Source organism: Arachis hypogaea, chromosome 1 (assembly GCF_003086295.3).
Source record: "Arachis hypogaea cultivar Tifrunner chromosome 1, arahy.Tifrunner.gnm2.J5K5, whole genome shotgun sequence".
Classification (NCBI taxonomy): domain Eukaryota; kingdom Viridiplantae; phylum Streptophyta; class Magnoliopsida; order Fabales; family Fabaceae; genus Arachis; species Arachis hypogaea.
The window spans coordinates 8,858,222-8,930,310 of record NC_092036.1 but is presented as its reverse complement, the minus strand read 5'-3'; the positions used below and the strand labels follow the sequence as shown (position 1 = coordinate 8,930,310).

General features: G+C 29.8%; 3 protein-coding genes and 3 long non-coding RNA genes across 7 annotated transcripts; 4 read left to right on the top strand and 2 right to left on the bottom strand.

The window, feature by feature from the left end:
* The first annotated feature begins 9,057 nt into the window (after positions 1 to 9,057).
* On the top strand, positions 9,058 to 10,178 carry LOC112794889 (uncharacterized). The gene is made up of 3 exons (XR_003198896.3): positions 9,058 to 9,493; positions 9,730 to 9,823; positions 10,045 to 10,178. It is a non-coding gene; the product is annotated as an uncharacterized lncRNA (long non-coding RNA).
* A 2,453-nt stretch (positions 10,179 to 12,631) lies between these two features.
* On the top strand, positions 12,632 to 14,351 carry LOC112794896 (uncharacterized). The gene is made up of 4 exons (XR_003198898.3): positions 12,632 to 12,971; positions 13,100 to 13,216; positions 13,971 to 14,028; positions 14,267 to 14,351. It is a non-coding gene; the product is annotated as an uncharacterized lncRNA (long non-coding RNA).
* Positions 14,352 to 38,649: 24,298 nt separating this feature from the next.
* Positions 38,650 to 45,513, top strand: LOC112794856 (cysteine-rich receptor-like protein kinase 3). Its single transcript, XM_025836832.3, has 8 exons — positions 38,650 to 39,167; positions 41,708 to 42,114; positions 43,027 to 43,152; positions 43,390 to 43,517; positions 44,152 to 44,365; positions 44,488 to 44,719; positions 44,871 to 45,027; positions 45,124 to 45,513. Exons 1-8 carry the CDS (start codon positions 38,767 to 38,769, stop codon positions 45,472 to 45,474), a joined length of 2,016 nt encoding a protein of 671 aa, XP_025692617.1. The 5' UTR covers positions 38,650 to 38,766; the 3' UTR covers positions 45,475 to 45,513.
* A 4,504-nt stretch (positions 45,514 to 50,017) lies between these two features.
* Positions 50,018 to 60,749, top strand: LOC112794879 (cysteine-rich receptor-like protein kinase 2). The gene is made up of 8 exons (XM_072236783.1): positions 50,018 to 50,586; positions 51,237 to 51,637; positions 52,373 to 52,495; positions 52,607 to 52,734; positions 56,565 to 56,778; positions 58,763 to 58,994; positions 59,649 to 59,801; positions 59,949 to 60,749. Exons 1-8 carry the CDS (start codon positions 50,171 to 50,173, stop codon positions 60,271 to 60,273), a joined length of 1,992 nt encoding a protein of 663 aa, XP_072092884.1. The 5' UTR covers positions 50,018 to 50,170; the 3' UTR covers positions 60,274 to 60,749.
* LOC112794883 (uncharacterized) lies at positions 50,081 to 55,885 on the bottom strand. The gene is made up of 4 exons (XR_003198895.3): positions 55,707 to 55,885; positions 55,555 to 55,609; positions 55,331 to 55,467; positions 50,081 to 50,420 (listed from the first exon to the last, which is right to left on the bottom strand). It is a non-coding gene; the product is annotated as an uncharacterized lncRNA (long non-coding RNA).
* Positions 60,750 to 61,059: 310 nt separating the features above from the next.
* Positions 61,060 to 67,264, bottom strand: LOC112794865 (cysteine-rich receptor-like protein kinase 2). 2 transcript variants are annotated; one of them, XM_025836841.2, is made up of 8 exons: positions 66,768 to 67,264; positions 64,457 to 64,863; positions 63,721 to 63,855; positions 63,424 to 63,551; positions 63,107 to 63,320; positions 62,363 to 62,594; positions 62,001 to 62,151; positions 61,060 to 61,509 (listed from the first exon to the last, which is right to left on the bottom strand). In XM_025836841.2, the coding sequence occupies exons 1-8, from the start codon at positions 67,157 to 67,159 to the stop codon at positions 61,177 to 61,179; spliced, it is 1,992 nt and encodes a 663-aa protein (XP_025692626.1). In that variant the 5' UTR covers positions 67,160 to 67,264; the 3' UTR covers positions 61,060 to 61,176. The 2 variants fall into 2 exon arrangements, with proteins under 2 accessions (XP_025692626.1, XP_025692631.1); XM_025836846.2 differs by having other exon boundaries at positions 63,721 to 63,852.
* Between the last annotated feature and the right edge of the window lie 4,825 nt (positions 67,265 to 72,089).

The window sequence follows — 72,089 nt, the reverse complement described above, 5'->3', positions numbered from 1 at the left end:
TTTTTCATTCAATATTAATCGGCATTTTAAAAATGATTTTTTTTAATTTAAATCTTAAATTATAAACTATTAATTCTACGCCTTAAATTATAAATACTAAATTCTAAAATTAATTAGTATTGACTAACTAAAATTTAGTTACATACTTATTTTTTCATAAAAAATAGAACAATTTACCAAAATAAATAATTTGGATTCCAATTTTATCAGAATATACATTTTACAAAACGGATACTAAAATACATTTTTTTCATAAACTATATAAACGAGACAGGGACCCACAATTTACAAATGAATATAAACTGCTACATGGGTTTCGCAGATTACGTTCGAAGTCAAACTGCATATAATTCGCAATAAGGGTGTAGCGGTTTGTGTGTAAATTACAAACGTGCATAAACCGCCACCCTTTTCGCATTTATATCTCTCCATCTTCTTGCTTTGCATCACCATGTTCCTGATATTAGTCCCACTCAATTTACATAATTTATAAAAAAAATATATTTTGATATTCGTTTTGCAAAATATATATTTTAGTAAAATTGGAAGTCAAAATATTTATTTTAGTAAATTATCCTAAAAAATATAAAAATTGTTTTAAATATATTTGAAATACCGATATTTCAGTAATCTTAACCATAGATTTTAATTAATGTATATTATATATATATATTTTTATAATTGAGATCCATAGTTAAAATTGTTAGATTATCAATGTACGTAATACACTTAAAATTCTTCTAAAAGAATATACCTTTGTCTAAGAAGGGTGTGATATCAATGATTTGGTTATCAGCAAAGAAAGGTTTGTGAGAGTATCTCATAAAACAGCCAGCATCATATTCCCTACCATCTGTGTAGGGAAGACAACCTTGTATGTCGTTGAATCCACGGTTGAGGCAAGCATGACAACTATTTGCTGAAACAGTTTCAACACATTGTGCAATAGCATAGATTGATTGTGTCTTTGTGGCTGCATAGTAATTAGGGATTTTGGGTGTTGCTATTTGTAGCTTGTTTAGCACTTGTTTTACTTCCTCACTAAAATCATCCTTATTGGTTTCTCCCTTTGAAGTTTGATTTCCACACAGAATACCATTGACACCACGAATGGCATCAGTGAAGAAGCTGAATGGTCCATATCTAAAAACAATTTCAACTCTATATTAAATATATATAATTCATGTTAATCTGACCTTAATTTAGCATGATTGGTATTATTAATAAAAGACTTGATGAGTTTGTTTTTCAATTATTAACTCTTAGTTTTAAATTTGATTGATCAACAGTAGTAAATTAGAAAAACTCTTTAGACCAACAATTTTTAATTAGTACTTTTGATCATCATTTTGACTATCATAAATACTAAATTATATATTCTAACATTTTTAATTAAATTTTACTAATTCGTGTATACAAATTCTAAAAAATATAAATGCAAATTATATTAATTTATGTACGTAAACTTTTAGTAAATATAAGTATAAATTATATATTTTTTTGTGTGCAAAACGTATATAAATATGAATGTAAAATATTACTACCTAAGTACTAAAAAATACTAATATTTAGTAATTATGTAATATTATTCAATAAATTATTATGCATAAGAATATTTTTGTCTTATATTCAATCTTTTCTATCTTTAGAAAAATATAAGTAATAAATATCATATCATATTTTATATGTTTTAATCATAATTTTATTCTAATATCATACTATAAAACCATTAGTTCTAAAATATATATAATTTTTTAGATAAATTTTATTATATATATATATATATAATGGCAATAATATTATATAATTAAGTTATTTTAATAATTAAATTTAATCAAATTGATATAACATATAGTATATTGACACAGTAAAAATTAATTAAAAAAAAGACGCATAAAAAAATTAGTTACAAAAATAATTTATTTATATAATATTTTTCTATAAATAATAATAATAATTATTTTTTATTTGACAGAATAATTTTAAGTATACTAAACATTAAAATGTTGATATAATCAATTCAATGAACTAGTTATTAAATAAGGACATTTTGTTAAACAAATTTGTTTTCTAACTCTTTTGTTAGTATAAAAATAACCAGAAAAATAGATATAATAAATGGGAAGGATAATAAAAAATAAAAAAGGCAATAATAGACATTATTCTTTTTAAATATTTAAATTGATAGAAAAAAATATGAATAATTTTATTTTTAATATTCTTTTAAATAAGAGTTTTTTTAGTTTATTTAAATTCTTTTGTATAGTCTTTTTTTCTTTTATTTGTTTTATACTATTTTTTTTCTTTTGAGATTCAATAAGAATTAAATTCTAGGTCTTTTAGATACAAAATGTCAAAATTCTGATATTATATATATTATGATCAGAGACGGATTCAAGGGGACCTAAGATAGCCATGGTCCTCAAGTTTTTTAAAAAAAATTAATATTATTAATTTATTATTATTATATAATTAATATATATATATATTATAGATTAAATATATTTTAGTATATTATATACTAAAAAAATTCATATGTTAATAACTTAATATATAAATTATAATGTGTATTATAATATATTAGTAGCAATTAACAAATAGATTTAAAAAATAATGGAAGCGTATAAATATATAAATAATTGAAAAGTTATTGAAAAAAATAGGTTTGGATTAATATAAAAAAAATAATAACTATAAAAAAAAATTTTGTTTTGATTTTTTTTATGACAACAATAACAATTGAATAGATTTTTTAAATAATAAAAATTATTAAAATAAGACTTTAAAAAAGATGAAAGATGAATTTTGGGTAGATTATATAATTGTATATGTTAAAAAAGATAATGTTTCAAAATTTATTTCAGATGATAATAAATTGATATTTTAGTTATATAAAATATCACAAAACAAATTTAAAAATTCTAAAATCTTAAAATATATAGTTGAATGTTAATTTCTATATATTAATTTTGACCTATATATATACTATAAATTATATGTTGTTAATTTTTTGTTATGTTATATTTAATTTGACCCCATTTCTAAAATCTTTGGATCCGCCACTTATTATCATGCTACCACTATTTCTAAAAATTTAAGCTGATAAAATCGAAAGCAACATAAATAATTATATATCTAACAGATGCTATATAACTAATATTTCACATTTGTTGTTTATAATAATATGAGTTTTGTAGAAGAATGATAAAATGGGGGTGTATGTGGGGTGGTATATATACGAATACGTACCTGAGGGAGCACCCGTCGTATACAAGATGGGAACTAATCCCACCGGAGCAACTAAGGATATCGGCAGTGGCAGCGGCAACACAGGCGGCGCAATCGGTGTTAGAAAGGTATCTTCTACATTGGAACATGCCATATACAGTGTCATCTCCCATAACATTATGTGAAGTGGCAAAGTAGTTCTTTCTTGTGCTTTGGTTTCTGAGGTCTTCCAATGTTGCATTGAGAATCTTCTTGAAGTTGATCAAGCTGGTGGTTGGGACCAGCGCTCCGCAAGCCTTGATTAGTGAATTGATTTGAGGGTCTCCTAGGGCTCCTTCGAACATTAATAATAATAAGGTCCACCGTGACCAAAATTTGAAGATCAAGGCCAGGACCTTGAGTAGTGATAACGGTAATGATTTCAACATTATTGCTATTTTTTTTCTTTTGATTTTTATTCAATAAGAGTACTTAGAATTTGAGTGGGATAATGGAATATGGTCTCATGGTTGTTTCTATTTGTATGTGTATGTGAACATATATATATAATTTTGATACATCTTGAGTGTAAAATAATTTTATATGTGTATCTAATTAGGTCATAGTTATAATAATCTTTTATAAAAATATAATTAAATTGTTAGAAGAATGCCTTTTTTTTTTATAAATATGTTGAGTAATGTTAAAAAAAATAATCATGTTATGTATGTATGTGTAAGTGAAATTAGTCATTAAATTAATTATTTATATAAAATTAAATAAATATTAAAATATATAAAAAGAATTAATGACACAATAATATAAGAAAAAATAACCTAAAAGTAATATTGAGAATTGGATTTGGTCAATAATACAATCTTAAAAAAGTCTCTCTATATATAATTTGTGAAAATTAAGATTATTAAAGAAGTTATTATATATATAATAAAAACTTAAATAATGATTATTAAAAATAAAATTGATAATATACATTAGTGGATCCATTATTTCATTGTCCTAACAATTAACAAATGGAGAAGACAAAAAAGCTAGGTATGTTGGGGTGAAACTTCCAATACCTCTTTTTTCAACCTCTAGCTTTTTATTTGGAACAATAATGCGAGTATAAAATGTGGAGAAACGTTAGTCAACTTTCCTCTGAGGTTCCCGACGGCAGGGATCGGATAATGTTGTTAACTAAATACTTCACATTAAATTATGTTATAGTAGTTGTTAATTAACATAAATGTTTTGCTAGGTAGACAATAATTTTTGTGAATAATATAAATAATAGATTTTAAAATTGACACAATAAAATAAAAAAATACTCCACTATCAAATTATTCCCTAAATTATAAGATTATGATAATTATCTGTATATCTAATAAATTAAATATCCACTAATTATTAACCGTGCATGAATAAACCAAGTCAAAAAGAATAATTATCCAATTAAAAATAATGAACATAATCATTTGCATACCTATTAAATTAAATATTCAATATAATCATTATTTACATTGTTTAGTATTCTCATTATCTACGTATACTTTCTTTTAACATATATATGTTGTATTATTCGAATAGTTGATTTGGTAATTAATTTATTTTTTTACATATAGCATAATTATATATTTATAGGCATTTATCTTTCATAAATTAAATGTGTGTATTAATAAATAGTAACACATGAAATTAGTTGAGATGCTAAGTATAAATAAAAATGTTTAAGTTTTAGTATAATTTTAAATATAAAAATATTATTTGTACATTAAAATTATTTATTAATATATTTGTGTATAAGTACATTTGTGATTTAATTTATTTTCAATGTGTATTATTTATATTCTAACATATATTTTATATTAGTAATGACTAATTTTAGTGTACAAATAGCATAATCGTTTTTAATATTTAAAAAAAAAAAGACCAACACTTCTCTATATGTCTACTATATACACAATACATCATGGAAATGTTTGATAATAAGAAATAATAATAAAAAGTAGTCCGAACTTATTTTATTTAGTATTTGTTAATTATTATAATAATAAATATTAAATAACGTAAGTTTTAACTATTTTTTTATCTTTCTAATAATATGGACAGTAAAAATAGAATAGATAACTTTTAGATTAAAATTATATGGATGTAGTGAATAAATTAGGTTTAGGATAATTAGGAATGATTATAAATTGAAAATTTTTAAAATAATATTTTCAATAAATGATTATACATTGAAGATATATGTGGTCAGGATCTAATCATCATTTATTTTATTAAAGATTAAAAAACTCAAACTTATAATCTTAAAATAAATATAAAAAAATTATGTTATTTAAGTTCTAACTCGTCGGCGATCTTGTCATCATTATTACTCATTATCTTATATATAAACTTTATATATTGCCCCTCGCCATTAGACTGTGGATGAAATTTCAAGGTGCAACAAGAATATCGATGGAAGCATAACTAAGAGTATGTAAAAAACAAATATAAGAAGACAATAATGAAATAAATACTATGATGTCTATTACATTATGTTTAATTTATTAAAAATAAATAAATAAATAATATTTAATAAATTTAAATATTTATTTTTATTTTAAATATTTTATTATTTATTTTTAAAAATAAATTTGACAATTTAATCATCATAATAAAAAATATCATAGAATTCGCCCAATAATTAGAGCAATAGTGAGATACAATATAATACATACTATAAATAAATATGCATACCATACATTGTTTAATAATCTTTAGCCAAAATAATCCGGGTCGGCCGGCCAATTTCTTCCCCCTAGGCCCCTACTACTTTATTTTGATCATAGTCACCTTTATCTTCTTATTATTATTTGGATAATAAATTTAGTTAAATATTATGAATTTGAATAATTTAAACAAATATCCTCTTATAATTGTTTCCTTTAATATGGTGTCACTCACATACCTTCTACATAACAAATAGCTAATATCCTAACTAAACTCTTATCATCTATATTGTTTGAGAAGTTTAAAAATAAACTCGCGCCGTCCTTAAAGCTATTCTTCTGAATTTGTAGCTGAAATGTAAGGTTGCGTTTATTTTTTGAAATTGGGTATTGTGTTTGATAATTATAAATTAAAACTAAAATTTTAGTTTTAAAATATAAAATTTTAGTCTATTCAATATTTTTAGAAAATAGAAACATATAGAACTAAAAGTTTTAAGAATAAAAATTGAAACTTTAATAACATATTTTTTTTAAAATAAATCTTTTTATTTAAATTTTTAAATTTTAAATTTATTTTTAAATTTTTATATTTATCTTTAATCAAATATGATACTAAAATATAATTCAGTCGTATATATTTTATATCAAATATAATATAAAAATTTAATTTAATTTTTATCTTCTAATTTTTATAGCCCATTTTTCGTTTCTCAATTTCCGTCTCAATCTCCTTTCTAAATGCAGTCAAAGAATACATATGTGTATGTGGGCTGTTATGCAAAATTAGTTAAAATAGGATTGTATGCTTGGTTAATTATGCTAGAGTCTATATTAGTTAGTTGTTGATATATATACTGATACACATACATACATGTATAATATGAGCGCATGCAACACGTTACTCGTTCAATGATGTTCAGTTTAGCTTTCATTCCCTCTCTGTTAGGCAAAAAATTATTATTACTCGGTGTTAGACAAAATATTATTTTTATAAAAAAATTATAAAAATAAATAAGTAGTTATTTGATAATATTTTTATATATAATATTTATATTTATTTTAAATTAAATTAGATCATTTAATAGTTGATTATTTATTTAAATTTTGAAATTAACATTAAGTAAGAAGTACGGAAACGGTTACAAGAAATTTAAATTTCCTACAAGTGGTGTACAAAGAGTAACTGCCTGTTGAGATTAGGCTAGTCTATAAATAGAGCTTTAAGAACACGTTGTAATCAGTTCAGTTCTTCTTGAAAAACACTTAGAAATCCAAAATGCTCTCAGCCCCTTGGCATCACAGAATAAAATTGAGAATCCTAAGTAATTCCTCTAAACTCAAACACTTGTACTTTGCTTTTTTTCAGTTTTTATTAATAAAATTTCTTTACTTTTACGTCTTTTTCTCTTTTACGTTCATGTTTCTTCTTTCATCTTCTTTTTAATTTCCTATTTGTTTTAATTTCTGCATTTTACTTTGCCTCCGGCACCTTGTATGTTTCTCTTTTTATCTTTAATTTTACTTTCGAAACTACAATTGAGACTTTGAGACACCCACAAAAGGAGTCGTTTCCGCTCCTTGAATTAAGATTGTGAAACAAAACTCGAAATTGTTGATTTATTTGTTGTTAACAATGGAACAAAAATTTGAGTAAAACAAATTGGCACGCCCAGTGGGACATTGTCAATAGATTGTAATTTTCAAAAGAAAAATCAAGAGTTTTGAATTTGCATGTGGTTGCACAGTGGTAAATTCGTGCGTCCAGAGCTAAAGAAATCAGCGTCAGTTGACATGTCAAATACTTCTGTAGCATCTTCTTCTACTTCTAGTGATGAGATTAGAGGAAATGAATCCGAGAATTCTCCTGTGATTTCAAATGCAGAGCCTACCTTGATGTCAGTGAGGCATGATGGCGTTGGCCATGCCCATACAGGGTTAAATGCAACTCACATAAATACCATGGGGTGGCTGCCATATGGCTTGCCACCGGGGTATGTCCCCTCCATGGTGACACAAGGATTGCATGTGCCTCTCTACTCAACTTTTCAAAATCCTCTTTATCAAAATCCATATGGCATGTCAAATGTATCTGTTTCTGGAGTGTCAGGTTCACATGTATCACAACAAAATTTTTCACATGCTATTAATACAGGAAATAACAGTGCATCTAATTCTACTACGTCCACTGTCACTAAGGTAGAAAATTTCAGACCTGTATTTCCTGACATGTCAAGAGCAATGCCTGTTAATCAATCTAGTCAAACTGTGGGATCTTTAGCAAATATTAGGCAACAAATGGATGAAAGCCACCATGATCTAGTAAACATGTTAACTCATCAAATGGTGACAGTTTTAAATCCTCTTTTAGAAAACACAAACACTAGAATTGAACAATTAAATAGGCAAGTCAATAGGATTGCTACTGTGGTAAATTTAGAAGAAAATAACAACTTGGGTTTAAGATTTGATAATGTCAATCAGAACGGTGGAGCAATTCCTAATTATGATGTTCATATGCCTAGACATGATCAAAATGCTGATGATATGTTAGAAAGACTTAGGCAAAATAACTTAGGGGGGCATTATAATCTAGCAAGAAATGTTGAACAAGTTTTAAACCGTTTAGGATTTAATGTTGGTTGCTTAAATAGGCCATATTTTGTGTCTGCTTTTTCTGAATGTGTCCAACAAGCAGAGCTCCCAAGGGGTAGAAAATTCCAAAATCCCTTACAAAATTTTCTGGAGAAGAAAATGAGTCTACAGTAGAGCATATTGCTCGATATACTGTTGAAATTCACTACTAGAAAACTAGTTATTACAGACGGATATTTCCGACGGATTTTATCCCACTGAAATACAGAGGGAATTTCAGAGGGATTTTTTGTCGGAAAACAAAAAAAATGGATTAGCATAAATTACAGACGAAAAATAGAATCCGTCGATAATTCCGTCGAAAAAATTAATTTTTTTTCCGTGAAAAATGGTTACAGACGAAAAATCCGTCTGTAATTAAATAGACAAAACGATGCGTTTTATTAAATTATTACAGACAGAAAATCCGTCTGTAATTTAAATATTCCGTCGGTAAATATTGAGATAACACTAATCTTATCTCTATCCACTCGATCCATTTACACTCCACCCATATCAAATCCTCTCTCCGTCACCGAGTTGCTTCTTCTCTCCGTCGCACCAATTTCTTCTGCCGCTGGCGTCACAGATCCCTCTCCATCGTCCCTTGCGTCGTACGGGCTCCCTCCGCCACCGCATCCAACCCTAACCCCAGAGCTTCATCGCGCCTCCAACCCTAATCCCAGAACTTCGTCGTGCTTCCAACCCCTGCTTCGCCGCTCCCTCCATCGACGCTCCCTTCGTCTCAAAGCATCCGTCGTGCTCACTCTGTCGTAAGCCTTCAAACGTTGCTCCTTCCTCCATGACTGAAACCCGTAACGCTCTGCTTTTTCTCCTGCATCGTGGCTTCACCTTCCTCCAAACAAAATTGAAAAACCCTAACCTGGAGGCCTTCCACTGCAAACCTACCGATCCCTAATTCCGTCTCATCATCAGAGGTAAAATAAAATCCCTTTCGCCCATTTCAACCCTTCTCCACCCCCAACAGTCTCTATATCCTCTCTCTAATTCAATTGTACAATTTTATTTTCCTCTTTATTCTCTCCCTTTCGATGTTCTGTTTTTATTCTGCTGAGAATTGAAATTGCTGGCTGAATTAGCTTAATTTTAGGTCTTCTAATCACCTTTCAGTTTTATTGTTGTTCCTTATTTTTCGATTATTTTATTGCCGCAGATTGAAAATGAGTAGGCGTGGGAGCAGAATAGTCTACGTTGGGAACCTCCCTGGTGATATTCGTGAAAGAGAAGTAGAAGATTTGTTTTCAAAGGTACTTTGCTATTTTCATTCGTGAAAGAGTTTGATTTTTCATTTGCTTAATACTTACCAATAGAAACTACTTTACACCTTGTGATGCCTTTGCTGATTTTTCGTGTCCTTGTTCATTTTAATTTTGGCAGGTTGTTTAAATTTGAGCTCTTGTGGTTTTAGGAATGTTAAAAGCTTTGATGCAAAATTTGGCATATAAAGTTGTTAAATTGCTTGCTGCAGAAAATTCAGCAGATTGGCGCCAACTTGTATGAAATTTTGGGAAAAATATGTACGGTAATTTTTAATGAAATAAGTTGAATAATGAATCTGATGATGATTTGCAGAATTGCATCACACTAACAAAGGAGAATGTCAAAGGCATAATCATGGTAACTTTTACTTTCTATTTGGAATTCATTTTCATTCAAACATATATCAGCTTTTTCTAGTTCACTATTATGCGTTCTCTTCAAACAATTGTTCATGTTTGACCTAATAACTAATAACGAAAATTAATAACTAATAATATTTAACTGCCATATTTTCATATTAAGAAAGGTCTTTATTTTAAATAAATTATATTAATCATATAAAACTATCCTCTTTATCTTTTGAAAACCTTAACAGTAGAATAGTAAAAATGGATTCATTCTTAATCTTACAAGCCACCTTTTTTGCAGTGCATTTATGATTGGAGGTAGGAAACTAATAACCAATGCACATTGTGTGGAACATGATACACAGGTAATTTCCTTAAGGGTCCTATTTTCTCCAGGATGTAGATCCTACAATATAAATTTTATTAATAAATTATATTATGTTCATAGATCTTAGAATTAGTTGCCGAAAGGTTATAAATAGCTGCCAACTTTTTCATTGTTGTGGTTTATTGCAGGTTAAAGTTAAGAGAAGAGGGGAATAATTGAATCTTATTATATATAACATCAAGAACTGTACCACTAAATATTTTCTGATTAGGTAAGGTAGCTACATTAGTATTTTATGAGGCGAGAGATTGATTATCTTCATCATTTTTTAATCTTTTGTTCAAAATTTTAAAAGAATGTCAAAACAAAATTCTTTATATAACTTTTATGACTTCTGTATCTGGATGTCTATGCAGCCTGATAGAATGTTGCCTTATAGCATGGCCTATAATCATGATGAGGATGATGATGAAGAAGAGGGGGTCACAGAAGATGATGAGGAACACAATTTTCTGCATAATGATGAAAAGAGAAAACAAGAACTTGACAAGTCAATGCAAAAACCTAATATTTTGGTAGCTTTCTTACAGGTTTATGCTAAAGGAATTGCAATGTGAATATTGAATTGAACTCGAACTTGGACTTATCGTTATCCATTTTGAATGACGTTGCTTGTTGCGTGTTGATGGTAATGTTGCTAATGAGAATCAGAGGGATTTTGTGTGTGCTTTTAATGTGAATTTACTATTGTGTTAGGTGTTTCTAACACTTTAAGGATTACAAAAAAGTTTTCTTTCTGCTTAGTTTTTAGCTTAGTGTGGAAATCAGATACTTTTGAAATAAGGGTCTGCTTGGTTGAGTAGGAGGAAAAGGGGAAGTATAGGATGCTGTGATTACATTTCAATTTTTCCTTCTCCGATCTTTGATATGATATATCAAGAAAGTGTAAAGGGATTCTTATTCTGAAATTTATGACGCCGGATTTTTACTAACTCTTCTATGCAGCCACAATGGCTTTGATTGAAAACGTGATTTGGACTTCTGTAAGCAATAGGAGATGGTTCATATTCATTAAATATTAATTTATTTCTATGGAATTTTATTAAATGTTACTAATGGTATCCTTCAGGTAAAAGACGACCATGGCGAGCATTTTTGTGTTTTTGAGTGCTAGTAGTAATTATGAAAGCCCAGGCCCATGAATAGCCATAATCAAATCCTTGCATAGCTTCTGGTAATCTTGTATGCAGTTTACATGGTAAATTCCCCTTGCTGCTCTTCCCTCTGTTACTATATTAGTAAGCAAAGATAAGATGCAAAATTAAAGCTTCTATTATTGGCTGCAGGTGAGGAAAGGGCATTCAAAAATTTCCCAGCATTAGTTTATGCCTAACCCTTCTTTTTCCCTTCATTCTTTCGAATCTTGTTATTGACAGCCTTCAGAACTGTAAGGATACACATGCAACGTGCCAAAGATCTGAATATCGGAGTTACTTGAACAGGGGAACCAAACTCCACTCTTGATGAGGCAGAAATAGCGCTATCAGTATTTATTTGTTCTTCTGAATTCAGCAGCATATCTACTACGGAAATATGTATATCTTATGAGCATTTTGGTTCATTAAAATGATAAAGGTATTAATACATGAAGGAGAAAAAGTAATATACTTTAGAAAAATAATAGAATTTTCATTCTTAATAATGAATTATGTTACCTTGATCCAGGGTTGAAGTAACTAGAACACCTCTTTCAGCCTATGATGCCACAGAAATTCTGAAACCTAATGGTATATTCTGAATCCATTCTTGTGTTTTTGATGTTTCCTTCCACTTCAATAAGCACTATATAGAGGAAGAATTATAGAAAAATTTTATCTTGAGATTATGTTTAGGTGATGAACTTAATTCCAGGGAGAGGTGAGAAAGTATTTAAAAAATTGGAATAGTTTCTCTAGTTAAAGAAACAAAGAGAAGAAACAAAGAGAATTTTGAAGGAGGAGTGGTAGCAAATATGGTAAGAAGGGGACAATTGAAGTGATGATCAGATCAATTAAGGATAAAACATACGTCACAATAAAAAACTTTTTCTGGTATGTGTCTCTGAATTTATTGACTAATTGCAATGTTAATGATAAGCATTCTCATTTATACTTTAGCTTTCATATTTTTCCTTTCCATTGGTTGGACCACATAATATAAATGCTTATTGTTCTTGAGAAGAACATACAGTGGGGTGCATCAGAGCCTTGGTTTATTTGTTTTATTGTTTGGGTATATTGTGTTGTCCATCTTGGTTGAAGTAAATTTTCAAAACAAATTGTGTGAAACTTCTTTCATGGCAGTATATGCTTGTAAGTTCTCGATTAAAATATGATAGGCTGTAGCAAGTGAAGGCAGAACAGATGATGCCAAATGAAGGGGTGATGCATTTGCTCGAGCATTTTCTACTCACTTGGCACGGTAATACTGACATTCCTATTATGTTTTGATGGTTTGGTATCATTATTGAAAATTTGGCATCTATTTGCTTATTCTGTACTTGGCTTTTGTTTTCTTCTCTTCAATAAACTAACACACCAATTCAATAGGTTGATGGAGGAGCCTGCTGCATATGGGAAATTAGGCCTAGCCAATTTATTGGAAATGAGGGAAGAGTGCTTGAGAGAGTTCCAGTTTGTTGATGCCTATGGAAGTATAAAACAGAGGTAACTATTCTTTCTTTCTTCATATACCTTTTTTTTTTCTTATGAACTTTATATTTGTATTATTTATGTCATTTACTAAGCAGGATGTTCATCTATGTGTTTTTGCTCTCATCTTCTCAAAACTCATGCTAATTCTTTGCATCACCATTTTCATTCCCTTGTTAATACACCAATGCAATGTTTATTATCTTTTCACTGCTAGAAGTTTTTTTTTATAAAAATAATACTCTAACACTCTCTCTCTCTCTTACTTTCTTCTTTTCCATCCCCAATCACAATCTCTTATTCTTTCTTTCCATCTGTAGGAGTTCAATCAAGCTTTCTCAACTTTTACTGACACTGAAACACAACTTTTACTGACACTAACAATTAGTGAAGCTTAAGTTGAATTAAGAAGTCTTCGTTGTCATTAAGTTCTCTATGTGCTAGTCTTATCCACATTTTTGCTTATTCTAGTAGAGGGTTTGCCTTAAAATTTGCTAGTCTTAATTAATCCACTTTTTAATTATTTTATTTTTGTTCTGATCTCTGTTTTTCTCTGTTTTGATTCTTTGGCATAAATTGTTCTAGAGGTACCTTTATGAGTGAAGCAAAATTTGTCATGTGTACATTTAATATAGAGAAGTGAAGTTGGCAGTGATAATGGGGCATTAAAGTATACAACCACTATTTGATAATGGTTCAATTGAGAGTTTTCGTTTAGCTCTTCGTATATTTTGGTATTAAAGTATATGATTGTACTTTGTTATGGCAGGTATACTTTATTTTGGATAATGCTACTACTTAGTAAGCTTGCATTCAGCTACTATGAGGTATTATGTCTTCAAATTTTACTACAGTTCCTCCTTTACCCTCCTTTAAGAAGCTCATGGTTATTGCTTTCTAAGAAGAGATGTGATTCTCTATTTACTGATTCTTTTATAGAAAATTGTTCATGCAAAAAGAGACTACTTCTGGAGTGCAAAATGCTTTAAATAATATATATGCTTTATTTTTATTCAAGCATTCCAATTCACTCCAATTCCAATTTGGGTTTTGATTCTATTTCAGTCAGGAGATATCAAGATTAACTTTCAATGTGAAGCTTGATGCTGCTGATGCAATTTAGTTATCTATTAATATGTTAGATTATTCTATTTTTAAGTGCTAAGTGTAATTTGTGATATTCATGTAACATTAGGATGTTCATTTTATTTTTTTTAGGTATCTTTTTATTAAGACAGTGAGATATTGGCCAATGATGTTGAAAAATAACATCCAATTTTATTGATATCATGTAATGAATATTATGTTTATTTATGTGATTTTTGGCTTTCTTTTTTCAATTTACAGTGTTTGATGGAGTAAATTTAGAAAACAAACATAAAGTATTTATTTTGCAATGGAAAAATAAAAAAAATTCTATTTTACCTTACTGACGGATTTACAGATGGATTTTCTGTCTGTAATCAGAGTGAGATGATTTTCCAAAGTTCAAATTGCAGACGGAAAATCTGTCGGAAAATCTGTCTGTAATTACAGACGAAAAATCCGTCTGAAAATCCGTCTATAATTACAGACGGAAAATCCGTCGAAAAATCCGTCTATAATTACAGACGGAAAATCCGTCTGAAAATCCGTCTGTAATTACAGACGGAAAATTCGTCGGAAAGTTCGTCGCTTGCGGGAAATGGATGGAGAATTTACAGAGGGAAAATCCGTCGGTAACTGGTAAAAATCCGTTGGTAAGTTTCCGACGAAAAAAAATCCGTCGGTAAATAATTTCCGACGAGGCTTTTACAGAAGGACAAAATCCGTCAGTAATTTCGTCGGTAACCAAAAATCCGTCTGTAATAAAGACTAAATCTGTCTGTAAATCTGTCTGTATTAATCAATTTTCTAGTTGTGATTGGGGAAGCGGCTTCTAATGAATATCTCAAGATGAGATACTTTCCTTCTTCTTTAACAAAAAATGCATTTACATGGTTCTCCAATTTGAGACCAAATTCTATTCATTCTTGGGCGCAGTTAGAAAGAAATTTTCATGATCAATTTTTCCGAGGTGAATTGAAAGTTAATCTTACAGATTTATTCTCTGTCAAGCGTGTAGAAAGAGAATCCATTGACACTTATTTGGCACGATTTAGAAACATGAGAAATAAGTGTTTCACTCAAATTTCAGAAACTGAAGTTGTCGAAATGGCTACTAATGGGTTAGAATTTGGAGTTAGGAAGAAACTTGTTAATCAACATACTTTAGATCTTTCCCAATTAGCTGAGAGAGTAAGACAGATAGAACAAATTAAAAAAGAAAAAGAAAATTTTAAAAAGGGTTCAAAAAGGTTGCATATGTTGATTATTTTTCTGATAGTAGTGATTCAGATGAGAAAGAGATTTATATTGCCGAATTACGTGGAGGTCCTCCTTATGTATGAAAATCTTTGAAGCCTGTTAAAGGAAAAGAAAAAGTTTCTTCTTATTCTAAAGTTGAAAATAAGACTTATTCTTTTGATATTTCTAAGGCAGATCAAATATTTGAGGTTTTATTAAAAGATAAGCAGCTTATTTTACCTGAAGGAAAAAAGATGCCTACAACTGATGAAATAAAGAATAAGAAATTTTGTAAGTTTCATCAGGTATTTTCGCATACCACTAACAATTGCGTCCGTTTCAGGGAATTGATACAAAAAGCAATTGAGGAGGGAAGATTGAAGTTTGAGGATAAAACTACTATGAAGGTGGACACTGAACCATTTGCTGCTGACTCAAATTATGTTGAGCCATTCAATTTGTCAGTCAACATGGTAGAAGTTGATGCCACAATGGTTAGTGCTAAAGATGAAAATAAAGACCTGAGGATCTTTGAGCAAGAAAAGAAGCCAGTTTATCCTCGTCCTGGTGAGGATCTTTTAGATTTTTTGTTGAGAATTAAAGAATCTGACAGCACCATCGCCATGTGCCCAAAGTGCAATGCTGTTTTTGACAAGGAAGCTGCAAAAGAGTTTGAAAAGTACAAAGTTGAAGAGAAAGAAAAAGCTGAGTTGAGAAAGAAGATTGCTGAAAAAGAAAATGAAACTAACGAGTTAAAGCGGAAAATAGCCGAGGAAAAACAAAAGTTGGACGGTCAAACTCCTTTGAACAAGTGCGTCAACAATACTGAGGTACAACCCGTCAACCAGAAGATGAAGACTGTGGTCGTGATTGATGGAAAACCTGATGGATTTTCTCAAAAGACAAGAGTTCCTCCCACCAAGATTTCAAACAATAAATGGGTCCAGAATGTAAGAAATGTGCAGAATCAACCTACTGCTTTTGCAAGAGGAAAAAACAAATGTGTAGAACCTATGCACAATTACTCAAGAGGGGGGGTGAATTGAGTATTGCAACAACAATTAATCTTTTTTTACGAAAGTTAAAGACAATATACAAAAAGTGTTATTGTACTAGTATTTTTCCAAGAGCTTAACTCAATTGCTAAGCATTTATAAGGAGCTTTTACTTTCCAATAGACACCAACTCAAATAAATTGATCAAGCTTTTCACCAATCGGACTTAAGCCACTCCTTAAGTACTTACGAAGCTACTTTTCGATCACAATTTATTTGCTCAAAGGTAAAAGACATTAATATTGAAGAGATGAGTTTGGAGAGATGCAAACGCTATTTAGAGTGGTTCGGCACAATCCTTGTCCTACGTCCACTTTCTTTCTCAATCGCAATTGAGAAGTTCCACTATTGCCAAGCTTCAAGGTGCTCGCGCAAAACCTTTTACAATCCGAGTCCTTAGTTTCTAACACCTCACGGTATATGATCACCACTCGTATACTAACCCACTCCACTTAGAGATACCTTCTCTAAGATTTGCCTTGAGTACTTAGTATACCTCTTTGGTATCCTCACCGACTATAGTGTTTATAACTCTTGACTCAACCTTGGAGATCACACTCCAATTTACAAGGTGTACAAGAAAACAATTCTCAAAGAATTGTTAAGATGAAATGAGTACTCTCTAGAAGAGTGTATGATTACAAGTTTAGCACTATTGAACCAATTGATATTGCTCTCACAAATTGTGTATTATATCACTTTAAAAAAGTGTAGAATGAAAGAATATGACAAGATAGTTTTCAAATACTCAAAAATTAGTGAAATAAGGCTTCAATCCATCTATTTATAGATTCCCCAAACCTTAGAAACGTTGGGGAATTAATGGGATGAAGCCTTTATGTCAAAACTAGCCGTTTTTTATGTTTTTGAATTATTTGCATCGATGCATAACACTTTGCATCGATGCAAATGTGTCTTTGACGCTGAAATTTGAATTTTCAGCTAGGTTGCATCGATGCAAACATCTTTGCATCGATGCAACAAGTCGTTGCATGCTTTGCATCGATGCAAGATGAGTGTGCATCGATGCAAACCTTAAAGAATGGCTTAAAATCACTTCAAAATGCTTAGGATTGATCTCAAACTTGTTGGAGTCAATTCCTATGCTTTTGTACCTTTGAAAAACAAGTTTTTAAACCATTTGGCTAGCATCGAATTGCAAGATGTGCATCAAAACATTTTGTGAGTGTGTGTTGAGAGATTTAGCAATTGGTTCTTAACAAGAAGTTACCTAAGTCCTAAGACACTATACTTGTCTTCAAATGTTGTGGACTTGAGTTTCTTGTTGTTGTTGTGTTGCTTTCAACTCTTCATGCTTGTTCATTCAAGTTGTTTGTTGGTTTGTCTTTTCATGTCGTTTGTTGGTTTGTCATTCATCAAAACCTACGAATACAAACTTCGCATACAAGCAACATGATTTACAATTTCCCCCTTTTTGATAATGACAAACCAATTTTGAGGATATGTATTTATAAATGATTTTGAAAGCAACAATAATGCACTTTGTTTTATAGAAAGCTTTGGAGAAGACTTCAAAAAATTTTTGCAGGAGTTCCCCCTAAATATGTGCATTTGTTCCTTTAAAGGGCGTTTATCACAGAAAACGATTTAGATATCAAAGTTTTTGCTTAGCGGAAGTCTTTTTGAAATCATTGTTTCGCAAACTTATTTCTTCTTTTCAAATCCTCAAACTTCTTCTTTTTCAAAAGTTCAAAACTTTAAATATCCTCAAACTTTTCTTCCCCCTTTTGACATTATCAAAAAGAAGGGAGTTTGAAATGTGTCATAGAAGCATGCATAAAACAATGAATTTTTTTTTTATAAGTTCAATTTCTTTATTAATCTCAAGGATGAGATATTCCCCCTGTCAAAAAGAATTTGATTTCCTCTTTTTATATATAATAAGCATGTATAATTCCCCCTAAAGAAGTGAAATATATCAAGGCATGCATATTAACTTAAAATAGGGGTACCAAGCCTATTTTGAGTTATTCACCAAATAAGCATACAAGCATTAATCATTAAACAAAATTAGGAAGGAAATATCAAAGTATTTAAACCATAATAGAAATCCTTAACTTACTAGGAGTTAGTTTAACAATTCATATAATCAAATAAGCATAAAGCAATAAAAAGTGACTTGATGAAGAGGAGACAATCAATCTTGGTCTTCATCATCATCAGTATCCTCTTCATATGGTAGGTGGATGCCGAAATGCTCATATAAGTCATCAATACGACGATCCAAGCGACCCGTGCGATGATCTACACGAGACACACGACGATTAAGTGTTTCAAGTTGCCTACCATGCTCTACTTCAATCCTTTGGATGTTTTGGTTGATGGATTGTAATTCTCTCATTACATCAACCAAGGAGGGTGGTTCTTGAGCTTGAGGTGCTTGTGGAGGATCTTGCTCTTGAGGATCTTGCTCATCAACATTTCTTCTTCCCATTTTATTGAGAAGATGAGTGTTGATACAAGATTGGGGTGGTACTTCCTTGGCAATCTCATTTGATACATCAATACCAATATAATCAAAGACTTTAGACCATAGGCAAAGGAATCCTAATCCACCATTCCTATCCTTTATCTTGAGCCTAATCATATGTTGTACTATAAAGTATGGCCAATTAATCTTAATCCCATTTATCATAGCCCACATGACAATCAAATCTTCATCATTTACATTCGCATGCCCGGATATTCTAGGTTGCAATACATAGGTGACTAGATATAACAAAGTTCTATGTTCCGCACTCATTGAATTGCAACTAATTTTGGAGTGAGCTCCTTGTACAAGGTTGAACAAATGCATGGCATTTTCCTTTGAATAACCCCATTCATCAATTGGGGTTTTACCACCTTGAAACAAGTCACCTTGATTTGGCAACTCCCAAATGGTGGCTAACTCATCACCATCTAGCCTATAATCCTTTCTTCCTATCTTGAAGAATAATGTGAAATTTGATTCTTCTTCCTCATCAATCTCAATCATGAGTGTACTATAGGCTATGGCAACTAAATCTGGATAATATTTACTCTTAATTTGAACAAAATCCATGAGGCCTTGTTGAACTAGAATAGCCTTAAGAGTATCAAACTTATGAATGACAAGAAGGGTCGGATCCAAATACCTCGGAGGAATTTCCTTTCTTCCGGCGAGCCTTGCCTCATAGAATTGAAGATCTTCATTAGAAACAAAGTACCTTGCCAAAGGATGATTATTTGGAGGTGGAACCACACTTGAAGAGCCTTTTGACTTCTTCATGGTTCTCTTGATTCTAGGCATTGTGGATGATTTTGTTTTATGGGTTTTGTAGAGGAGAATGTGGAGACTTCAAATATGTAGTTTGTTTGTAGTGGGTATCAAAGTTTTGTGAGTTGTATGAAGCTATATGTGAGCTTGTTTTGGAGGTTATGGAGGTTTGAATTTGGGGATATGAGTTGTGAGGTTGAAGATGATGAAAAAGTGGGGTTTTGTTGCTCAAAAATGCCAAATTCACGTGTTTTTGTGCAATTTGGTCGAGTTTGCATCGATGCAATAGGCTTTGCATCGATGCACATAGCACGTCGTGTGCTTTGCATCGATGCAGAGCTTGGTTGCATCGATGCAACATACATCATTTTGCCCAAAATCACCAAATTTTCATCCTTTGGTAGTTCTTTCTTCAATCCTTTGAGTTTCATCATGTATATACTCACTTAAACTATGATAAACTTCAATTTGTTGATCCTTCATTATTTATAATCTTCAAATTCTTCAATCTACCTCAAGATTAATCACTCATTCATCAACTCATAAACCTACAAAACAATGGCTAATTGGATATCTCCAATGCTTAAGTTAGTAAGAGATACAAAAAATAGCAATATGAATACAATGAATTCAAACAAATCATATTAGATTAGAATCCAAGATACCAAGTTCATTTCGGATGTTAAAAAAAACTTTCTTTACATAAAGGTTTAGTGAAGATGTCCGCTAGTTGTTTACTAGTTTCGACAAATTCAATAACCACATCACCCTTTTCAACATGGTCTCTTATGAAGTGATGTCTAATCTCAATATGCTTGGTTCTTGAATGTTGAACCGGATTCTTGGTTAAATTTATTGCACTAGTATTATCACATTTGATAGGAATGTGATCAAGCATGAGTCCATAATCCATAAGTTGTTGTTTCATCCATAAAATTTGGGCGCAACAACTACCGGCGGCTACATACTCGGCTTCGGCGGTAGACAAGGCTACACTTACTTGTTTCTTACTATGCCATGAAACAAGAGAGTTTCCTAGCAAGTGACAAGTGCCGCTAGTGCTTTTCCTATCCAATTTGCAACCGGCAAAATCGGAATCGGAATAACCAATCAAATCACAAGTGGATCCTTTCGGATACCACAATCCAACATTTAATGTTCCTATGAGATACTTCATAATCCTTTTTACCGCACTTAAGTGAGATTCCTTAGGATTAGCTTGGTATCTCGCACACATGCATACACTAAACATGATATCTGGCCTACTTGCCGTTAGATAAAGTAATGATCCTATCATGCCTCTATACTTCTTTACATCTATGCTTTTACCTTGTTCATCTTTGTCAAGGTAGCAAGTAGTGCTCATTGGTGTGTCCATTACCTTAGCATTGTCCATTCCAAATCTTTTGAGCAGTTCCTTGCAATATTTGGTTTGGCTAACGAAAGTTCCTTCTTTTCCTTGTTTGATTTGCAGACTAAGGAAGAAGTTGAGTTCGCCCATCATAGACATCTCAAATTCACTTTGCATGAGGTTTGAGAAAAACTTGCAAAGTGATTCGTTAGTTGAACCAAATATTATGTCATCGACATAAACTTGTACCAAAAGGATATTTTTGTTTTCAATCAAGATAAATAAAGTTGTATCAACCTTCCCTCTTCTAAAACCCTTTTCTATTAAAAATTTGCTCAAACGTTCATACCAAGCTCTTGGAGCTTGTTTAAGACCATAAAGAGCTTTCTTGAGTTTAAAAACATGATTAGGATTTTCATAATCCTCAAAACCGGGAGGTTGTTCAACATATACTTCTTCTTTAATGAAACCATTAAGAAAGGCACTCTTAACATCCATTTGATAAAGTTTGAAGTTATAAGAGGATGCAAAAGCAAGTAGCATCCTAATTGCTTCTAATCTAGCTACGGGAGCATAAGTTTCGTCATAATCAATGCCTTCCTCTTGATTATAACCTTTAGCTACTAATCTAGCTTTGTTTCTAACAATTGTACCATTTTCATCGAGTTTATTTCTAAAAACCCATTTTGTTCCTACAATTGTTTGATTACTTGGTTTAGGCACCAATTCCCAAACGTCATTTCGTTTGAATTGGTTAAGCTCCTCTTGCATTGCCATAGCCCAATGTTCATCATTAATTGCGGACTCAATGGTAGATGGTTCAATTTGAGAAACAAAAGCACTATATGCAAATAAATTTCTAAAAGTGGATCGAGTTGTTACCCCTTTCGAAACATCACCAATGACGTTGTCTAGAGGATGATCCTTTGAAGTACGCCAATCCTTTGGAAGTGCATTTATTTGTACTTGTGATGGTTCAATTTCTTCAACTTGAACGCTATCCTTTGTTGAGCTTGTAGAGGCTTCATTTAAATCTTTTTCTTTGTCTTCACCATTCAAATTTAGTGAATCAAAGTTTTCTACATTTTCATCAAAATCTTTTCTAGCACAACAATGGTTAGTTTCATCAAAAGCGACATGAATACTTTCTTCCATAGTCATGATGCGTTTATTATATACTCTAAAAGCTTTGCTAGTTAAAGAGTAGCCTAAGAAGATTCCTTCATCAGCCTTAGCATCAAATTTGCCTAAGTTATCTTTTCCATTATTTAGAATAAAGCATTTACAACCAAAGACGTGAAGGTGGGAAATATTTGGCTTTCTTCCTTTGTACAATTCGTACGGTGTTTTCTTAAGAATAGGTCGAATGATAATCCTATTCATAACATAACACGCGGTACTAACCGCATCCGCCCAAAAGTACTTAGGAATATTAGCCTCATTGAGCATAGTTCTCGCCATTTCTTCTAAATGACGATTTTTCCTTTCAACCACACCATTTTGTTGTGGTGTTCTAGGAGAGGAAAAATTATGCTCAATGCCATTTTCTTCACAAAAAGTTTCAAAAAGATTGTTTTCAAATTCTCCACCATGATCACTTCTAATAGATGATATATGCAAATTCTTTTCATTTTGAATAACTTTGGCTAATCTTTTGAATGCTCGAAATGCATCACTCTTGTTTGCTAGGAACAAGGTCCATGTAAATCGAGAGTAATCATCAACAATAACTAAAGCATAGTAATTGCCACCAAAGCTCATAGTCCTAGAAGGACCAAATAAATCCATGTGCAAAAGTTGTAATGGCCTTGTTGTTGAAACAATGTTTTTGGATTTAAAAGAGGCCTTTACTTGTTTTCCCTTTTGACATGCGTCGCAAAGGACGTCTTTTTCAAAACGTAGCTTTGGTAAGCCAATTACTAACTCTTTAGAGACCAACTTGTTAAGATGGTCCATGTTAGCATGAGCTACTCTACGATGCCATAACCAAATTTCATCATTTTTACTAACAAGGCATTTCACATCATTTGAGGAAGCTTCATTTAGATTAATCATGTATACATTGTCAACACGGTGCCCAATTAGCACAATTTCATTAGTGTCTTGCCTTTTTATCAAACAACATTTTGAATCAAAGGTGACTAAGTTTCCTTTGTCACAAAGTTGGCTAACACTAATGAGATTATGTTTGAGACCTTTGACAAGTATAACATTATCTATGGAGGTAGAAGGATTTTTACCAACTTTTCCAACGCCGATTACTTTGCCGGTGTTGTTGTCTCCATAGATCACGTTTCCTCCGTTTGTAGGCTCTATTGCGGTGAACTTTGATTCATCGCCGGTCATGTGTTTGGAGCATCCACTATCAACATACCAATTTGTATCCTTAGCTCCAACACGTACCTACAAAATAATTAAAATTGGGATTTAGGTACCCAAGTGAATTTGGGTCCTTGATGGTTAGTATGAGCATAATGCCCATAAGGTGCCCATCTCGTATCTTGACTACGAAAGTTTATATGTTTAATTCTAGTAAAGCATACGGGTGCTATATGACCTACTTTATTACAATAATGACATATGACATTTGGATTATGCATCCTATGCATGTTTCTAAATGGTTGCCTAGGTTGTTTCCTCAATGCAACATCTTTTGATCTATATGCATTGTGATTATAATTTCTAAATGAAGCATGTTGAGGAGGATGTTTAAAGGCTTCATTCCTTTTAGTCATGCTTGCCTTTTGGGCTTGCGGTTGCCTAATAGGAGTTTTAGCATTTTTAAATTTTCCTTTTTCAAAACCTAAACCTTCCTTATTATGAACATGCTTTTGGTTTTTCAACATTTTATCTAAGTTCTTTGAAGATTCATTGAACTTAGCTAAAGTGTTCTTAAGATTTGTAATTTCATTTTCATGCATTTTACAAGATTTGTATGGATCACTACTTGTGCTACACTTATCCTTTCCAAGATTGATATTCTCGTTTTTCAACATCTCATTTTGTTTTAAAAGTTCCATATTCTTTTTCTTTAGGAGAGAATAATCTTGGGTAAGTTTTGTGTACACCTCAAGTAAGGCATCATATTCATCTTGTAAATTAAAAGAAGTGAAGTTGTCATCACTAACCTTTTCTTCGCTTGCCATTAAGCAAAGATTTGCAACCTCGTCGTTATCGGAGTCGGATTCATCCTCGTTCTCCCATGATATGTATGCTTTCTCCTTCTTCTTAAATTTCTTGTTTTTGTCCTCCTTTTGAAGTTTTGGACAATTGGGTTTGATGTGTCCAACTTCTCCACACTCATAGCATTTTGGTACCTTTGTTTTGCTCTTGAAGTTTTTCTTCATTGCAAACTTATTGAATCTTTTTAATAAGAGTGCAAATTCTTCATCTCCTTCTTCTTCATTATCATCACTCTCTTCTTGCAGTGATGTTGTTTTAAGGGCGAGACTTTTCTTCTTGCTTTCTTCACCTTTTTGTCTATTTAGCATAGTCATTTCATAGGTGAGAAGATTACCTCGTAGTTGATCAAATGTAAGTTGATCATAGAGCCTTCCTTCCACAATGGCGTTCACTTTGGAGTTCCATTTTGGTGTAAGGCTTGTAAGCACCTTGGTCACAATTTGTTTATCATTGTATTTTGTGCCAAGCATGCTTAGATTGTTGAAGATCTTGGAGAGTCTTTCAAGAGCTTCTTCAATGCTCTCTTCATCTTTCATTTTAAAATTTTCCCATTCATGAACCAACATAAATACCTTTGATTCTTTAACGTGGTCGGTTCCTTCGTAAGTGATTTGGAGTTTATCCCAAATCTCTTTAGCGGTTTCACATGTAGAGATCTTCATATAATCATGCTCGTTAAGTGCACAATGAATGAAGTTGATGGCTTTATCATTCATTGCCACTTTCTTCCAATCATCGTCACTATATTCATCTTCTCCTTTCGGTACTTGCTTTGAGACGGAGACTTCTCCTTCTTTAGCACTTGTTGTCTTTGTTGGAATGTGATTTCCATTCTCAATCACTTTCCAAATTCTCACATCTTGAGAACGGATCCAAATTCTCATCTTATTTTTCCAATAAGAGTAATTTGTTCCGCTAAAAAGAGGAGGTCTAGCGGTTGAGTTACCTTCGCTAGTGTTGTTGTTGTTAAAGCCTGTGCTTGCCATGATCTTTTCCCTTAAACGGTTAAGTCTTTCAAAGGGTTAAGCTCTGATACCACTTGTAGAACCTATGCACAATTACTCAAGAGGGGGGGTGAATTGAGTATTGCAACAACAATTAATCTTTTTTTACGAAAGTTAAAGACAATATACAAAAAGTGTTATTGTACTAGTATTTTTCCAAGAGCTTAACTCAATTGCTAAGCATTTATAAGGAGCTTTTACTTTCCAATAGACACCAACTCAAATAAATTGATCAAGCTTTTCACCAATCGGACTTAAGCCACTCCTTAAGTACTTACGAAGCTACTTTTCGATCACAATTTATTTGCTCAAAGGTAAAAGACATTAATATTGAAGAGATGAGTTTGGAGAGATGCAAACGCTATTTAGAGTGGTTCGGCACAATCCTTGTCCTACGTCCACTTTCTTTCTCAATCGCAATTGAGAAGTTCCACTATTGCCAAGCTTCAAGGTGCTCGCGCAAAACCTTTTACAATCCGAGTCCTTAGTTTCTAACACCTCACGGTATATGATCACCACTCGTATACTAACCCACTCCACTTAGAGATACCTTCTCTAAGATTTGCCTTGAGTACTTAGTATACCTCTTTGGTATCCTCACCGACTATAGTGTTTATAACTCTTGACTCAACCTTGGAGATCACACTCCAATTTACAAGGTGTACAAGAAAACAATTCTCAAAGAATTGTTAAGATGAAATGAGTACTCTCTAGAAGAGTGTATGATTACAAGTTTAGCACTATTGAACCAATTGATATTGCTCTCACAAATTGTGTATTATATCACTTTAAAAAAGTGTAGAATGAAAGAATATGACAAGATAGTTTTCAAATACTCAAAAATTAGTGAAATAAGGCTTCAATCCATCTATTTATAGATTCCCCAAACCTTAGAAACGTTGGGGAATTAATGGGATGAAGCCTTTATGTCAAAACTAGCCGTTTTTTATGTTTTTGAATTATTTGCATCGATGCATAACACTTTGCATCGATGCAAATGTGTCTTTGACGCTGAAATTTGAATTTTCAGCTAGGTTGCATCGATGCAAACATCTTTGCATCGATGCAACAAGTCGTTGCATGCTTTGCATCGATGCAAGATGAGTGTGCATCGATGCAAACCTTAAAGAATGGCTTAAAATCACTTCAAAATACTTAGGATTGATCTCAAACTTGTTGGAGTCAATTCCTATGCCTTTGTACCTTTGAAAAACAAGTTTTTAAACCATTTGGCTAGCATCGAATTGCAAGATGTGCATCAAAACATTTTGTGAGTGTGTGTTGAGAGATTTAGCAATTGGTTCTTAACAAGAAGTTACCTAAGTCCTAAGACACTATACTTGTCTTCAAATGTTGTGGACTTGAGTTTCTTGTTGTTGTTGTGTTGCTTTCAACTCTTCATGCTTGTTCATTCAAGTTGTTTGTTGGTTTGTCTTTTCATGTCGTTTGTTGGTTTGTCATTCATCAAAACCTACGAATACAAACTTCGCATACAAGCAACATGATTTACAAAATGGGTGAAGTCTAGACCTTTCAAGCCCAGGTACTATGAGTCTCAGTTATGGAACATGAATCATGCACAAGACGGAGGTAGTATATATATTCCAAAAAATGTGCCTATTCCCTCAAAGCCAATTTATTCTTGTTATAATCCTAACATGCAGCAGGTTTCTAATTATTCTCCTTGGCCAAATAGTCAAAATATTCCAAAATATTCTCCTTTTACAACTTTTGAGCAGAAGGAGAATATACCTGAGTATGTTCCTTTGGATCCATACAAGAGACACGGAGTAGATTTTTCTCCTTTGCCAACCATGGCCAAGTCTACAGAAACAGGCAATTCTTCTAATCACCCTAGATGCAATAAAAATATAAAGAAGAATCTTGCTGGAAAGAAGGTAATGGTTGAAAACAAGGGAGAAAAGGATGAAGATTTAATTACTGATAATTTTGACACTGGTTTTGATGACAGCTTAGAAGCAATATTTGGTGTTAAGCAACCTATAGCTATGGTGTCAATACTGCCTGAGGAGTATAGTCAAGTCCAGGAAGTAGAGTCATTAGAAGATGATTGTTATGATGTCTTTCCCGGAAACGAATGCTTATTGCTAGATGACAATATGTGTGGTGGAAGATTATTTGAGAAGCCTACTGGAAATGATATGGAACACTTGCGTCCACTGCATATCAAGGCTCGTGTTGACGGAAGGATAGTCAATAAGATTTTGGTTGACGGAGGAGCTGCTGTTAATCTCATGCCTGAAAGAATGATGGGAAGGCTTGGAAAGACTGAAAAAGATCTGATTAAAAGTAGCATTGGGGTGACATATTTCAACGGAAAGACTTCTTCTGTTAGAGGTGTGGTTCTGCTATCAATTGAGGTTGGTTCTGTCAATAGGCCAACTCTATTTGTTGTGGTTCCTTCAAAGGCTGGTTTTAACTTGCTTTTGGGACGTGACTGGATTCATGGAATGGGTGCTATTGCATCCACTTTACATCAAAAATTGATTTTTTGAAATGAAGATGGAGGAGTGGAAGAAGTTCTTGCTGACAATAGTACCTGCTACTACGATGAGATGCATGTGGAGTTCAGGATGTATAATCCTGGAGTCAAACCGCTGACAGTTGACACCAATGCATTTAATCCTGAAAGTATTGAGATGTGCAAAATAGATATGAATGGTTTTATTTTGGTCCCTAAGGCCGGGGCGGATGCGGCCTCAGAAGAAACTTAGATGAGCTTGACGAGCCAACTGGCTCGGCTGTCAGCCTATATGGCAGACAGAGAAGGGTGCATTGACAGTGTACCTTATGATTGTATATATGATGATGGTCCTTTAGGTTTTGAAAATAATAATAATACTGACACTCTAAAAAAGGTTGAAGTGCAGGATCCTTTGGAGGAAGTAGATATTGGTAACGGTGATTATCCTAGACCAACATATGTGAGCAAGATGCTGCCTGATGATTTCAAAAAAGAAATGGTGGAGATTTTGAAGGAATATTGTGACTGTTTTGCATGGGATTATGCAGAGATGCCAGGCTTGAGTCGTGAATTGGTAGAACATCAATTGCCATTGAAAGCCAATGTTAAACCTGTCAAGCAGCCACCAAGGAGATTTGCTCCTGAAGTCGTGCAAAAGATTAAAGAAGAGATTGAAAGACTTCTTAAGGCTAAGTTTATAAGAACAACAAGGTATGTCAATTGGATTTCTAATATTGTCCCTGTCATGAAAAAGAATGAAAAATTAAGGGTTTGCATTGATTTTAGAGATTTAAATTCTGCAACACCAAAAGATGAATATCTAATGCCTATAGCTGATATGTTGATAGATTCTACTGCTGATCATGAAATGTTAAGTTTTATGGATGGATATTCAGGTTATAATCAAATATACATAGTTGAGGAAGATGTGTCAAAAACAGCATTTAGGTGTTCAGGTGCTTTAGGAACTTTTGAATGGGTTGTGATGCCATTTGGGTTAAAAAATGCTGGTGCAACTTATCAAAGGGCGATGAATAAAATTTTTCATGATTTTATTAAAAATTTTATGGAAATTTATGTTGATGATGTGGTTGTCAAATCAAATGCTAAAAAAGAGCATTTAGAAAATTTAAAGAAAGCATTTGAAAGAATGAGAAAGCATAAATTAAAAATGAATCCCTTAAAATGTGCTTTTGGTGTGAGTGCAGGAAATTTTCTTGGTTTCTTGGTGCAAAAAAAAGGGATTAAAATTGACAAAAATAAGGCAAATGCTATCTTAGAGGCTTCTCCTCTGGCTAACAAAAAGCAACTGCAAGCATTTTTAGGGAAGGTCAATTACCTCAGAAGGTTCATTTCCAATCTGTCAAGAAAAACCAAGGTTTTTGCGCCTCTGATCAAGTTGAAAAAGAGGAAGAGTTCCAATGAAAAATAGAGCATCAAGAAGCTTTTGACGACATCAAGCAGTATTTGACTAATCCTCCTATTATGACACCTCCAAGGCACGGAGCACCTCTAAAACTTTACGTGTCAGCTTCTGAAGTAATAATTGGTGGAATGCTGGCTCAAGAAGATGAGAATGGCAACGAAAGAGTGATTTATTATCTAAGTCGTGTGCTAAATGATGTTGAGAGCCGTTATACTCCAATTGAGAAACTTTGTTTAGCTTTATATTTTTCCTGTTTAAAACTTAAGTACTATCTAATTCCTAGGAATGTTTATGTAATTTCTAAGTTTGATGTTCTTAAATATATGTTGTCTTCTCCAATATTGCATGGTAGACTAGGAAAATGGATGCTGGCCTTAACGGAATTTTTTTTTTTTACATTTTGTTCCTGCAAGAGCGGTTAAGGGTCAAGTTCTAGCCGATTTCTTGGTTGATCACCCTTGTATTGACATTGATGAGAATTTATTGAGTTTCATTGGTTTGGTGCCTTGGAAATTGTATTTTGACGGTTCATGCCATAAGGGTAGTGTTGGTATAGGAATTTTAATTATTTCTCCTAGTGGTGAGCCAAGTAAATTCCTCTTTGAATTGAATTATTCATGTTCCAACAATGAAGCAGAGTATGAAGCATTAATAATGAGACTGAAATTATTATTAGAAAGAGGAGTTAAAAATATAGAAATTTTTGGAGATTCACAGCTCGTAGTCCGTCAAGTATCACTTGAATATAGGTGTGTTAGTGAAAATTTGAGAAAGTATTTCAATGTGGCTACAGAGTTGTTGAGTAAATTTGATAGTATCATGGTAAGGCATGTTCCAAGGGAGTTAAATCAAGAAGCAAATGAATTAGCTCAGATTGTTTCAAGATATAAGATCAAGCCCTCACCACTAGAAAAATTAGTAAGGATAAAGGACATATTTATGCCTTTGAGAGAAAGAGAAGTGTTGTCATTAGAAAAACTAGACCCAGAATATTGGAAGTACCAATTGTAGAATATTTAAAAAATCCAAGTCTTAGTGTCGATAGAAAACTTAAACATAGGGCTCAAAGTTATGTTCTAATAAGTAATGTCTTGTTTAAGAAATCTGTTGATGGAAACCTCTTGACATGTTTGGGAGAAAAAGAAGCGTACTTGGCTCTTGCTGAAGTGCATGAGGGAATTTGTGGCGCCCATCAAGCAGGGGAAAAATGAAATGGGTGATAAATAGGAGAAGATTGTATTGGCCAACTATTCAAAGAGATTGTATAAACTATGCCAGGTCCTGTGAAGAATGCCAAAAACATGGAAGCCTTCAACATATTCCAGCGTCAGAACTGCATGTTATAATTAAGCCATGGCCATTTAGAGGTTGGGCTCTAGATCTTATTGGACAGATTCACCCACCGTCTTCTAAAGGTCATAAGTTCATTTTGGTTGGTGTGGATTATTTCTCTAAATGGGTAGAGGCTATCCCTCTAAGGGAGGTGACTCACAATGAAATAATAGATTTATTGAGGAGCATATTGTGCATAGGTTTGGAATTCCTCAGTCTATTACCACTGATCAAGGAACCATGTTTATTGGGAAAAAGGTCATGGAATATGCCAAATCTAGAGATATAAAAATGCTTTCCTCTACACCATATTATGCCCAAGCCAATGGACAAGTGGAGGCAGCGAATAAAATTCTGATTGCATTAATTAAAAAACACATTGAAAGGCAGCCAAGAAATTGGCACCAAACTCTCAGTCAAGTTCTTTGGGCTTACCGAAATTCTCTGAGAGGATCTACTAGAACCACCCCGTATAAGTTAGTTTACGGTCATGATGCAGTGTTGCCAATTGATATTAATCTGCAAAGTATAAGGGTGGCTAGACAAGATGAAATACCAGTAGTAGATTATTAGAATTCTTTGTATGATGAGCTTAATGAACTAGATGACGAAATGTTAAGAGCTTTAGAGCGGGTGATTCGACAAAAAGAGATTATGTCAAAATCATACAACCGCCGTGTTAAAGCAAAGACATTTGCAGTTAGAGATTTAGTGTGGAAAACAATCTTGCCTATAGAAAAAAAGTCAAAAACTTATGGTAAGTGGTCTCCAACTTGGGAAGGACCTTATGTAGTTGACAAGGTTTACTCTAGAAATGTCTATAAGATTATTGAAATCGAATCAGGAAGAAGAATTCATTCAATAAATGAAAAATATTTAAAAGTATATAGGCCAGGTATACATGAGATAAGCATTCCACATGTTTAAAGACACGAAAATATCCAGTTGAAGTTTCAAAAGATAAAGTAAAGAGCTAATTAATATTCGCAATTCAATTTGTAAAAGCTAACATGTTCTTGTGATTTCTTTGAATTGCAAGTTCTACCGACACTGTAAAGCATTAAGATTATGAGACAAATATGTGTCCAAAGCATCAAGTTTTAAATTTTGGACAAAAATAATCTCTCATTGACATTTGGGTATGTACTTCATAAATACAAGAGCCTAATTGACTTAGAAATTCTGTTGAGTCTATTAGCGCTTGGAGTCAAAACTATTGGAATGTTAGTGTGGAGATTTTTTTTAAGATTAGAAATTTTATCAAATTTAATTGACACCTAGAGTTTAACATATGAAAGAAACGATTTCACGAAGTTAAGATTCTGTTACTTCTGAAGTTAGAAAAATTGTGTCAATTAAAACAATGAAAATGTGTGTCAAAAAACTCTTAATTGAAATACTAAAGGTCAAGGCAAAGGTCAATTGATACACATTTAATGTGCCAAAATTAGAACAGATATCATTTGACACACTTAAAAATTTCATACAAAAGAATAGACCCCGTCGACAGTTAAATTATTAATGTAAAAATTTTATAGACTTAGAAATTCTGTTAAGTCTATTACTAGTAGGCATTTAATCTGTCAAGCGGATGTGTCTAAAATGTCAATTGACTTTCAATATCAAAAATAAGAAAAATGTCAATAAACAACTAAGTTTTCTCACTTTCAATCATTGCATATCTTCAAGTGAAAAATCTTGGGAGGCATCTTGTTAGGCAAAAAATTATTATCACTTAGTGTTAGACAAAATATTATTTTTATAAGAAACTTATAAAAATAAATAATTAGTTATTTGGTAATGTTCCTTTATACAATATTTATATCTATTTTAAATTAAATTAGATCATTTGATAGTTGGTTATTTATTTAAATTTTGAAATTAACATCAAGTAAGAAGTGCGGGAACAGTTACAAGAAATTCAAATTTCCTGCAAGTGGTGTACAAAGAGTAACTGCCCGTTGAGATTAGGCTAGTCTATAAATAGAGCTTTAGGAACACGTTGTAATCAGTTCAGTTCTTCTTGAAAAACACTTAGAAACCCAAAACGCTCTCAGCCCCTTGGCATCACAGAGTAAAATTGGGAATCCTAAGTAATTCCTCTGAACTCAAACACTTGTACTTTGCTTTTTCCCAGTTTTTATTAATAAAATTCCTTTACTTTTACGTCTTTTTCTCTTTTACGTTCATGTTTCTTCTTTCATCTTCTTTTTAATTTCCTGTTTGTTTTAATTTCTGCATTTTACTTTGCCTCCAGTACCTTGTATGTTTTTCTTTTTATCTTTAATTTTACTTTCGAAACTACAATTGAGACTTTGAGACACCCACAAAAAAAGTCGTTTCCGCTCCTTAAATTAAGATTGTGAAATAAAACTCGAAAATTGTTGATTTATTTGTTGTTAACAATGGAATAAAAATTTGAGTAAAACACTCTCATTCTTGCGTTCTCTAGAAACTCTTATGTTGACATTACGGCAAAAACTTAGAGGTGACCTCGTAAATTTGTTTATAATTATGAGACTTCAAATATGTATTGGCAATATTCGTTTTTTGGCATATTGTCCTTTAATTTATTCATGCAGTTATTTAAACAATGCTTAGTTACATACACTTATTTAAGTAATAGCAAACTCTGATTATATTCAAATTCTTACCAATGAAGAAACCAAGTTTGATTTAATTATGAACAATCATGTTTTTTATATGTAATTGAAAACTTTGTGAAATTATAAAAATTCCTCAATATGAATTCATTTTATATATATATATATATATATATATATATATATATATATATATATATATATATATTAATATGTTTAAATGGCACAATAATAAAATTTACTCCTTGCATGTAGCGTTTGTTGGCTAGCGACAAACCTTTAAATGGAGCTCTAATTCGCGATGAATTAATGTTGGAATAAATTAATTTCAATAACCCAAATCATTCACATATTGAATCACCAAAAAATATATCATAATGCAAAAGCGTACCTTTACTAATAGAAATTAGAAATTAGACAGAAGGATTGTCTCAATTTTGTGGTTCTTTCAATCTTTCTCAACCAAAACTTTCTATATCCCTACGCGGCTGAATTGTGACTCTTACTACATATATTCTTTCTTGACATAATCACATCTTATAAACTTTATACGTGCATCTGAATACTATTTTTCTTATTACTTTAACAATCTCTATGTCTCATACATTAGATATGGAATTACCGCAACTTTTATCACATTAAATGTCGTGACTAGACCACAAAAATCACTATCCTAATATACTTAACGACATAAATTAAATTTGGATGAGTAATATGGAAATTACATGCCAAGTGATCTCATGCATGTCTATTTCTAACTAGTCCAACTTGAAAACTTTATTGAGATTAAACACAAAACAAATATTGTAAAATGAACATTTCACATAACATGAAATAAACTATCAACTTAATTTTGCAGAAAAAATAACTCAATATCTGTCATAGGACATATAGCATAAAATAAACTTCCACTAAACCGAGGCATCACAAATATTGACACCCATCCGAGCAGTGTGCTCATGAAAGACTTTAGGGATCAATCCCTTGGTTAATGGGTCTGCTAGCATATATTCTGTTCCTATATGTTCTATGGAAATCTGTTTTTTTTTTTTTAATTTTCTCCTTGACAACTAAGAACTTGATGTCTATATGCTTCGATTTTGTCAAGCTCTTATTGTTGTTGGAGTATAATACTGCTGACTTGTTGTCACAAATTATCTTTAATGACTTTTCAATATCATCTACTATACGAAGCTCAATGATAAATTTTCGCAACCATATGTCATGTTTGGATGCCTCAAAGCAAGCAACGTATTCTGTCTCCATTGTTGAGGAAGCTACAAGAGTCTGTTTGTTAGACTTCCATGCAATAGCTCCTCCAGCCAAAATGAAGATACAGCCTGAAGTAGAGCGTCTATTATCTTGACATCCCGCAAAATCAGAATCAGAGTACCCAATGATCTCCAAATTTTCTTATCTCCGATAAATAAGTATGTAATCCTTTATTCTCTTCAGATAATGCATTATGCGTTTAATAGCTATACAATGATCCATGCCCGGATTGTTCAAGTATCTACCCAACACTCCCACTATAAATAATATACCGGGACGTGTGCAGACTTGAGCATACATTAAACTCTCTAGTACTGATGCATACAGTTTATCATGCATTCCTATCCTTTCAAGATCATTTTTAGGACACTGCTTGAGACTGAACTTGTCTCCTTTAATTACGGATGTGTCCATTGGTCTACAACTTTCCATACCATATCTACTTAAAATCTTTTCAATATAGTTCTTTTGTGATAATCCAAGAATACCTTGAGAGCGATCTTTTAGTATCTCGATTCCTAATACAAAAGAGGCATCACCAAGATCTTTCATTTTGAATTTGTTCGATAGAAATTTCTTAGTTTCATGCAACAAGCCTATATCGTTACTGGTAAGTAGAATGTCATCAACATATAAGACCAAAAAGATGTATTTACTCCCATGAACTTGCGATATACACACTCATCTATGATATTTACCTCAAAACCATATGAGGTAATGACTTGATGAAACTTGTGATACCATTGACAGAAAGCTTGTTTGAGATCATAGATGGATTTCTTTAACTTACAAACCATAGATTTTGAATCACCTGATGATACAAAATTTTTTGGTTGTACTATGTACATCGTTTTATTAATGTCACCATTGAGAAATGCTGTCTTTACATTCATCTGATGTAGCTCCAAGTCCAAATGAGCTAACAGTGCCATTATGGTTCTAAAAGAGTCTTTCAATGATACTTGAGAGAAAGTCTCTTTATAGTCTATACCTTCCTTTTGAGTAAAGCCTTTAGCGACTAGACGAGATTTATATCTTTCGACATTACCCTTAGAATCCCTTTTGGTTTTAAATATCCATTTACAACCAATTGGTTTTACACCTTCAAGTAATTTTACGAGATCCCAAACGTCATTGTCTTTCATAGACTTTATCTCTTCTTTCATGGCATCGATCCACTTTTTAGAGTTAGAACTTTGCATGGTTTAAAGAAAATTGATTGGGTCATTTTTTTGTCAAACCAATGCTATCCTCATATTCTTGGAGATAGACTACATATTCATCCGAAATTGCACTTCTCTTTTCTCTTATGGATCTCCTTAATGACACTTCTTGAGGTTGTTGAGCTTGTTGAATAGGTTGGGATTGATGAGGATTCTCATTATTTTTCTATACTATTTCGGTATTCATTTGATCACTTATAATTTCTAGGACCACACTACCATAGCTGTATGTATCAACTTTTTCTAATAATTGGTCGTAAATTGCATATTCAGGTGTTGTCTATCTCCTACAATAAAATAAAAGTTGATGGTAATCAGTGGCTAAGAGAATGGGGGGTTGAATCTTAGCCCATTTTTTGCTGTGTAACACTTGCTGCCTTTTAGAATATTTTAGAAGATATTTCTACTTTTTGTCTCGTCACTAGTCAAGAGACATTTTCTTTTTATCTCATAACTGGTGAGGAGATATTTTTAATTTCGTCTTCTATGCAGCAAAAACGGAAATGAAGTAGAAGAGAAAGAGAGAATCACACCAAGATGTATCCTGGTTCAGCTGCTAGGTGTAATGCAACCTACATCCAGTCTCCATCACAACACTGATGGAATTTCACTATAATCTTCTGATTACAAATACCAATGTTCCCTAGGAACTACCTTTCCTATCCGGGACAAGTCCATAATCTATCCCCAAATATGAACTTGACTTGGTCACCTACCAAGCTTTCAACTGCTAAGTGCTAACCCAACTTGCAAGGAGATTCCCACAAAATTATGATACACAACACATAGATGTACAAACGACCTCTAAGACATCTATGGCTTTTTCTTTAATTTTGTACCTTCTGTCTTTTACCTCTCACTGGCTTTTTCTTACAAATCTCACACTATTTGCCTTTTTCACCATGAGACTCAGACAGACAAAATTAAAGAAAAGAATACAAAATAAAACACATTGAAGAAGAACAACTCTGTAAGCTTAGGATAGCTATGAGAACTCTGTGCTTTCTCTCCTTGCTTCAAACCTTAGCCGTTCACCCTTATTATAGAAGGGGAAGCTTCCAAAGTTGAAACCCAGTTCAACCAAGTCACCTTCCTCTTCTTCAATATCAAGACCGGTTCGGACAGAGAGAAGAGAGAGGGAAAACCAAAAGCAAATTAACATGCATTTACCTCTTTCTCATCCCGTCTTATCAAGTTTCATCAATCTGAGCCTTTCATCTTGACTTTGTCTCCAAGAAAGAATTTTGACCCTTGATGAACTCTTGATCCTTAACAGCTCCATCTGTTCTATTTTTGCTTCTCCCTCCATGTAGCTACAATAGCTACCTTCTGTGATGGATGAACAAAAATAGAAACGAGCTTCACCTCAGAGATCTTCTTCTTTGACCGAATCGGATTGCTTCTACTTTAGGCATGAAGATCTTGAATCTTCTTCACCATATCTTGCCTTTAGTGGAAAAGATCTTAACCATGCCATATCTTGGATCTTCTTTTTGCACGGGCCATCGTCACCTTAGCCGCCTATTTCTTGCTAGCCTCTGTGTGATTTTTACTGATAGCTTCTTCCATCTTCATCTTTGATGGAAGTGACAATTTAAAAACAAGAGAGAGAAGACAGAGAAGAGAGAAAGAAACTTTGGAAGCAATGGATAAAATTAAACAAAATTAAATCCTAGTTTCATTCTCCTATGCATAGTAACGTGTAAAGCATTAAAATCAATCAAATCAATTTGAACTTTCTCTTTCCTGTTACCAATGCATGCAATAAATCCAAGTTAATTAAATTTTGAATTCCATAACCCATTGAAGGAATGTAACTGTGGAAAGCATGTACCATTTTCTTTCTTTTTTCTTTAATTTCGAACCAACCATTTTGTTGGATCAAAAGAAAATTATTTTGGACATGTCCAATTGGACGCTGACCAAATATTTTATAAAAATCTATCAATTTAGTCGTTAGGTCATATTGGAAATATAATTTATGTAATCGGGATAAATAACTAATTAAGTTAATAGATTTTCATAAACATATTTGGTCAATATTCAATTAGACATGATATGTATCATGTATGTTGTCAATTAACATTTCACAACATTAATTGTTGATGAAAATTATTAATGGAATGACTGAATGACAAATATGATTAATTTTAAAATTTTGATATACTATAATTTGATTAAGAAATTTTTTTAAAGACAAATTTAAATAATGTCTTAATTTTTAGGTTTAATTACTCTGTTGGTCCCTATAGTTTCGCGAAATTTTCAATTAAGTCCCTATACTTTTTTTCTTTTTAATTGAGTCCTTGCACTAATTTTTTTTTAATTGGGTCCCTACACTTTTTTTCTTTTTATTTAGGTCCCTATACCAATTCTTTTTTTTAGTTGGGTCCCTATAAAATTAAGCTAATTATTACTAAGAGGGACTTAATTGAAAAAAAAAATTAGTGCAGGGATCCAATTAAAAAGAAAAAAAAAGTATAGAGACCTAATTGAAAATTTAATGTGAGTTAAGACAGCTCATAGAAACTTCATGGCCCGCCCAACAGGTATATCAGGAGAGAGGTCAGCTCTCCTCCCAAGATATGTGACACTTTTAAGTAAGATTAATTTTATTTTATCTATTAATTTTAATAGAAATCTTAATCCTAAATAAATTTATTTCTTATAAATATTAAAAATAATATTTTAAAAATATTCTATTAAAATTAATTTAATATAATATTTTATAAAATCTAAAATAAAATTGAACTCGATATTTGAGATGCTATTAATGGAGCATGGAAATTAAATGGTCAATATGAGAATTTGACATAATGGTCGTTTTTCACAAAGGAAAATTCTAAACCATTAGATTAAATCAATGGCTATGATGGGTGTGACATTACTCTCCTCTATCCGGTTACGGATCATAATTCATAAATCACTCTCAAGTCTTCAGCTTTTGTCCCCATCATATAATCCCAAAATATCACAGAAATGAGTATAAAGCTAAATCAAACTTACATTGATAGTTGACTCAGTTCTCTCTCAAAGTCACATATACGATGCTGCAACTCAAGATAGTGACCATAACCGCGATCTGCTTGTGGTGGACATGGCATGATGATCTTCACGGTGCAGTTGTTGTTGTTGCAGATCCACAAACAAATCTAATAAACAAAGGGTGCAGTTCATACTCGCTAAACGGAACAGAGTTGAAGAATTTACATGCCAATGTGAACGGAACTGTTTCAACGATGAGGGGAGAGATAAGGGGAAGTGGAAAGTATTTTGGAACATCACAACAAACAAGGGGAGAGGTAGCAACTTATGCTCTCTTTCAGTGCAGAGATTACCTCTCTCAGAGCGACTGCCTCGCTTGCTTCGACGCCGCCGCCGCGCAGAACCGCAACTGTTCCGATGGTAGTAATGGTGCCAGAGTCACCTTTGACGGCTGTTTTCTAAGGTATGTTTTTTTCTGCCAGAACTTCTTTTTATTTGAAGGTAAACAGTACGATGTCCAGTTAATTTTATGCCAAATTAATAGATAATAACCGTTAAATAATAATTTAATTAAATTTATTAAATTATTTAAACACATTTAGTTTTTAATTTTACACATTTAATTAAATGTATTTGAATTTTTTATATTTAAAATATAATTATATATATATCATTTTTTTATTTTTTTTAAATTTTTATATCATGTCATGATTGTATAATTAAATATAAAAAAATAACTAAAATTATCTTATTTAATTTACAATCTATAATTTTATACATTTAATATTTATAATTGTAATTATAAAATTATTGTAACCAAAGTTAGTGAAAGCATTAAAAGAACAAAAAAGATAAATTAGGGCTGCCTTTGCGCTCTTAAACTTTGGTCCCTAATCATTTTTGATATATATATATAAGGAGAAAATTAATTTTTAATAAAAAGATTAATAAGTTTCTAATATGTTGAACATGAATATTTAATAACTCTCATCTTATGAATAGACAAACACAATAATAATAAAAAAAAATTTTTTATATAAAAAATTAACTACTAAATTAATGTATAAATATATATTATATATTTTATACTTTTAGTATATATTTTAGATAAATAATTAATTAGTGGTGAATTTTTAGTGTATATGTATAATATAATTGAAAAAAGAATGTGTTGAGCTACATGTAAGTTTCTGTTGACTTTGAAATTGGTGGAGGGTGGCCAACTGGTCATCGCCTTCCCTAGGCTTGCTGAGTACAGCTATACCATTTTTTAAAGGTTTATAGTAGATAATCAATGACTCTTTTGAATAATATAAATAAAGGACTTTAAAATCAGTCTAATTTAAGTAAAATACATTATATTCTAAATTATTCACCTAAATTTTAATATTAGAATAACCATATACACAGTTAGTAAATTAAACATTCGATATATCTATTGTTCACATTATTTAATATTTTTATTGTTTATTCATATTTTTTTAAATAATAAAAAGATTATTATTGAGTTAGTTTTGGTACACCATTAATTTATTAGTTGGGTGATGATATCATTCTTGTCTTACTACAAAGATGTATGATTTTTCCATCTTGGGAATCACTATTATTTTAGTTGACTAAATTATTAGAGAATATAATGTAGAGGGTCTAATTTGGTAGTGGTTAATTTTTCAATTTGAATTCAAAATCTTTTAAGTATACAAACACACTTCAATTATTACTCTAAAACTCTCTAATAGAAGTAGAAAATTAATTGAATAATACATTCGAATTGTTAGTGTAATTATTATTAGTTGCCCAAGGTATAGTTGGATTCATTGAACAATCAAGTTGAATCAATTCATTAAACGGAAAAACGCAGATAAAATTGACTTTACCACCCCAACATGTGAACTATTAATTAGTAGTATTTTGAAAACTCAAAAAAGTAAGAGACAAATTTAGAACGTGGAAAAGGTGGAGGACTCCAACCCCTCCCTAACTAATATCCATGGACATGAGAATAACTGAACTAATCGTTGGTTCAATTAGATTAGTTAAAAATTGGTTATTATACAAGACTACACTTGAAAAGTCAAAGAATGCTTGCTTAGATAAAGAGAGATCAAGTATCCACTGATCTTGCAGGAGAGAGTTAGAGAAATAGAGAATAAGTGTTAGGATATAATGTCATACTTGAAAGTAGTTAAAGGAAAAGTCTAGGGACCAGTTAAATTGTTTTTTTTTAATATATACAATATATCTATATACTCTTCGCACACTTATCAAATTTTTTCTCTTCAGTTGTGTTTGATTGGATTTAAACTCTGGACCTTCGAGGTAAAAAGGAAAAAATATACCATGTGAGCTAACAGGTTATTAGAATTTGAATATGTCTTGAATGGGCCGGTTTGTTGAGGGCCTATGAAACTTAATAGACCGGATCCGTTACGGTTATTAAGTTGATTTGGTTCATAACAAAAAAATTCATGTACAACAAATTTTAAAGGAAACAACAAAATTTGTCAAAAAAATGGTAGATGAATTAAATTGGTTTGATTTTTAACAATAAATTGATTAAAGATTATTTTTTTAAAAAATATTTTATTTTATTTTGTATAATTTTTATTTCAATCAATTTTTTACGCTTACAAATTTCTAGTTTTATCGATTTAATGACAGATTTAGTAGTCCAAAAAGGTAAATAAAGTCTAAAATAATAATACATAAATAAAAAGTGGATCTAATTACATCTATTTTTAATCCTAAATAAAACGAAACAACACAAGGATCTATTAATTTATATGTAAACATATATCTATTTAAAATATGCTAAGATAACCCTTTTTTCATAATAAAAAAGTATATTCTTATTATAAGAATGTATATAACTCTGTTCCAGTCTACCCCGGTATGAAACGAACTTAGAGTCATGGAATCCACTTCAAAACTTTTGGAACACCATTATTGGTTATTGTTTGATTATTAACAATTTGGATGATGTTTCCAAAATATATTGATCAGATATGACAGTGATATGTTCTACGAGAAGACCACAGAACCTGGGAACGATGGTGTATTATGTGGGAGCATGCCTACATCGGAAACAGCTACTACTTTTGGTGCAACTGTAACTCAGGCTCTGAAGAATCTCCAATTAGCAACACCAAGAATCAAAGGCTTCTTTGCTGCCACTAAAACACTAGTAGCTAGTGGCGGCGGTTCCGTGTATGCTGTCGCGCAATGTGTGGAAACCGCCACTGAAAGCTCTTGCTTGGATTGCTTGACTTTTGGATTTGTTAACTTGAAGAGTAATTGCATTCCCAACATAGATGGTAGGGCTTATAATGCAGGGTGCTTTATGAGATACTCAAATTTACCCTTCTTTTCTGATAACCAAACCATTGACATCACTCCCTATTTAAACCAAGGTAAACAATTTATTATTATAGAATTAACTAATTGATTATTAATAGGTACTATGATGCTCTGTTTTTCTTTAATCAAGACCAAATAAGAGATACTAAAAAATAAGTAAGAAACTAAATTAAAAAGACAACTAAGTACTCCTAATTTTCTTTACACAAACTCACACATACACATATATAATGAAAAACAAAAATATTATTTACATATTAAAAATCAGACAATAAATCAATTATTATATATTTATATATAAATATATATTATTTAATTTATTTTTAATATATATTTCATATTTTGATATATATTTTATACCAATACCTAATTTAGTGGTTATTTTTTTATGTACGTGCTTGTATGATTGAATAAAAAAATACACACTTTAAATATTCTCCAAGATTTTGTTTAGCAATAATATAAGCTAAAAGATAGATATTGTCATTTTCAAATTGATGGTCACTTTCATTTAAAAAACTTCTTCATAATATATACAAAATATATCTATAATATAATCTTATTAAATTGAAGTAACATTATCCATTTTAGAGTGAAAATATCCTCTCTCTTTACAAGTTATTTGAAGTTCTTTGATTATTTAACAGATTAATTAAGTATGCTTTAATATCTTTTATTATATACTTATAATCTTATTTGATTCAACCATGCTCGCTTATTAAGTGTATATAAAAAAATTAACTATTAAATTAATAATTTGTATAAAATACATATTGAAATATAAAATATCTCTTGAAAATGAATTGAACAGTATAACATATATATTCATACACAAATATATAATAACTATTATAAATTTATAATGACTAACTTATAGTATACACATAATATATTTTTTTTCTTAATTAAAAAAAAATCTCTTAAAATTTAACATGAATACCTTTTTTTTTTGCCTTCTATTATAGGAGGTTCAAGCAATAAATGGGGCATTATTGGTGGTGTTGTTGGAGGCATTGCTCTTTTTGTGATCTTCTTTGCATTATTTTTCTGGTATAAACGATCCAACAAGAAAAAGGAAGAGGTTCATAGAGGTAAAAGTAAAACAACTTGATTTTTTTTTAATAATTTGACATGGTGATTGGGACTGGTTTAATTTCTTAATTAATTATAATTAACCGTTATAATAAAAAGGTTCACGATTTCATGCTTGATATTAGACAACAGTAGACTTTACATGTCTAGGAATACTTATATAAAACCTTCAAATATATTACATTTAATTTACAAAGAAATTATAACTTAATTAATTAACTTTTACTTATTATCAGGTGATATATTGGGGGCAACTGAATTGAAAGGTCCAATTAATTACAGCTATAATGATTTGAAAGCTGCAACAGAAAATTTCAGTGAAAATAATAAACTTGGAGAAGGAGGCTTTGGCGACGTATACAAGGTAAACAATAACACTACTCAATATATTTAATTATTTATAGAATAAATCACCTATTATTAACAAGGGCCCTTGAAGCCCAAATTAATAATATTATTATTGGTAAATCATTTGTATCATCAAATTTGATATTGTCACTTTTTTTGAGACTTTTCTAAATTACTTTTCATCCTTATTATTTTGTTGCCCGTGTTAATGACTAATAAGATAAAATTTTTATTATCAAGATAATTTGAAAATGACATATAATTAAAAAATAATAATTTCATTTCTATATTTTATAATATCACTTTGCATATGATCTTTTTGTATTGTATATTTGTATGAATTTATAAAAAAAATATTATTAAAATAAAATGTCAATATCCATTTTCTAAAAACCGTGACATTACAAATTACAAAGCAGCAATATTCATTAATGTTTTTGATAAATTAACATTGGGTTCCAAAAAACAGGGGAAGCCCATGCAAAAGGTACAACAAAGCCCACAAAAACTAATTGTTAGAAAGAGAAATGAGTAAACAATTTTTTTTTAAGATTAAGATTAAGATTAAAACTAATGCTATATATATGCCACCTCTCTAAAGATTTTTTTTTTTTAAATCATTTCATGTTTAAATTAAATTAACTGGGCAGGGAATTCTGGAAAATGGAAAAGTTGTGGCAGTCAAGAAATTGATTCTAAGCCAATCCAAGAAGATGAAGGATGATTTTGAAACTGAAGTAAAACTTATAAGTAATGTGCATCATCGTAACCTTCTTAGACTTCTTGGATGTTGCAATAAAGGCCAAGAGAGAATCCTTGTTTATGAGTATATGGCAAATAAGAGCCTTGACAAATTCTTATTTGGTCAGTATTATCAATCTCTTAATTATACAACCACTATTACTTAATTACTTCTTCAATCTCTCTTTCATTTTTCTTTTTTAATCTTTATCATATCTTTAATTAATATAAACTATGGTTTATAGGTGACAAAAAAGGTTCCCTTAATTGGAGGCAACGTTACGATATAATTATAGGCACAGCTAAAGGCTTGACATACTTACACGAGGAATTTCATGTTTCTATTATACATCGAGATATAAAAACTAGTAATATTCTTTTGGACGATGAATTTCAACCCAAAATTGCCGATTTCGGATTAGCTAGGCTTTTACCCAGAGATCAATCCCATCTTAGCACAAGATTTGCTGGAACAATGTAAGTCAAAATAAATCAAATAATTTTATTATTTAAAGAATATTTAAATGTGTAATTTACAAATTTTTAGATGCATAAACTTGTTATATATATATTTTTATTCAAAGAGTATTATTTTTATTTTGATATATATATAAAATGGATTTATTAGGGGATATACTGCACCAGAATATGCTATTCATGGCCAATTATCGGAAAAAACCGATGTTTATAGCTATGGAATTGTGGTTCTAGAAATTATAAGTGGTAAAAAATGTACAGAAGTGAACATTGATATTGACGATGGCCAAGAATACCTTCTTCAACAAGTAAGAATTTTATCCTATAATTTGGTATCAATTTTTTTTATTAATAAAAACATTTTATTACCATTTAACTTTTGTTCTTGAATTTATTTTCAACAGGCATGGAAACTATATGAACAAGGCATGCACATTGAGTTAGTGGATGAAAGCATAAACCCTAATGAATATGATAAAGAAGAAGTGAAGAAAATAATAGAAATTGCTTTGTTGTGCACTCAAGCATCAACCACAATGAGACCAGCAATGTCTAAAGTAGTAATCTTACTTAGTAGCAATAATAAGGGCTTATTTGAGAATATTCAACCTTCAATGCCTACTTTTATTGAGTCAAATTTAAAGGCCAGGGAAGATATATTTGCCACAAATAATAATTCCTCTACACCAACTAATTCTAGGGTCAATGTATCCAATGCAACTGTCTCTACTAATTCTATAGTATCAGGTAGATGATTATTAAATATATGGTTAAATATATTTTTTTGCCTTTAACCGTTTGTGATTTTTTTTAAATATTTCTAATTTTTAATTGTATTTAATTTTATTTTAAATATTTTTATTTGTATTAAAATTATCCTTGACAGTTATCTACATTTAAAATATTGGGAATAAAATTAAAAATATTTTGGGATAATTTTGATACAAATCTAAAATATTAAGCACACAACTGAATAAATCGAAAATATTAAAAATAAAATTAAATATTAAAAGTATTTTTGAAAAAAATTATAAATCTTAATGATAAAAAATATATTTTATCTTTAAATATAATTATCAATATTATTGGACCAAAAAAATAGAATATTGGTCTATTTATTATATCTCATAAGTTTTGGATTTTATGTAGTAATCTTATACGTATATTCTGTATCATCCTACCACACAAAGTCTTACGCTTAAGTCATAAAGTAGAGGTGGTAAGGTATTACGACCTCTAAAAAAAAAGGATATGTACATATATATAGTTGAATGAAATCATATCTAGGAGTTTTAAAGGATAAGCTAAACAAAAATGATAAACAGAAAATCGTGACACACTCGCATGGATATTCGTAAAATAGACAAGTAAAATCGAAAAAAAACTGAAAATATATATATACTTATGACTTAAGAAAGCAAGACGTCTTGACTTTCTTTATTATATAAATGCACTTTATGAAAGGAAATTATAATAATTAATTATACTTATAATAGAAGAAAGAATAAATTATAATAACATAATATTATATTACAAAACCTAATATTATATATATATATATATTATAAAACCTAATATTATATATATATTACAAAACCTAATATTATATATTATATATATATATAATATATAATATTAGGTTTTGTAATATATATAATGATTGAAGTATTAGGTTAAATAGTGAATAATAATAATAATAATATATACAAGAACGAACTTTAGTGAATAATATATATATATATATATATATATATATATATATATATATATATATATATATATATATATATATATATATATATATATATATATATATATATATATATATATATATATATATATATAAACGAAAGCGTAGACTAGGTAATCGAAAATAGGAAAGTCAAATAGTTATAATAATAATAATTATAATAATACGATAATAATAATAATTTATATATAAAGTTAATAATATATGAGTTACTAATTTAAATGACATTAGTAATTTAAAGGTGAAAGGTATTTAGTAAAACATTAGTAAAATTAAGCTTAACAAAGAGTACTGATATTTATTCATATCGGCGGATATCGAATTCGATAATAATATTATTAACTAACTTCTATTTTTAAATTAAAATATCAATTACTCAAATTAAAATATACATATAAGTTTCATTACTTATAAGTTAATAGAATTATAATTTTAATTATGTAAAATATTTTATCATAAAAAATATATATATATATATAAGAATATGTATTTGATTGAATTCAAATAGTTATAAAATTAGTTCAATTATTAATAATAAAATAATTTTTAAAAATAAAAAATTCCAATTTATAAAATAAATTATAATTTATTTATATTTATATTTTTAAAATTAAAGATCACTACATCTCCTATTCATAAAATTTATAGTATATACTTTTCCATCCATATCTTACTTTATAATTTATATACGCCTTGTTTATTAGTTTAATAAATTAGAGTGTAAGACATATAGTGTTTTATTTTTTATTTGAATAAAAGAGACTGACATATATGGATTGTATTTTAATTACAATAAATAACATCAATAATCATAATATTTTTCTCATATAAAATTCTAGAAATGATCTCAATCAATGTTCCGTTAGGAAAATAATAGAAATGACAAATTAAATCAAGAAAGTGATTATATGTAATTTATTATTATTTTAGAGGCGGCAAATAATGTAATTTGTTATCATTTTATTAATTATATTATTGATTATTATTGATAAGACTTCTTATATATATTCAAATTTTTTCCCACAGACACCGTTAGGATTGGAGCTGACGAATTTTCAAAATATAATGATTATGTCATTACTAGTGAGAGGCGGTTAGTTTAACACATCTTAGAGAAACCATTGGCTCAATTTGCAAGTAAATTGAAAAAAGAATATAATAAATATATAATAATAATATAAGATATTTTGGAAGTATATATAATGCTTGGTGGCTAATCTTTTCTTGGTAAATAACATGATCCGTATTGACTCCGCTACCTTTGTGTCATTGGTCCTAATCCACGCACATTAACATATATCCATTGTCATAATTAATATATAAATAATCTCTGGTAAAAAAAATTTTCATTATTATTCATTAATGGTTTTTGTAGTTTTGTCTATGATATTGAAAATAGTGTCGTTCTTTTTTTTTTTTCTCCTCCATTCATATGGTTGATATAAATATTTTCCAATAATTTGTGGAAAAATTTAGATATGACATTGGACTTAATACTAGTAATAAAAATAACCTAATTAATTTAATCTGTTGCAAATCGCAATTTATATAGATTTCTATGATCTCATAAAAAATTGTAACTATTTAAGTTTTTAAAATAAATAATTTTAAGATGCTCAGTTATAATTTTAGCGATTAATTTAGCTATTAATTTTATTTTGTTCCATAAAAATTTAGGTTTAATTATTCTGTTGGTTTTTATAGTTTTGCGAAATTTTCAATTAGGTCCTTATACTTTTTTTTTTCTTTTTAATTGAGTTCTTGAACCAATTTTTTTTTTAATTGAGTCCCTACATTTTTTTATTTAGGTCTTTATATCAATTTTTTTTTTAGTTGAATACCTATAAAACTTAGCCAATTACTATTAAGAGAGACTTAATTGAAAAAAAAATTAGTGCAAAAATTTAATTAAAAGAAAGAAAAAAATATAAAGACCTAATTAAAAATTTCACAAAACTATAAAAACTAATAAAATAATTCAACCAAAAATTTATAACGATCACCAAATCAATTACTATTAACAACTAATTTTACTAATCATTAAAATCGATCGCTATTTTATTTTAGTAATTTTTGGTGGTGTAATATATAAGCAATAATAACTTATATTTTTAATACCAGAAATGATTTAGTACATATTTGATATTTAAAATGCATGAAATTAAAGTAGCTTACATACTTTATTATATATAATAAGTGATGAATTATTACTTTATTAGAATGGTCATACCCGTGAATGATAATTATAGTATATTATATTACATATATTATTGTGATAAAGAAATATTTTTAATTAGTGGGTGGGACTGAGATTCCCACCATTGAAATATTCAAAGTGGGGGCAATGGCGGCACTTGACTTGCCCCGGCCGCGCCACCACCGTCTCTTCTCCTCTTTCTAATACTCTCATCTTGTAATATATATAGAATGAATTTTCACATATGAAAAAAGTGATTATATATATAATATAATATTAAGTTGCATTGGTATAATCAAGATACATAATTAGGTGTAGTCTATGGTAATTACAAATTTTGGTGGCTATTAGTGACTAAGTTGAAATTTTCAACTATACAAAATGAAAAATTCAAACACATTTCAGTTACAGTCTATTAATAAATAATGATATGTTTATGGGTTTGTAAATAAAAGAAAAAAATTAGACCATTTACCATATTTTTTGATAAAAAATGGTCTATTATTTTTTTCGTCGTTAAAAATGGAGTCGCTACCAATGTCCAAAATTAAAAAATGGTAGTATCTAAAAATATTATTAATTACAAAAAAATTATTAATTTTAAATTTCACTTGACTAATATAATATTAAAATTTAATTAATAACAGTAACTTTATACTTTAAATTTTTTATTGCAGAATAAAATGATTATTTTAATTAAAAATAAAAGATATAAATAATTATTTATTAACGCGAGAAAAAAAAGATTAAATGCAATATATGTAAATATTTTCATATATTATCATTTTTTAATTTTGGACATTGATAGCGACTCCATTTCTAACGACAAGAGAAAATGATAGACTTTTTTTTTGTCAAGAAATATAATAAATTGTCTAATTTTTTTTATTTACATACCCATAAACATATCATTATTTATTAATAGAACTGTAATTTAAACATGTTTCAATTTTTTATTTTGTATGATTAAAAATTTTAGTATTTGATAATTTATAAAGTTACCATAGCCACCAAAATTTGTGAACACCATAGACTACACCAACTAACTATGCCATATATTTGAGAGATAACAATCATTTTGGTATCTAAATTTTCACCTTATAATTAATTGAATCGGTCTCTAAATTGTTTGATCAGTTTTAAAACTCATGAACCAATTTGATTATCCGATAAAAATTCAAGACTAAATTAATTATTATTTCTATATTTGATAAATAAAAAATAACAAACATTATATTTTTACACTATAATTTATTTTGACTGATATTTGTTATTTCTCCCAACAAAACTAACATTTTATACTGATAATAACGGTATATATAGTGATATAATAATATTAAGAAAATAATAAAAAATTAAAATTTATTTTATTTAATATTTATTAATTTTAATAATAATTAATAAATATTATAAATAAGATAATTTTTAACTATTTTTTATTAATTTTTTTTGTTATCAAACATGTCCGTAGTTATATTACCGAAATTTATTTTAACTTTGATTAATGATTACAACTTTCTCACAAGTGGTAATTAAGAAAGACAAAATACAAATTATATACAAATATATACCACGGTGGTGGTGGACATGGCATCTTCACGGTGCAGTTGTTGTTGCAGATCCTCAAGTGAATCTTATAAACCAAGGGTGCAGTTCATACAACGAAACCAACTTGAGAAGCTTCTTTGCCAACATCAATGGAACGTTTTCGGAGCTTAAAAGTGATATAGTGAATGAAAGCAAGCACTTTGGAACTGCACAAGAAGCGAGGGGAGAGGTTATCACATACACAATGTTTCAGTGCAGAAACTATCTTTCTCAAAGAGATTGTCTTAGTTGCTTCAACAACGCCACCATTCAAATTCGGAATTGTTCAAATGGGAATGGTGCCAGAGTCATCTATGATGGTTGCTTCCTCAGGTATATGTCTCTGATATGCTATTTCAAGGTAAAAACTCAGGTGCAGTTATTCATGTGAAGTTGGTAGATGAAAATTGTGAAATTTATTAATTTAGTTAAATCTATCAAATCATTTAATGATTCTTAATTATTAACTTCACATAAAGTTGACTGTACCTGAGTTTTCATCTTATATATTAAAAAAAATTATTATATATTTCACTTTTTTTAATAATATAATTTTGATACGATTGATAAATATAAGATATCTTTTTATTTTTTTAATAATGTATCTTTCTTTTTTATTTTCATGGTGATAAGAAATAATTTTATCTAATAAAAATAAGGTTTTTACTTTTAATGATTTCTTAAAAGTTACTTTAATTTGTTTATTCTCCTATTTTCTCCTATAGGAAAACGTTTTTCTTTATGTTATAGTAATTTTGTTTATAAATTAGTTATGAGTTTCAAAATTAATACATCTATATACACATGTTATAATGCGAATTATTTTTTGTAATTTACAAATTATTTATGTGTCTTTGTTAAACTCTAAAAAAAAAAAGAATTTTAATATAAGATAAACAAAACAAAAATAGAAAGAAGATATATGCAAATAAAACGAAAGTTATTTAATACTAATCACTGATATTTTTTTAAAATATTATAAGGTATGAGAGCAATATCTTCTTCAGCCAAACAACTGAACCTGGGAATGGTGTAAAATGTGGGAACAAAACAGGAAAAGGAGGCAATGATTTTGTTTCAGCTGGAAAACAAGCTCTAATGAATCTCCAAACAGCAACACCAAAAATCAAAGGATTCTATGCTGCCACTAAGACACAATTGGCTAATAATAATGGTGGTGCAATCTATGCTGTTGCACAGTGTGTTGAAACTGCCACTCAAAGTGATTGTTTGGCATGCATGAATGTTGGATACAACAATTTGCAAACATGTCTTCCTAATTCTGATGGTAGGGCTTATGATGCTGGTTGTTTTATGAGATATTCACAGACTCCCTTTTTTGCTGATAATCAAACCATTGATATCACTCCATACTTGACCCAAGGTATATATGCATTTTTATACAATTTTTTAAATATTTTTAATATCTTTAATTTTATTTTATTATTTGTTTATTTTACTATTTTTTTATTTTTTAAAATTATTAGACCTTTTAACAGATTTCACATGAAGTTAGATTTGTTAATAAATCATGCTTAGTATTTACTATTTAATATAAATAGTAACAAGCTACGCCTATTTTCACCTCTAATAATACGTAATAAGTCATAAATATTAAAAAATTTGATAGTAATGATAAAGTTTAATAAGAAAATAATTTTTATAATAATTTAAACTAATAGCATTAAATTTCATAACATAATTAGAACAAATAAATATTATTATTATTATTATTATTATTATTATTATTATTATTATTATTATTATTATTATTATTATTATTATGATTAAAAAAAATTCTAAATTCTAACGGGATACTTTTCCCACAATATTATACATGAATTCGTCTCTTATGTAATCAGAATCATGTGTTTATATTTTAGTTGTCGAGTAATTATATATATATGTTGATATAAACGTCTTTCTAGGTATTATTTTAGCTTCTAGACAAAAATATTTAAATATATTTAATATCTTAAATCATCACTAAAAAAAATCAACATTTTTGTTATTTATATATATGAATTATGATTAGAAATATATTTTTGAAAGATTTACCATTACGCTATATCTTTATAATAACTTTTGACACTATTAATTTTCCCCCTTTTGAATGTAGGAGGTTCAAGCAAGAAGTGGGCCATTATAGGTGGTGTTGGTGGAGGTGTAGTTCTTGTTGTGATCCTTCTTGCATTATTTGCATGGTATAGACATTCCAAAAAACCCAAAAGGGTTCCTAGAGGTAAAACAATTAGAAAATCAAGAATTTTTTAATTTAATGTTTTTATTTTTATTTTTATTTTTATTTTGTGTGTTTAATTGTTAAGCAATTCAAGCCTCTACATATTGGCAGGGGATATATTGGGAGCAACCGAGTTGAAAGGTCCAGTTAATTACAAGTATAATGATTTGAAAGCTGCAACAAAAAATTTCAGTGAAGAAAATAAATTAGGAGAAGGGGGTTTTGGTAATGTGTACAAGGTAAACTTAAGTTTCTTTTTTATATTTTTTAATTATTAAGGATTCTAGAAAATTAATCACATCTTTTAGAGATTATTAATACAAGAGTACCCAAATTGGAAAAAAAAAAAGCTTATTCATTTAAGATGTAACACCCTACTACACAGAACTTTACACCTAAGATGTAAAACAAAGACGATAAGGCATTACGACCTCTAAAATAAAATACATATATATATAAACAGAAAGAATATAATAGACCAGGAGTCTTGAAAAAAATGGGTAAAACAAAAAAAAAAACACAACATTTAGAAAATAGAGTTACCTGCGTACTAAGAAACCTAAAAGTTCAAGATATACAATAAGCGAGAGAGAGAAAAGAGGACCAAGAATACAGCATAACTAGTTCCTGACTCAGCCTGCGAAGGCAAGACTGACCGGAGAAACATTTATATATATATATATATATATATATATATATATATATATATATATATATACACACACACACACACACACACACAAGTATTCCCAAATACCCAAAATATAGAAATAAAATCCTAACTCTCCTGTAACTTCTAAGAGGAACTACTTTGCTTAAAAGATCCAGACGCTTAGCGTGGAACCTCTCGACCTACATCTGAAAACAACAACACAGTATGGGATGAGAACCGGAGGTTCTCAGCATGGTAAAGGTGTCATGCGTATAATAAATAAGGTCCTGAGAATGCCGTAGGAAATCCTAGAACTCCGCTATACAATTATCCAACTTAAATACTACACAGAAACCATAAACAGGGGTAGGTATTCTAAATCTGCCTAACTTACTCAAGTTCAATCCTAACCTATTATCGAACCATTTCTCCATTTTCTCCATACCTCAATCATCCATAATGCAACAGAAAAAAGCAACCAAACAAGTTCACGCACAAGTTATGAGCAGTTAGTACAAATAGCAAGTATAACAGGTAGCAGGTGATATATATCAATTAGACAAACCCATGAAATGCATAGCAATCAAAACAAACAAATGCATATGATGCATGCCTGTCCCATGGCTGATGGGGCCCATATGTCGGTTATCCAGCCAACCCGACAAGTTTCAAAACCTTAGACTATCCCCCGTCGCGCATTCCCTAGAGTTTATGCATAGAGTTCACATTCAATCATCATATAATCACTCAATGGAGGCTATCCATAACCGGGAATATATACGTGCCCGGTCACCCTTACGACGTAGAGTCAACAGAATATCGAGATTCAATCTGGAACACGCGGTGGTGAGCCACGGTTTTTACCCAGGAAAACTCGTATCTCAGATATCATCATTCATAAGCCATTTCATAGTCATAATCATTATTTAATCATTCATCAAGTCATGGCATGTTAACTTCTTTTATTAACAACTTCCCTTTCACAATTTTCATCATTTTTGCCTCTTTCTTCACTCTTAGGTTACCTTAAACTCCTATCTTCTTCTATTTACTAATCTTACTAGTGGAATCTAAGATTAACAGGGCAAAAATAAGGGTTTTATGGTTTAAAATCATGTTTAGAACAAAAACATAAATGTGCTGAAAAATAGGGCGTGTGCGTACGCACACACCTGTGCGTGCGCACACATCAATTGGTGTACGAGCGCCCCACCTGTGCTAGCGCTGCCAACAGAAGGCTCACCCTGGCCTGTGTGTGCACACAAGAGTGTGCGTACGCACACTTTATGAAAAATACCAGGTGTGCGTGCACATAGAGGCGTGCGTACGCACAGGTAAATTTTTGGCTTCTGTTGGGTGCGCGCATACAGTTGTGTGCGTGGGCACACGTCAGAAAACCTGTTTCTGCTACAACTTACAAAAATTCAGTTTTTCGCACCCATTTTCCAGCGTCCATAACTCCCTCTACAAAATTCGGTTTTTCGCAAACTTTATATCGATCTCAAGCTTGTTAAATCCACTTTAATATAAAACAAATCTCATCTTCATTCAAAATTTTCACCAAACCTTATTTTTGCCAAAAACCATATTTTCTCCTTTAAGAACTCATTTCTAGCCAACCTAATATACCACAAGCATCAATATAACAACCCTTAGTCATAGCACAACCTTTTTTTTTACAACCTAGCTCATTAACATCATATTCCTTCCACTTTACCAATTTAACCACAAACCACATAGTACTGCACATATTAATTCTTACCATTATCATACAACCCTTCAACCCTCATAACATTACTAATTTATCCAGTCAATACCAACAAGTTCACATTATACCATTTACTATCTCAACCACACCATTACCTTGCCATAATCATCACCATCATACAAGCATATACATACTCTTTACTTCAACAACTCACAAACACACGTCAATATATATCACTTATATAAACAACCTTTCATTATTATATATCAACACTTCACATTTGTTATCTCTTCAACACAAAAATCAACCTTTTATTACTCATCCAATTCCAATACAAGTTCAACCATAACTTTATCCAACAACTTCACAAGGCTAATCATTTAATACACATAATCAATTCAACTTATCCTATGGTTCTTTTAGCCTAAGTTTTCACAATACCTTAAATGTTAAACGCGCAAAACATAAACCATACCTTGGCCGATCACTTAATTCTGTCCAAGGCAGCCTCACAAGCAAAACACAGCCCCTCCAAGCTTAAATGAACCAGCCACACACCAATCCAAGGCCTCCAATATCCACAACATCAAATTTCACTTACAAACACACCACCTAATACAAATATACAACATATATGTATACCCAAATCAATATCTTTTACCCAAATTCAGAAATTAGATAGAGGTATGATTTCCTCACCTTACCCATTGATGCTTGGAATATAATCCAACAATTATCCAATGTTAGATTGCACCTAAACCACCAAAATCATCAAAATCACTCAAAGCTCAAGCCAATTTCGCACATAAAGGGAAAACAGAATTCTGAGCTCGAATTAGAGAGAGACATACCTTTTTGTTTGAATAGAATTGAAGAGGACTCTGAGACAAACGCGTAGCCACAAACGGTTCGCCAATCGGAACTCCGGATTGAAAGTTATGGAGGATTGAAGCTATGCCAAGGGTTTGAAACCCTCTTCCCCCTTTCCTTTTTGCATGCTGCACGTTTCTTCTTTGAAAAAGAAGAAGAATGAGCTGAGCTCATTTCATTTAAATGGAACGGTTGGACCCACGGGTCCAGTTCGGGTCCGGTTCAATCCGTTCAACCCAATTTTGGATCGAATTCTTTAAAATTAGTGTTAAAATTCTCATTTTAATGAGCTCTATCCTATTTTGATATTAGTTTTGTATTTTTTATTTTTTCTAATTAAAATTCAAATTATTAACTAATTATTTGCCGATTTTAGTAGGTTTACATAAGATCATGCTCAAAGAATCTAAAAGAAAAATAAAGATAATTTTTAAAAGATTTAATTACTTTATCGGTACTCATAGTGTTATCCAGTTTATTAATTAGGTCTTTATATTTTTTTCTTTTTAATTGAATCGTTATACTATATTAGATTTTGTAATTAAGTTTTTGTTGTAACAAAATTTAAAATTAGCAGAATATTCTATTAAATAAAATGAATATGCCTAATTCTTGATTGTATTCTATTTTGTTTAATAGAATATTCAGTTGATTTTAATGTTTTTGTGATAACAAGAACTTAATTATAAAATCTGATATAATATAAGAATTCAATTGAAAAAAAAAAGAGCCTAATTAAAAATTCGATAAAATTATAGAGATCAACGAAATAATTAAATCTTTTTAAAATAAACCATTTTCATTTTTAAACTTTGATAATATTCATGTTTATTAAGCAGGGTACTCTTAAAAATGGGAAAGTTGTTGCAGTGAAGAAATTGATTTTGGGGCAAACTGACAAAATGGAAGATCATTTTGAGAGTGAAGTAAAGCTGATTAGTAATGTGCACCATAGGAATCTGGTGAGGCTTCTTGGTTGTTGTAGCAAAGGCCAAGAGAGAATCCTTGTTTATGAATACATGGCAAATAGTAGCCTTGACAGATTCTTATTTGGTAATAACCTACATCCATCTCTCATTTATGCATTTTATTACTCCATAATTTATTTTTTGAGTAACATTTAATCTTTAAGGTTGTAGGAGTTAGGACTATACTAGAAAATATTTTTTACATTACTAAACCTTGTAACTAAATTTGTATGGATGAATGAAACAACGTCGTTTTATTGTATTTAGTAACTAAATTAATTGAATTAAATCAACATTATCGCTTTAAATATAAAAGATTTTTATTAATAGTAACTTATAAATAAGTTATTTTGTATTTGAATTTTTAGTTATATAAGTACTTATTTTAAAATTGTAGCATTTGAATAAATAACTCAAAAAATATAATTTTTTTTACACAAGAGAATAAATATTAAAATAACAATGATAACAAATTCTTTTTAATATTAAATGTTGATTTTACATAATCTAATAACGGTATTTTTGTATGTGATGAATAGTAATAAAATTTTAATTCACAATAACCTTGATGGCAATGCCAAAAAAATTATTGTGTAATTAGTGTTTGTTGTTTTATTGTATATGATATGGTAGATGAAAATAAAAAACAAATATAAAATGTGTGTCAATGTATATTTTGTTGCTATTTTTTATTTTTTATTTTTACTCCTATTAGAATTCCCTCCTCCTTTATTGGAGTCAAGAACTTGCTATAACAAACTATAAATAATAACAAGTTATATAAGAATAAAATAACGTGTGAAAAAAAATAAAATTAAAACTGAGATTTCATATTGCACACAATATTAAATACAAATTTAATAATAAAAATAGAGTGGTAAAATGATTAAAAAAAAGTCTAAAAAGAATACATGCAGTAGGTGGTTGAAATGAAACATTATCTAAAAATGGTAGTAGAAGTGAAAATGATGGTAGAATGTTAGTGTTTCTAGGAGATAGAACCTTGCGTGAAAATAATAATGGTAGAAATAGAAAATATTTTTCATAGAGTCAATAATAAAAGTAAATATTTTTTATTTTGAAGTTAATTTTTTTTTGGACGTGATAGAATTACTTATCAAAAAGGAGAGAAGTTATATATTTCTATTCTTCAATTGAATTAACTTTTGGGAAAAATAAAAAATTTTCTTTAAAATGGTATGAAACACATTTATGATGACTTTTCATAATTAAAAAAAAAAAAGCTTCTCCTACTTTCTAATAGGGCTGTAAACTAAACTAAACTACTTTCCTTGAACACTTTCTTACTACATAAGGAGTATTCAGTATTGTATTATTTATTAATTAGATAAATTTTAATGCTCTGTTTTATTATATCTTTGATAAATAATTAAAATTTAAAGATAATAACTTACTAATCAGACTAACCATTTAATTATGTTATTTTTTTGAAAAAGTATAAGTAGACAATAAAAATATTAAACAATATGAATAATGAATATATCGAATGTTCAATTCAGATGGTTATTCTAATATTAAGATTTAGGTGAATAATTTGGAGTGTAATGTATTTTACACTTTTACTTGAATTGAGCTAATTTTAGAGTCCATTATTCATGTTATTCAAAAAAGTCATTAGTTACCTAGTATAACCATTTTTTTACGTTTGATTACTCTATTAGTTTCTATAATTTTACTAAATTTATAATTAAGTTCTTATATTTTTTTCCCTTTCAATTGAATTTTTACATTATTTTTAATTTTGTAATTAAATTCTTCCTAGTATAAAAAGTATTAGAATTAACTACAAATTAAAAGTATCTACAATTAAAAATTTAATTAAATCTTTGATTACATATTTTTTTATAGAAATATTAATTTTAACATTTTTAATATAAAAATGACCTAATTACTAAATTAAAAATAATATAAAAATTTAAATAAAAAATATATAAAAACCTAATTACAAATTTAACAAAATTATAGAAACCAACTAAATTACTAAACTTATTTTTTAAAGAGCCTTACATTCTCTAAACGTATACTCTGTTTTTGCACTTGTGAGGCAGGTAACAAGAAAGGCTCCCTGAATTGGAGACAACGTTGTGACATAATTTTAGGGACAGCAAGGGGATTGGCCTATCTTCATGAGGAATTCCATGTTTCTATTATTCACAGAGATATAAAGAGTGGAAATATTCTATTGGATGATGATCTTCAACCTAAAATTGCTGATTTTGGTTTGGCTAGACTTCTTCCAGGGGATCAATCTCATCTTAGCACAAGATTTGCAGGAACATTGTAAGTTGATTAATAGAGTATATTCTAAAATAGATTCTTAAAAAATTTCGTATTGAATGTTTTTATTTTTAAAATTTTTTTATTACATTAAAATTTTTAAATTTTACAAAAATAAGATATATAAGTCTTTATTAGTAAAATCTATTATTTTTATATAGACAAATAAATCCTTAAAAATGCGATAAAAATATCTATATATTTTATTTTTGTAAAGTTTAATGATCTCAACATAATAAAAATTTTTTAAAAATAAAAATATTCGATGCTAAAATTTTTAAAGACCTATTTGGATATATACCCAAAATTATCATGCTTGAAAATATTTTAATAAGCTTGCTTATTGTAAATGTTTGTCCTATTTATTATATTTGTTTAGTAACCTTATCTGTATGTGAAAAAAGAAAAAAAATCGTTTAATTTGTTTCCATGAATCTTTATTTTAGAAGGAAAAAGAGACTCATCTAATTAAAAAGAGCATTATTTCTTTAATTGAGAAAGTGAAAAAAAATCTTATATCAAGAAAATTAAATGTTAGGTTCTACTAAATAATTTGAATGTAAATAAATCATTATTCTCATTATTAAAAATACACTTATTTTGCAAGAAGAGTTTATACTTTATTTAACTATGATATAATTTTTATGAATTTGTCAGAGGATATACAGCACCTGAATATGCAATTCATGGCCAATTATCAGAAAAAGCAGACACTTATAGTTATGGCATTGTAGTCCTAGAAATTATAAGTGGTCAAAAAAGTACTGAAATGAAGGTTGACGATAATGGACATGAATATCTTCTTCAACGAATAAGAAAATTTTCTATATATTTTTTTCTAATTTAAATATGATTTTGCTAATATATATTGAATTTGGTTCTTGAAAAGTTTAACTTATTTAAACTTTGTATTCCTTCAAAACATTTTGGCTCATGTTTGCATTTTCAAATTTAATAGGCATGGAAACTGCATGAGGAAGGAATGCACATGGAGTTAGTGGACAAAAGCATAGAAGCCAATGAATATGAAACAGGCGAAGTGAAGAAAATAATGGAAATTGCATTGATGTGCACTCAAGCATCAGCATCAATGAGGCCAACAATGTCTGAAGTAGTTGTGTTATTAAAAAGCAAAGGCTTATTTGAGAATATGCAACCTTCAATGCCTGTGTTTGTTGAGTCAAATATGAAAGTCAGAGGAGATATTTCTGCTTCAACCGCTGGTTCCTCTACAACTACTTCCAATGCTACTATCTCCACTTCTATAGTATCAGCAAGATGATTATGATTCAGTAAAAATTTAGGTGCAGTTAACTTTACATCAAGTTGATAACTGAGAGTGGTTAGATAAAAGACAGCAGATAATGACAATGGTTTCTTTAAATTATCGCAATCTGTCTTCAAAATTGTCGTTATCCGTTACTACCTACCTGGAAAGATGAAGGACCAAAAGTTGTGCTTCATATTGTAGAGTTTATTAGGGTATATATATAAAGAGTTTAATTTTAATACACTGATACTATAAATCGTTTTATACAGTCATATAATCACATTTATTTTTTTAATGATCATTCACATGATTAATGTAAAAAATAGTTATTTTTGTTAGTGTGACATTACGTAATTAAATATGTAAAACTATTTTATTGATAATAGGTGAACATCCTACCTTGGCAGTTGACAAAACTTAAAGCAACGAGAATGAAATCTAGATTACAGACCACAATGCTTGATAATAATCAAATATATCAAGTGATAAATGTACATGATAAATGTACATAACTATATAGTTTGTTAAATTATTAAGAGACTAATAGAAAGACATAAATATGTTTGTCATTAAAAATTAATTTTATTTCTGTTGTTATTAATGATAAAGATGATGAAGATACAAAACAAAATTTAAAAATAAAAAAAATACAAAATTATATTAAAAATCTAAATCTCAAATCTAATATTATATTTGTGCCTTAACTCTTCATTTTTTACTAAATATGTATATTTTATATATATTTTTTTAAAATTTATATATCATTAATATATCATACTATGAACAAAACAAACACCATTTAACATATCAGTATTTATTATTTAATATCTTAATGTACAATCTTAAGAACACTAAAGAAAGAAATTAAAAAGCCTAATCTTTTTCTTCTTTTAACACATACACATATTCACTTATTCAGCGAGCAGATAGTACTGAAGTGGAAACTGTAGCTTTGGATGCAGACACAGATGATGAAGCAGTTGAAGTAGATGTGTCATGTTGAGACCTAACATTACTAGAATGAACAAAGACAGGCATAGTAGGTCTCATCATATTCTCCATCAATAAGTTCTTACTCTTGAGTAAGAGAACTACCTCGGACATTGTTGGCCTTGTGGAAGGTGATGCTTGAGTGCATAACAAAGCAATTTCTATGATTCTCTTCACTTCTTCTGAACTATACTCTTCAGGGTCCAATGTGGGGTCCACTAGCTCCAAGTGCATGTCTTTCTCATACAGTTTCCATGCCTGTTGAGTAATTATTGTTACAACCAAAGTTATAATAGTTAGAGTAAATGTTGATTTTGTTCCCTAATTATTCTTTATCTGAAGAACAAAGCACAATTTAAAAATTTTTAATTGATGACTAACTATCTAAATAATTAGTCTAAGTGACTTTTATAACAAATGATTTGCTAATGTGTTACAGACTATTTAAATTAATAATAAAAACTGCTTAAACCAATTACTTAAATGATTAGAAATTTGTTAAAAATTTTGAATTATGAAACAGTGCTTTAGAATTGTTTGACTTGTAAAAATTTTTATATTTTTATTTTCAACAATTTATTTTAGCTTTAGCTGTTTAAAAAAATTTGTAAACAAATGAAATTGTTTTAATTTTTTTGTTTTACTTTTTTTTCTACAAAGTCTTAGAAAAAAAAAACCAAATTTTTTTTTTTCACAAATCAAATAATCCTTGACAGGTAAGCTGGGTTTAATTCTTTGAAATCGCATACCCTTTGAAGGAGAAATTCACCGTCGGCATCATCTCTCAATTCACTACTCTTTTGACCACTTATAATTTCTAGGACCACAACACCATAGCTATAAGCATCAGCTTTCTCTGATAATTGACCATGAATTGCATATTCAGGTGCCGTATATCCTCTGTCAATTAATTAATTGCACAATTTTACAACATAATCGATAAAAAATATAACTTATTTGAAATTAGGTGAAAATTCAGATACAGTCAACTTCACGTGAAGTTGATAGTTGAGAGACATTAAATGATTTGACTAATTATAATTTCACGTGAAGTTAATTGCACTTGAAATTAACAGTGTGACCATATATTATTGCACTTGTTTTGACTTACAGAGTTCCTGCAAATTTTGTGCTAAGGTGAGATTTGTCCTCAGGTAGAAGCCTTGCTAAACCAAAGTCAGCAATTCTAGGTTGAAGATCATCATCCAATAGTATGTTGCTAGTTTTTATATCTCTGTGTATGATACAAACATGGAAATCCTCATGTAGATATGCAAGACCTCTTGCTGTGCCTACAATTATATCATACCTTTGTTTCCAATTCAGATTACCCTTCTTCTCACCTAATTTAAAAAATAAATAAATAAATGGTCAATAAAAAGGAAAGCTATAAAGGCATATTAGTTTGAGCTTGTTATGTGAGCCTTATAATACATATTTCTTTTTTTTATAATAATGATCAAAATTTAAAAACAAAAAAAAGAAATGTTAGATAAATAATGTTACAAGAAACTCATATTTGTTACTTTTTTTTTTATTTTTCACGTTATCTCTCAACTTGACAGATCAAAGACTAATTTGCCACAGTTCTAAGCTCCATTTAAGAATTTATCATTGGCCAATGAATTACAACATGCACAAGACGAGATTCAAACTCCTAACACTTACTTAAGCGGGCTAGTGAGCTAACCAATAAACCAACCTAATTTGATTATAATCTGTTACTTATTTGTATATAATTAATTATCTATAATTGTTAAAATTAATTATTTATGCAACATTTTAGTTCTTTTTTTTTTGGTCAACAAAATTTTAGTTTAAGAAAATACTTAGATTGAAAAAAGAAATAAGTTACCAAATAAATATCTGTCAAGGCTGCTATTTGCCATGTACTCATAAACAAGGATTCTTTCTGGTCCCTTACTACAACATCCAAGGAGTCTAACCAGATTCCTATGGTGAACATTACTTATAAGCTTCACTTCACTTTCAAAACTTTCATCAATTTTTCTTGATTGGCCTAAAGCCAATTTCTTCACAGCAACTATTTTTCCATTTTTCAGAGTACCCTGTACCATAAATTAAATTATTATATGCTCATTTATGTAATAATGACCTCTACATAGCATAAACATAATAATTATACTTAAAAAACACATGGTTATTAATTACCTTGTATACATCTCCAAAACCTCCTTCTCCTAGTTTATTTTCATCACTAAAATTTTTTGTTGCACTTTTTAAATCTTTATACCTATAAGTAACTGGACCTTTCAACTCAGTTGCTCCCAATAAGTCACCTGATAAAAAAAACATACAAATAATTTTGAATCTCGTAAATAAATGAATTATTCTACATGCATAATTTATATTTTCCAAACATTAAATGATGTGGCATTGTATTTTTTTTTTTTTTTAGTAAGAACCATCAAAATATATTATTAGACTTCACAATAATTAGTGTCTCACCTCTAGGACCTCTTGTTGGTAATTTTTTGTTTCTTCTAAGCCACACAAACAATGCAAAGAGAATAATTAGAAGTACTACACCTCCAATAACACCACCAATAATAGCCCCTTTGTTGTTGCTTGAATTTCCTCCTTCTAAGACAAGGGGAAAAATAATTATATATAAAATTTTGCATTGACCTCATTTCCAAGTAATTAATATAACATCAAGAAAAATAACAAATTTTCACCACTACTAAATAAGTAAATATTTAATAAATAACTCATTTTCATACATTTGCCTTAGTTCCAAGAAATCTACTATTTTAGATGCATAATGGTTTGTAAATGTACATTTATGCATACAAAGCAAATTTAAAAGAAGAGTATATACAATGATAAAATTATCTTCCAAAAATCACTAAAAAAATATTTCTAAACAACCTAAAAACAACTACTAAATAATTATGTATACTAGTTATTTAGTAATTGTCAATTTTCAATAGTTTAAAGAAAAATTGTCTGTAAAAGAACCAAAACTTTTTTAATATAATTTTGTTGCGATCGAAATCTTCTAAAGCTAATTTTGTAGTAACTAATGACTTTCTTGAATAACATGAATAACGGACTCTAAAATTCAAGTAAAACATACTACACTCCAAATTACTCACCTAACATCCGATATATTTATTATTCACATTGTTTAATATTTTTATTGTCTACCTATACTTTTACTTGTTCAATAATGTATATATACCTTGTTGTTTCAAATATGGTGTGACATCAACAACTTTGTTATCAGCAAAGAATGGTGTCATAGAATATCTCATAAAACAACCAGCATCATATGCTCTACCATCTGTGTTAGGAAGACAACTTTGAATGTTGGTTACACCAACATTCAAGCATTCCGAACAACCACCCTCAGACACGGATTGAGCACATTGTGCGATGGCATAGATTGCGCCGCCGCCGCCGCCGGCTACTTGTGTCTTGGTAGCTGCAAAGTAACCGGGAATTCTTGGTGTTGCTGTTTGCAAATCTTGTAGCACTTTTTGTGCAACTCCATTGAAAGCATTTGATCCTCCACTTGCAGTTTTGTTACCACAAATCATGCTGTTACCCGGTAGAGTTGTTTGGTTGAAGAATCCACTGCTTTCGTACCTAAATACATTCAAAGAAGAATTATTATTTTGATCATAAAATATTTAAGTGTGATGTTGGAAATTCCAATTACTAAAAATGTAAACTAATTTTATGTTTATTAAAAATGAATTTAATTTTGATTCATTATGAGTTTAATGTAGTTTTTGTATATACATCCAATTATGTAACTTATGTTAGTAAAAATAACCATTTTTTTATTAATTATACATGTAATTTGACGACCGTATAAAAATTTTACCTGAGAATTAAATCAAACTCAAACGGTGGTGTAATTTTTAAGGATTAATTGGTTTAAAATAATAAAACACAAAAGTATATTTTTTAAAAAAAATTATATATTTTATACATAAAAATATTATTTTATTATATTTAATTCAATTTTAATTAAATCTCGATTAAATCTTTAAATTTATAACTTGACCAGTTTATGACCGATTTAATTTTCAGAATCTTATATTTTATATTATTAATATATTAAAATTAGACTTATTAAAAATTAGATATATTATTAGAAAAAAATATGTTAATCACTTTATGAAAAGAGTAGTTGCAAAATAATTTATCAAAAAATTCATATTTCGTATGTATTTGATAAGGATAAACATTGCACAATACCATGAAAAAAATTTAAAATTTCTTTTTAGGTAGAAATCCCTTGTCTCCCACCACAGTTTCACTTTCCCTCCTCCATTAATTTCTTTCTATAATTGTTCCAAACTCTGCCTCACTCTGTCTCTCATTCCATTTTATTATATCTAATCATATAAAAGTAAGTTATTAATCATATTCCTATATACTACTATTTTTGGTCAACGCATTTGGATAAGCAACGGGCAACAAAGTCTGAACTTGCACATCTAAATTTATTTATGCGCCACCAACATAGACAAATATAATTAATAATATATTGTTGGACCATATATATATACTATATAGACGGCTATAAAATATAGAATAATGTATTATGTATTATTATTGGGAATGTGTATAAAGCATGACATAAAAATATTGATAATGGTATCTCATCAAATTCCTAATGATACGATAGCAATAACATGCAAGTTGCACAAAAATCCACTAAATCAACTATATATTATCTTATTTCGTTATCCTCTAACATGTTATACTAAAAATTAGTATAATATTATATGAGAAATTCCAAAAAAAAATTCAACTAAAAAAAAGTAATCATGCATTATTATATCATCGCCTGTTAATAATTCATTGCTGAGACATTTTTTTCTTCTTTCTTAATATTTAGACATTAATACACTGGTTATACATTTTATTATTACAATTAATTTTAGATTTAATTATTCTATTAATTTATATAATTTTATTCATATTATTTTTTATTTTGTAATTAGATCTTTTTATTATAAAAAATATTAGAATTAACTGAATATTTTTTCATAAATTAAAAATATTTATAATTAAAAATTTAATTAGATTTTTTATCACATATTTTTTGGAAAAAATATTTTATTAATTTTAATATTTTTGACATAAAAAATACTTAATTACAAAATTAAAAGCAGTATAAAAATTCAGTTAATATATATATATATATATATAATTATAAATTCGATAAAATTATAGAGACAAACAGAATAATTAAATATTAATTTTAATTTTATAAGTGAAATATTACTTCCTTTGTAAATTCTAAGTTTGATGAAAAATTAGAAGAAAAATAAAAGAAGAAAATGCATAATATTTCAAGAGTTTTGTGATGTTGACAAACAAAAAAAAGGAACAAAATAATTGGACTGTAACTCTAGTAAACTCATATATACGGTGTCGACAAAAGAAAAAGTTGTGAAAGTCTAAATTTTCTTACTCTAGACCTCATTAAAGAATTTATTTTATAACATATAGTTGATGGAGTTTGTATTAATTACCGGATGAAACATCCATCATATATCACCCGGGCACCATTAGCTCCGGCGGAGCAATTGCGAATTTGGGCGGCGGCGACAGAAAAACACGTGGCACAATCAGCCTTTGATAAGTAGTCCCTGCATTGAAACATGCCGTAGACAGGATCTGCTCCTACGGCATGGTGTGATGTACCAAAATCCATACTCTTACTTTGGTTTCTAAGATCTCTCAAAGTTGAGTTTAGGTTTTGGTTGAAATTCGACAAGTTGGTTGCGTTGTATTGGCTGCAACCTTTGTTGAGCAAAAGGGTTTGCGGATCTCCTAATGCTCCATGGAAATGGAATGAGGTCCACCATGACCATAATATGATTAAGGTCAAGGCCAAGAGTTTGAGTGGTTTATTCAACATCATGAAGATGATGAGAAAAAAATATTGATTGTTTTGGTTATGAAAGTTGGGATATTATTATCTATGGATTTGGTTGGGTGTTGTGCATGTATATGTGAACATAGAGAGATCTCATTAATGATGTATAGACTATATATATAGATATTTTATGGATAATGCTAGGGAGATAAAAAAAAAAATAAGCAAAATTTGTATTATTTAGTATTCATTAATTGTCGCAACAATTAATAAATATTAAATAAGGTAAGTTATGGCTATTTTTGGTTGATTTTCTTTTGTTACCAAACATTTTCGATATTTTATATACTAAAATAGATAACACTTTTTAAATATTCTCAAAAAATTTCTTAGTTTCATACAGAGTGTTCTAATTAAGTTCATCCATTTCAAACAATTTTTTAAATAATAAATTTTAGAAAAATAATTTTAATTATGTGATAATACTCAATTTAATATTTGTATAAAAAAATTTTATATTAATAGTATATGAAATTAAATTTGTAATATTTAAATTATTTGTATCTTGTATATGCTGACAATAGCAATCATATTTTTATTGTAAGTAGTAAAAATTATGTAAAAAACTAAAAGTAATTGTAAATATTTTTTAAGCGGAAAGCAAGAAACTAAAATGTTGGCACACCATTCGTTTGGATCAATATTTAAACTATTATTTTCCACTTCATTTTAGGCGACAAATAAAAAAAAATTGATATAATTATTGCTTATCTTTGATTTGAGAAACACTTTCCCTCGACTTGTAATGGAAATTAAACATAAGGGTTAAAAGAAAATCAAAAGGATGGAACATTAATCATGAAACAAAGTGAAGTGTAGAATTGTAGAAATCACTTTGCAAAGAACAAATTCTCTTCTTCCTTGAAGGATTTAAAAATTTCAATGAATCGACGATATTATATATAGTGGTCATGTTAAGGATTCAAACTCTCGATACTTATTTTAAGCAGACTAGTAAATTAACTATTAGAGCAATCTAACTTGGTTGTTACCAAAAAGATTATAATAGTTCAGTTTAATGAAAAATTAGAATAAAAAAGAAGAAGCTGAAATTGTGGGTAGGCAGGTCCACACGCACCATGACATCAAAGGAATTGAAGGTCAACAGAGCATGACAACAATGCAAAGACAAGAACATCAAAGATGATGAATGGCATGGCCCCTACAACTTGCAATTAATAAGTCTTTGTCTTCAACTAAGTTCCAGTTGCAGGGATAATGCTCCATGTTCCATAGAGATCTTTTAGATTGCTTTTAGAAGAGAGATTGAGATTAAAAAACAGTAATTAAAATTAAATTAAATCTTTGTATTGTGTTTGGTATAAAATATATTGTACTGAATTATGTTTAAATATCATATTTAATTTAAGATACATACAAAAATTGAATAATAGATTTAAAATTTAAAAAATTAAATGAAAATATTTTAAAAAAATATTATTAAAATTTCAATCTCTAGTTTTAGAAATTTAAATCTCTTGTATCCCCATTTTTTAAAAATACTAAAGGATAAAAATTTTGTATCTCGACTCTCATAATTAAAATTTCCCTAACAATTCCAACAACTTTAAAACTAACATGACATATCATAGCAATACATCAAGACAACATCAAAAGATAAAATAACAAAAAAACACCAGCAACTGTCAGTCTATACTCTATATAGCATTCATCACTTTTGGTCACATTTCTACACTTAACACTCCCTTTCACTTCAATATCATCAAATTTCCACATATTTTCCAAAAACCATATGATGAACATGGTTTGTTGAAGTGCGTGGCCCATAACCAAAAGAATAGGGGACATGACCCGCTTGACAACTCCTCATTTATAATACCAACCTTCTCAATCCAATTACACCTAATATTGTCCTCTACTGAGTTCCAATCTTAGTTCTACCTTATTATTATAACAGAGTCCATATTCCAGATTAATTGGTTATTTATTTCAACTTCAATTCCTATATGATGCAAAGACAAAAGAAGATAAGAGATGATGAATGCATTGCCCTTGCAACTTGCCAATAATTAAGTCTTGGTCTTCAACTAAGTTCCAAATGCAGAAATAATGCTCCATGTTTCCACAGCTGTTAGAATTTGTGGTAGCAGGGTGACTTATTTACTCGGTAACTCAGATTAATTGGTTATTTATTTCAACTTCAATTCTTATATAATGCTAGAAAAAAAAGAGGTAAAGTATATTTTTTATTCTTAAAAATTGTTAAAAATTTTAAAATTATCTTCAAATTTTATTTTATTTAATTTTTGTCCAAAAAATTTTAATTTTTATCAAATATATCTCTGACATCTAAAATTTTAAAAAATTTAGAAACAATTATGTTTGATTTGTTTGTTTTAAAAGTTGTTTTTATGAAAATTGTTACTAAAATGGTCTTAATTTTTTTTTAAAGTTAGCTACAAGAGATATATTTAATATAATTTAAAATTTTTTTTACATAAAATTAAAATAAAAAATAAAGCTTATGAGTTTTTAAAATTAACAAATTTTAAAGATAAAAATATATTTAATCCCAAAATAAGTCAACTTATATAATAGGAATAAAGTCAACTATAAATATTTATTCCAAGGTTCTGAAAACCGAACCGGTCATCGAACCGTTCTAGGTACTAGTTCACTGGTTCATAGGTTCAACCGTGGTTGAACCGAAAAAATCGTTTTATAATAAAATAATAAATAAAATATAAATAAGCACATAAAAATATAATTATAGTCTAATCTAAACTTTAAAATATCATTCAAATTAAAAGTACTACATAAACCAAAATGTTATAATCTCATTCAAATACAAATTCAAAAATCAAAAGTCAACAAACAAAACAACCAAGCAAACATAACATAGCAGCATCAAAATGATCCAAGTTTATCATCAATCATCAAAATCCTCCATAACTTGCTGCAGATTTGCGTCATTGATTTCATCACCTTCATTTCCATTACTTCGCCAAATATTTTTTCATTCTATTAATCTCCCCCCTCCAAAAGTACTCAGACAAAATAAGCATTGGTAATGCGGTTTTCCATTTATATTTTGTAAAGCAACGTATCTCCAAGCAGGATCAGTTTTTTCCCGAACACTAGAAGTTTGTGACTGACTTTCATTACTTGCGGGAGGAAGAGAACGTTCATTCGAAGCAGAATTATTTTCAGCATTATTATTCCTAGGTAGTTCTTAGTTGATACTTTCATCCATACCTAAATATTACCAGCAATCCAACCCAATAATCTCAACTCTCAAGTTCACAACAAATGAACAAACAACATCCAAAGTTCAAAGTTTAGCAGTTCATCATTTATCAAAATCAGTGTTGACAAAATCAGAGTTCACAAAATCATGTCACAAAATTAGAGTTCACACAATCAGATTTCACAATATCAGAGTTCACAAAATCATGTCACAAAATCAGAGTTCAAAAAATTCTTTGTTCACAAAATCATCTCTCAAAATCAGAGTATACAATATCAGAGTTCACAATGACAAAATCATGTCACAAAATCAGAGTTCACAACATTAGAGTTCACAGTTTCATCAGAGTTCACAGTATCAGATTTCATCACAGCATCAGAGACTCAGAGTCAGTTCATCATGCAACAGTTATTCAGTGATTCAATCAAGCAATCATAAGTTCATAACTAAAATAAAAATTACCTGAAACTCTATTGCTTTCTCTCAGAGCTCGAAGGCACCTTGACTCCTTGAGGCTTCAGGCTTCACAAATTCAACCGAACTCTATTGCTTTCTCTCAGAGCTCGAAGGAGGTGACTGGTCGAAGTGGCTGAGTGCGCAACAGAGCTGAGTGCGTGACGGACCTGACAGCGCAACGGTGCTGACTGCGCGACGGAGCTGACAGAGCTGACGGTGCGACGGACCCAACGGTGCGACGGAGCTGACGGCGCGACGGTGCTGACGGCGTGACGGTGTTGACGGCGCGACGGATCCTGATGGCGTTCAGGCGTTCTCTATGTCTCTCACTCTCTCTGACCCTTGATGAGAGTAGAGGTGAAGTGCTGAAGCTGAACTGTGGGTGTGGGAGGCAACTAGGCAAGTGCGATTGTGCGAAGGGCAAAGGGAATTAGGGTTCACAAAACGCAAAATGGCAGCGTTTTGCTGCACATCTAAAAAACCGGCCGAGTCTCGGTTCGATTCGACCGACCAGTAACCGATTGGTTCGTCAGTTCAACGTTGGTTTCCTAATTTTACGGTTTTCCTTATTGTTCGAACCGCTTTAGCGTCTGGTTCACGGTTCGACCGGCCGGTTCGAACCGATTTTCAGAACATTGGTTTATTCTTGAGATAATTATATTTCATAGAATTTTTTATTTAAATGAAATTTTTTATTTGTGTTAAAAATAAATTATTTATATTTATGTTACTTTTTTTAATTAGGTTGTCATAGACTGCGAAATAAACATAAAATAATATATCACATGTATTTACCGTGAAACTAAAGGGAAAAAAAAGAGAATAATTAGCAGGTTATAAAAGAAACATAATAAATTTTTTTGAAACAAAAAAGCTCAACATATTAAAGTGGAGCAACAAACAAACAGGCATAATAAAAGCAAACCCAACCATAAAGGTCATTAATCTCCTGTTATCTCCGGCATTGTTATTAATAACCAAAAGAATCAATACCAATTCACAGTTTGTAGCTCAAAAACATCCTTCTTTATATGATTTTAACATCTGCTTTTTTATTGTTGACAATTCTGTCATTACGTTCCAACCAGATGTTCCAAATCACTGCAAAAAACATGTTAGCCACATTTTCTGCTCCTCTTTTCTATTAAGCATGTCAATCCAATTCTCAAACAGACATTTAATGGTTTTTGAGACAGCTTAAGCTCTATGAAAATATCTCAACCAAACGCACCACACCTACCACGTAAACTC

Bases quoted from the DNA above. Each gene is read 5' to 3' on its own strand.
- LOC112794879 (XM_072236783.1), top strand. From the start codon at position 50,171: ATGATTACAACTTTCTCACAAGTGGTAATTAAGAAAGACAAAATACAA. The intron at 52,735-56,564 runs GTAAACTTAAGT...TTTATTAAGCAG, and splicing joins GTTTTGGTAATGTGTACAAG to GGTACTCTTAAAAATGGGAA. The intron at 56,779-58,762 runs GTAATAACCTAC...CTTGTGAGGCAG, and splicing joins CCTTGACAGATTCTTATTTG to GTAACAAGAAAGGCTCCCTG.
- LOC112794865 (XM_025836841.2), bottom strand. From the start codon at position 67,159: ATGATGTTGAATAAACCACTCAAACTCTTGGCCTTGACCTTAATCATA. The intron at 64,864-66,767 runs GTAATTAATACA...GAATGTATTTAG, and splicing joins TATGATGGATGTTTCATCCG to GTACGAAAGCAGTGGATTCT. The intron at 63,856-64,456 runs GTATATATACAT...CCCTTGTCTTAG, and splicing joins ACCATATTTGAAACAACAAG to AAGGAGGAAATTCAAGCAAC.
- LOC112794856 (XM_025836832.3), top strand. From the start codon at position 38,767: ATGCTGCAACTCAAGATAGTGACCATAACCGCGATCTGCTTGTGGTGG. The intron at 44,366-44,487 runs GTCAGTATTATC...TATGGTTTATAG, and splicing joins CCTTGACAAATTCTTATTTG to GTGACAAAAAAGGTTCCCTT. The intron at 45,028-45,123 runs GTAAGAATTTTA...TATTTTCAACAG, and splicing joins AAGAATACCTTCTTCAACAA to GCATGGAAACTATATGAACA.